At 35.5% G+C, this 72,089-nt stretch overlaps 2 protein-coding genes across 4 annotated transcripts in view; both read right to left on the reverse strand.

Moving 5' to 3' along the window:
- LOC124363820 overlaps window positions 1-4,500 on the reverse strand; it is a 4,621-nt gene extending 121 nt beyond the window's left edge. Inside the window, exons 1-3 of the mRNA XM_046819082.1 lie at window positions 4,380-4,500; window positions 289-417; window positions 1-154 (exon numbers count right to left, since the gene is read on the reverse strand). The exon at window positions 1-154 is cut by the window's left edge and continues 121 nt beyond it. Of these exons, the coding sequence (XP_046675038.1) occupies window positions 1-154; window positions 289-417; window positions 4,380-4,382 (286 nt within the window). The 5' untranslated portion in view covers window positions 4,383-4,500. The remainder of the gene's footprint in view (window positions 155-288; window positions 418-4,379) is intronic.
- Window positions 4,501-25,740: 21,240 nt separating this feature from the next.
- Window positions 25,741-55,115, reverse strand: LOC124362033. Of its 3 annotated transcripts, none has more exons than XM_046816185.1 (5): window positions 55,055-55,115; window positions 45,826-46,004; window positions 36,199-36,303; window positions 27,678-27,939; window positions 25,741-26,394 (listed from the first exon to the last, which is right to left on the reverse strand). In XM_046816185.1, the coding sequence occupies exons 2-5, from the start codon at window positions 45,919-45,921 to the stop codon at window positions 25,973-25,975; spliced, it is 885 nt and encodes a 294-aa protein (XP_046672141.1). In that variant the 5' UTR covers window positions 45,922-46,004; window positions 55,055-55,115; the 3' UTR covers window positions 25,741-25,972. The 3 variants fall into 3 exon arrangements, with proteins under 3 accessions (XP_046672141.1, XP_046672139.1, XP_046672142.1); XM_046816183.1 differs by lacking the exon at window positions 55,055-55,115 and adding an exon at window positions 49,818-50,437; XM_046816186.1 differs by lacking the exons at window positions 27,678-27,939; window positions 55,055-55,115 and adding an exon at window positions 49,818-50,433 and having other exon boundaries at window positions 26,257-26,394.
- Between the last annotated feature and the right edge of the window lie 16,974 nt (window positions 55,116-72,089).

The raw sequence follows: 72,089 nt of genomic DNA on the forward strand, positions 1-72,089 counted from the left end.
CGTTCTCTATGGAGTCGAACTGACTCGCCACCTTGGTGAGCAGCTTGAGATTTGCTGTAGGAGAGATCGGGGAGTCGGCTGTCGTAGTGTTGTGTATGTCTCCCAACACCTTGCGTTTGCGTGGCGACATATACATTGCCTGGTAGTCCATCTTCTGTAACACATTTACTACATTAGAACTTTCACACGTAAAACTTTACATTAGGAACTTGACCTACAATTTCACCACCAAGTGGAACTCAGTAACAAAGTACAAGAGAAAAAAAATGGAAGAATGTTTGCCAATACCTGTATAGTATTGACAAATTGACTACTCCCATGTTGAGGGTTGGAGAAGAGGGACCAGGGTATGGTGGGGAGAATGAAATGGGCAGAGACTTGGAGAGAAGGCTCAGGATTACGGAATACACATGTATCCTGTTAACAACAAATTGAATTGTTCTTAACTGTAGGTTTTAAAGTATTGGTTATTAGGACTAACTTCTGAACAGATCTACAAAATAAGAAGATATGAAACATCTAGACTGTACCAGAAATGAAAAACTATTAAAATGGAAAATTTTGATATTTCTACAAATAATTTACAAACTTATAACCAAGTAACAGTACGCCTACACCTATACACTATAGTTCTTAATTATAAAAAAAAAATCACCACAATAAATCACATTAATACGATTATGCTTATGAAAATACAATTTAATTCATGAATTTAAAATATTTATATAGTATTGGTTTAATGTAACAAAAGCGATTGATTTATACCATTTCTGCTAAGTATTTTGTCTCACAGCTTTAAAAACATACTAAAATGGATCATCACCAATTCCACCACTCCCTGTCTATTCACTTATATTTGAAAAGCTAATTGGCAATGCAATCACTCTTGAGTCCAACTTGTAAAGCTTTACAAGATTCAACTAATTAAGAGTTAACAAAATATGCCTCTAGGGGGCAATACCCATAAGTGCCTTATTGCCTGAATTTAGTTTTTTAGTTTTGTGTTAGTCATTGTTGCTAACTTATTACTTATTAAATTATTATGCTCACTTTTGTAATGGTTGAACCATTTGAAATAAAATAAAATAAAAATAAAACAAAAATCAGTAAATCAACAATGTATTTACTGTGATTGACAGTAATATAAAATCATTTTCATTTGTAGTCGGACCAAAATATGTTTTCCATACATCATTCAGTTACTAAAATTGTGGTTCCTGATTTAATATGCTCAATTAATGACAGAAACATTGTTTCCGCTAATCATAATTATCTATAATTAGGGTGTTTTAGTATTTGATCATTTAGACAGTCCTAATCGATAATTTGATTGTTTTTGTGGTCGCTTATTACACTGTGACCACTATGGTTTAAAAGTTGCACATGTATGAACCTATTAATTCATGTCTTATCTTATTTTGTCGATTAAATATATCCTCTTATAATAAACATCAACATCATATTAATGTGATTTATGTACTATCAGGTCAAGAAAAACTAGGAGCTATCGAAAGCAGTATTTTTCCCTTTCTGTTACTGGGGTTGTGACATACAGTATTAAATTGTTTATTACAGAAACAAAACAAAAAGAGAATTAATTCTAATTTGCCATCTTCTTACACTTAGTGTTGGATGTGTCTGTGACACAAATTGTAAAATACCATGGGTTAGCTGTTTTCTACATATTTTAGTGTCTTAATCTATTTTTAGTGAAAGTTCATCAGAGGTAAAATTAGTTTTCGAATACATATTTACCTTTTTACTGAAACTGTTTGTTAAATTATTGGCTCGTAATCAGCTATCGAGCTATAGTGATTTTAAACTGACCAGTAAGAAAATTATCACAACTTTCTTAAATAAGTTTCAGCTAAACAACAAGGAAATCAACATGAAAATATAGGAATAGAAAACAAAAACTCTTAGGCTTATATATTTTATTACATAATTACTTATTTGTATAAATTGTTACATAAATTATATATATATATATATATATATATATATATATATACACACATTAAATTTGTATAAACGGCAATAGCCTTATTTTAATTTCAATAAACATTGAATCGCAAAAAGTACTTGCTCCGCCGGGACTCGAACCCGGATCTCTAACTTGCCGGGTGAATGTGTTATCACTACACCACAGAGCCCTCACTTTTTACGATTCAATTATTTTGTATTTGGCCGTATCTGTCACATATGCGTTTGTCAGAGATATGGCCAAATACAAAATAATTGAATCGTAAAAAGTGAGGGCTCTGTGGTGTGATGGTAGCACATTCACCCGGCAAGTGAGAGATCTGGGTTTGAGTCCCGGCAGAGCAAGTACTTTTTGCGATTCAATGTTTATTGAATTTATATATATAACTGAATTATTCCTAACGTTCTGTATTTCATCCGTCGAAATGAAAATATTTAATAGAACAGGTTCTGTTAATGTAGCCTACAATTATAATTAATTCTAACACTACTATTACCAATCTGTTATATAAAGATCCGTTTCTCATCACTTATGTACATAACCGCCTTTTATTTTGTAGTTTTAGTATGGTTCTATGCAGGCGGGTGTAATAAAGTGTACATTTTCTAAAACTAGAGAAGATTTATACAAAATAGATATCTTAAATTTCTAGTTCTCTCAAATGCAATAATGTCAATTCTTAGGCATGATGCAACTTCCAAACAAATAAAAGTATAAAAGATGTTATAAAATTATACTTTACATGCAATATTTTTTGTTCAACTAAAAAAAACATCCTACTGCTTTTAATTGAATTGTAAAAAATGTTTGTGTGAAGCTCCAAAGTGGCATTAGACTACAGGATAAGGATAGAGTATGATAAGTGAACCCGATTTTTTTATGTACAAATTATCAAACAGAATTGAATTATTATGTCCATTGATAAAATCAACCAATAGTAATTAATTTAAATAATATAAATAAATCATCTGCACCAACTGTACACACATTTTCATATTCTAAACACAATTGTTCCATGAGTGACTTTTTAAAATAAAAAAAGATAATTCACTTTAGAAAACTATATAAAATAACACTAACAGTTGATTTACTGTGTCTGTAATATATTATATATAGGCTATTGTCAGTATATTATTTTGTTACGTTTTCTTTATTATTAATTTGAAATTGACTTTAATTTAGTATTTTAGATACGTTGATTTTGACTGATAGTTTTCTGTTATTCAATATAATAAAGTATCAATGATTGTAATAAGTGATATATAAACCGGGTCCATTTATCGTAATCTACCCAAGGATAAAATTATTGCTATTTCTAAAATTAAATAGGCTAACTTTTTAGTGAGCCTTTTAATCAACTTTGATTTTGGTATTTATTTTGTTTAAACCTCCTCCTTCAGTGTGGAATAATATAGAAAAGGAACATTTAGAATGAGAACAAATGAAATAAATAAGTTATAAAATAAAATAAGAAGTTGGCAGATGGCTCAGGTAGACAGGTTGGCTCTCGGGTAGGGCTATTGATCCTCAGTTAGATCTGACAGTCAGATAGTTAGATTAGGTGAGTTTTCATAGTATTTTGTCAGAATGTTGGTTATCCTGATATCCTTCTTTTATCCTAGGCTACCGTGTTAATCCCACACACAAAACCCAACTCTCCTATCCCCCTAGTTTGCTGATGTTAAGTCAGAAATATTTTAAAGTGGTTTTAGATCGTTTTAGTGGGTGTCTCCTGAAGCCAACTCATACAGACCTACCCAATTAGTTCAAAGTTCTGTAAGCTAAATAGGTATGGATATATTGCCTTTTTCCATAAAATGCCAAGCTATGGTACATGAAAGGTTGGGGAAGACCATGGCATAGTTTTCTCATATTTTATGTAGATAGTACTCATCATCCAGATGGCTGCATACTGTTTACATTAAAAAAGAATGTGTTGCCTAGCCTAAATTGATTACATTCCATTCTTAGTAAATATTATATATGTAAAATATGATCCAGTAAATAAATGGAGGGCATAGTTGCTTGTTATTCAGACCAATAGCATGTGGCAGCCTATTCAAATACTTGTGATTAATATTTACTGAGAAATCTCTTCAGACAATAGACTTGAAATAAAGTTTTTATATCGCCCTATAATTTCTAGCAATAGACACACACTTAACAGTAATGAGTTTAATAACTAAGAGCATCTCAGAAAAATACTTCAATATTTAAACAAATATTTAAAATTATACTGCTAACTTAGAAAATTGTACTGTAACGTAGTGAGAAGACATCTAAACATTTGTATCGCTAATACAGTAAGCCTAATTTTAAGGTTAAATAGCAGGTATTTTATCTTTTAAACTACGTTATATCAATATTTAAAATAAAACAATCACTCTGTACATACCATTGACGGAATATTATTCAATCCCAAGAAAAAGTTAAGTCTTCGCTACCTAACCAAAAACTGCATCTACAAACTTTAGCACCAAATGAGAAAGCTGAGTTTGCAGAACATTTTGGGGCGCGTGGACAGATATTGGTGAATCATGGACATTTAAATAATCAAAGCCATGGCGATTACGCGCCATTTTTCGTTCCTGTCAACTTATCCAATTTATTACTACATATAATGCCTCGACCTCAATTATCTATTTATTAAACTCAATTCCACAATAAAATTGTTCATCCGTTTATCAGTAATTAATTTAATTACAATTTGCTACTCATAACCACGCATATTCCAACGGTCGTATACTAAACGCGGTGTCACGACTTATGAATTACTTGCCTAATAGTCATCGATTAAGGACCTTAAAATAATACTTATGTTATATAAAACTATTAAAACACACAGTTAATTTTGCTTAAAATTGGTTGAATTTATGTTAATCAACACAATAACTATCGATTCCTGGAAAATAAGTGGTGAATAATGTAGTGCAAATTGATTCGTGCATTTCCAAAACGATGTAAATAACTAAAACTAAATTTTACAGGAAAAGAAAAAACATTCATTAAAAAAAGGCGTGTTTGAACAAAAATAATTAACTCTATTTGATTGTCAAAATGTATGAATATTTCTTGCAAACATTACATCCTAAGACTAATGAAATTAACGTATGTTGTCGCTCCCTAAAGCGACTTCTTCCGGAACCACAACAGTGCGAGTTTTCAAGCATAAACTCAAAACCATCATTCAATGTCCCAGCAGAAACGTTAGTACTTACTTTAGAATTATTAAGTATTATATCTTGTAGTGCCAACTGAGTTCCACCACCCCATTTTGGATATTGAAATGGTACGCTCTGGTCTGTGAATCTAGAAATGCAGTGTACAAACCCAATTTAAACTAAAGGAACAAATCAATTATTATATTTAATACTTGCAGCTCTGGCAGTATCATATATATAAATAATCATTGGGAATTGTCAAAAATATTGCATATTTTTGTGTCAACCTCAGAATTTACTTGTCATTCTTCTTGTTGTAATTTTTTTAATATTAGCCTTGTTATTATATATTGGTAATATCGTCCTTATACTATTCTTGTAATTTTTATCTGTATTGTTATATGTTGTTATTGTTATCTTAATAGACTTTTACTATTGAATGATTATCTGAATCTTTTCTCAATATAGTTTTTTAAATTTTTTAAATAAATTAGTAAGGATATTCTTTGTAAAATGGTTTTATGTAAATAAATAGTTTTAATTTTTGCAACAAAAATATTCATAAATAATTTGAAGTAAAAAAGTTTATTCTATGTTAGATAGGCATTGCGTTTTCGTTGGCTGGAGTATCCAGTAGCATTACTTGATAGTATCCATGAACGTTTGACAGGGGATAATGCACCATCCTTTTGATATTTACTTTTGTCTTTGTTTTCAGTTAAAACATTATCAAAAACTATTTTATATTTTAGTATATTGATTTTTTCACTCCATTCGAACAAGTCACTATATCCTTATCCACTTGTACAGTGACAAACTCCGATATTGTTAGGCGTAGCTGCATAGAAAATGATATACTTAGTTTCTTTGTAGAAAAGTTTGAACTACTGTTTTTGAATTTCTAGAACTTCTCTAAAATCACGCAGATGAAAAAATGTGTGTTGGCTGCACTTGTTATAACTGCTGCAATTTCTCTTAAAGTGTACGAATCGCACACTTTCTTCCGCTTTTAAATTATGGCGAAATATCGAGCACATCTTAGGAGAATATGGCCCTTTATCGGGAGTGTGTGGACAACTTAGAACCAATTTACCATATATCAGAACAAGTAACATTACTAGGATAAAGTGGTTTTCATTCTGGCCTCCACATAGGTTCTTTCTTTCAGTATATTAGTCATTGTCGGATAAAACAATTTTTGGCTGCATCCCTGTTCCGAAGTATTTTGGATATACACATATATACAACTAACCCCATTTACTCTATTATGTATGCCAAAGTACCTAAAACGTATGAATTGAACGGAGGTTCCATATCGGCGCTAACAAAGTTTTTACTTGCACAGCAACTCCTGGTCGAATAGACTCCCGTCTAGTCTAGGGAAGTTGAAGCAATCCAGGTGGAGAAACTTTAGTGCTGATAACCACTGAATCACGAATAGGCTTATTAATACTAACAAAACTGAGTTTACAGCAGTTGTAATTCAATCTATGGGAATCGATCTTTCGCAATTAGCTCTCTATATCTCACCAACATCTGGCTGTGTAACCGCTGGTTTTGACGCATTTCGTGACATACAGAGCCCTGTTATCGTTAGAGGGCTCAATACGAAACATCCCTCTTGAAATAACAGAAGGGCAAATTACAGAGGATGGAGTCTTAACGATATTTGGAACGACGTAGAGAAGTAAGAATTGCATCTCCCAATGAAGCAACACACTTCCCAGGCAGCTCTGTTGTGGTGGCAGATATCTTACGTATGTTATTTTTGAAAGATTTACAGTTTAAATTCGATGTTTTATTGATAAATAACTTATCATCTGATCACGTACCAGTAGTGCTAGCTACACTTACACCAGCGACGTAGGTAGAAAACCACTAACGCGTACATCAATTATAACGGACTGATCGTTGTTTTGTAGACATCTTGAAGGGATACTAATTTCCCGAATACTAGAAAATTCACCTGCTCATCTCGATTTTCAAGAAATCCAGTAGACTACCAGGTCAGCTCTGCCGGTTCGCCTTCTCTGTCAAATCGAGAAGAAAAGGCGTCTTCTACGTGGCACTTGGCAACAAACACAAAACCCAACAGCTAAGAGGGACTTCAATCGACATTCGGAACTTATAAAAGCTTCCTGCCTGATTAAAGGTTTTGAAACTTGGAACTGATATTTGGCTTCACTCGAATTCGAGGATGAGCGCTACGCAAGGATAAGATATTGCGCAGAGAGTAGAGGGAGGTCAGCCCATAGATGGTAGGCATGGCCTCGTTTGCTTGACTTCTTATAACTAAGGTCTTCGTTGATACCATGGAGGAACAGTCAAACCGCACGCAACAATTCAAAATGAAAAACGCGTTAAATATGTTTCAGGTTATCTTGACAACTTCTTTGAAACGGAATCGGTAGAATAATTCAGCCATCTACGCGTGAAGAAATGAAAATGTTCATTAGAAGAACCAAACTAAGAAAGGCCACGGGCATTGATGGTATCGGAGCTAATGCTTTGCGATGAGCCCCAGCGACGCTTCTGACCAGTTTTGATGCAGTGTCTAACTCACCGCTTTGACTCAGTCATGTCCTCAGTTGCTGGAAGAACGCAAAGTCCTTTTGATCCCAAAACCAAGAAAGTCCCTGTTTCTTCCCTGAAAACTTCCGCCCAATCTAGTCCCAATTTTCTTAAAGATATTCGAGAGGCTCCTCCTCATCCATTTGCTTCCACACCTCGAAGGGTTCATTCAGCCTGAACAGTTAGGGTTTCAGAGAGGTCACTCAACAACACTTCAGCTTGTACGAGTCGTTAACAAGCGGTATGGTAGATTACGCTAACCTTAATATGTTCTCTATTGCAGCTTTGCTGGACGTTAACAAGGCCTTTGACAAGGTCTAGCACGAAGGTGTTTATAATCTCACTGTCACCGTTACAGAAAGCTGTAGTACACCTTCTAAAGTCGTATCTGGCTGGCAGATCCTACCGTATTTGTTTTTATTGTGAACTGTCAACTTTGAGACCGATTTATGCCGGAGTGCCGCGAGTCCGTGGGAGTGAAATTGACGTCATTTCTACTAATAATACAGCAGCGCCTCTGATGCTTTGTGGGAGCTTAGCAGCCGAATCAACAACAGACATCTGGAATCGTGCCAAAGCAATGCTACCTTGGATTGTACGTAACTATGGTTCATAGAAGCTTTCAAGTTACAAACTGGGATAGTATGCCAATACCACAGCAGAAAAGCTCATCCGTACGGCAGCAATGTCTGGCTTGCCACAACTGTTTTCTAGGCAACAATACCAGGCAACGACACTTCATTAGGTTATGTCAATATGTTACTACAGCTATGTCTCAGCTAATGGGCAAAAACTAATAACTGAAAATCGGGGGTGTGTTTAAGAATCATACATATCTTTGGCACAACCAGACAGGTAGTTTAGGCTTGAAAGACTGCCGTCAAGTGACATTGCTAACAAAAACCCGCTGATGGACATTTTCACTGCTTAGGGTAGTATTATGCGCACAATCTTCTTTGCCATTATAATATATGGCATTTACAACACGAACCTGCTGTAAAACGCATTTAGCATTTACACAGTTTTCTGATTTGAGAATGGGTGGTGGAGTTTATTTATTTATTCATGCAACGGACTTTTTTAACAACTTTTGATATATTATGAAAAATACCTATTTTAAAAATTAAGGTTACTGAAAGAGGTCAACCATTTGAATAATACTACTTCCTGAAATAAGAAAAATACAACACATGTAATAATGCTAAAAATAACGTTTCTATACTAATCAATTTTGAATTGTATTTATCTCAAGCTATTAAAAATAGGATCCCTGACAACTTGTTTACAAAAATGTATGTTTTTTTATACAAATTGTTTTGCCCATTTTGCTCTTTCTCACAGAATATATTATTCGTATTGTTATTAACAAAGAAATGTAGACAAAATTCATCTAACTAAGATTAAAAATTAACATATAAATTAACATATATTAACATATTATTATTTTGTCTGCTCCCAATGTTGAAAATGCAGCAAACTTATTATTATTCAAAGAAACTACCATTGCTGAAGTGTACACGGTATGAGAACACCTTACTCTTGCACTGTAAAACCGCAAGGTCCGTATGGCTAAGAGGCTAACCTGGAAGAAACTCTGCACCGATATCGATAGTGTGCAAGGTTGTGCAAGGCTTCAGAAGCTACTAGCAAGAAATCCCATCTCGCCGCTTGGTAATCTCAAGGACGATCAAGGTGTTTACATGACTGGATCGGAAAGAGTTCTAAAAGTTAGTGAGTGGAGACCTACGGGGCGCGCGTAACCTTTCAGAAGGATCGAGTGGGTGATCAACTCTTTCAGTCCCTACAAAGCTCCTGGGGGAGACGGGGTGAGACCGGTTTGCTTGCAGCAGGGGCTGGATATTCTCCTTCCCCAGCTGTGCAGACTGTTCAGAGCCTCCGTGGCCCTCAGGTACATTCCACTATCCTGGAGAGTGTTCAGAGTAGCCCTGCATCAATTGGTATACAGCATTGAGAAGACGCTGGAGCATAGGAGGTAAGCCATAGGCGTCTTTGTGGACATCGAAGGAGCCTTTGACAACACAGCCACTCAGGCGATTATCAATGCGGTCTCAAGACGTGGTAGTATTGATAGTCAAATATGTGACTGGATAAGGGCCTTGCTCACAGACAGGGTTGTTGTTACAACCCTCATGGAAGCAAGTGTTACTGCGAGGACTATGAGGGGCTGTCCGCAGGGTGGCGTCCTTTCTCCTCTCCTGTGGAACCTAGTTGTAGACGACCTGCTAATTTCTTTGAATAGCAGCGGTGTCTTTGCAAAGGGGTACGCAGATGATATTGCGATTCTTGTGAGTGGCAAGTTCAACACAACAGTCATGGAACTGACCAATGCTGCTCTGAACATGGTGGGAGATTGGTGGGATGAGGTGGGCCTCAATGTCAACCCCACCAAGGCTGCTTTGGTTGTCTTTACCAGGAGGCGACAGATGGAGGGTATTGGTCCATTTCTATTCAGAGGCTCTTCCATTGAGCTGGAGTCCGAGGTCAAGTACCTTGGCGTGATCCTAGATAGGGTTTTAAACTGGGGACCTCATCTAGAAAGGGTCCTCATCAGGAGGAAATGGTCTCTAATGCAATGCAGAAGCATGATAGGTGGGTCCTGGGGACTAAAGCCGAGGTTCTTGTTCTGGCTTTATGATTCCGTAGTCAGACTTGCACTAATGTATGCAGCTGTTATCTGGTGGCCACGAACGGAGGCCGAGATGGTGGTAGCTCGTCTGGTGGGTATCCAAAAGATAGCCTGCCTTGCTATCACTGGGGCTTTTCCTAGTGCACCAGGTGCAGCTTTAGACTGTTGTCTCAACCTCACCCCCATGGACAAGTGCCTACAGCAGATGGGACTCTGGTCGGGCTGCAGCAGTGGGCACCGTAGAATTAGTATCCTTATTCAGGAGGGTGCTCTGCATATGATCTATGAACCGATGTCACAAACGTTTTCCTTTGACAAACCCTTTACGATTGTTATACCCTCTAGGGATGATTAGTCGGATAGAAGGAATCCTCTTCCACCAGTGAAGCTTGAATGGTTCACAGACTGCTCTAAAACAAAAAGCGGCACAGGCGCTGGGATTGTAGGAGTGCGACCATGTAGGGAGCTGGTGGTCTCTATGGGTCCGTATCCGACAGTTTTTCAGGCGGAAGTCGCAGCCATTAATGGAATGTGCTCGTGAGAATCTTCGTCTGCGATATAGGAGCAAGACGATTAATATTTTTACGGACAGTCAGGCAGCACTGATGGCGCTGGACTTTTATGTGAACAAATCCAAACTAGTTTGGGATTGCTGTCAAGCCGTTTCCTCCCTTGCCAGAATCAACAATGTGGCCGTTTGTTGGGTTCCTGGTCATGGGGGGGATCCCTGGAAACGAAAGAGCTGATGCCCTGGACAACCGGGGCTCAGCGTCAATTACGACGGGCCCTCAACCGTTCTGCGGTGTTCCAAGGTGTGAATCCTTTAGGGCTGTCTCGAAATGGGTTCGCGCGGAGCACGAGAGAAGGTGGAGGTTGCATCCGGGCTTGACAATTAGCAGAATGGTATTACAGACGCCTGCTTCCCCCAGAGTGGCGTCGGACTTTCTCTCATTAAATAGATCAATGTCTTCCCGGGTTATTGGTCTTATCACGGGACATGGTCACCTGAGGAAGTATCTTTACAGAGTCGGCATCCTTCAGGAGCATCCGCTCTGTAGAATGTGTGGTGAGCAGGATGAAACTGCCGATCACCTGCTCTTTGATTGCCCTTCAATAGCAAGGGAGGGGTATGCCATCTTTGGTAGTTTGGATAAGGGTAGTGAATTTCTCCAGGAGGAACTGATAGGTTGTTTTCGGCGGTTTGTGGAACTGCTGAAATCATAGACTGGTAGGCCTCATGGTGTGTTTCAGGGGTGCACAAAAAGCCCTTGAGGCTTAAGTGCATGGCAGTAGGCCGCCCCAAAAGAAAAAAAAAACAATTCAACAGTAATGAGGAGCTGTTCTCGCGGTAATAGATGACTCGTGCATTTGCTTCCCATTCACTTGCCTCACATATGCCCAGCCTATTTCTTTCTTTGGAATGTACTGGAGAGAATTTTATAGATAAATAATTAATCTGATGACCAGCTCCAAAACGAATTCTAAGAATCGAAAAATTCAACATTACGACACAACATCTCTATCCTTAATCCAATTGTTTCCCTGGTCTATGTCAATGATATAGTCATCACTACTGCACGGGAGACTCGTGCAGTATGCTGATGACACGACTTTCTGTTTCAATGGAGAATCAAAGGAAGTGTTGGAGCAACAGGCTTTTGTTGATCCGAATAACTGCGTCCAACACTTCCAAAGTCTCAATCTCACAACAAACGCCTCAAAATCCAATTTTTTTAACTTCTCTTTGCGAAGTGGAGATTCTGGGTGTGGACCTGTCATAATGTTGGCAGACTCCCGTTCAAGAAGAAACAAAATTCCACTAAATTACTTGGAAATACATTACCTTGATCAAGGGTTGACATGGAGTGCTCACATCGACTCAGTTTACCTAATTAGCCTCAGGCATTTATGTTATGAGGTCTTTAGCTAAATACTGAACGAGTCAGGTACAGATGACGGTATATTATGACCTGATTTACCTACATCTTACCTACGGATTGATGTTGTGGGGCTCTAGTGCAAACAATCAATTTTTGAGAGTCCTGTTGGTAGTTGGGTGGAAGTTGAAGTGTATGTTGCAGTAGGCCTACCAAGACGCAAACATCATTTTCCATTTTAGTCTTTACTGTTTTAAAAACCACTCGACTAATGCTATTCATTGTTTTGTTAGGCATTATTAAATTATGACCATAATAATAGCTTTTAAGAGTAAAAAACATTGAACCACAATAACGCCAAACCATGAAAAGCCTAGTGTTAAAACTACTGCATCAAAGGGCTAATGAGTGTAAGTCACCTATCTCTGTGTAAGCAATTGATTATAAAGGGTGGCGCAGAGAAACGGGAAATTTTGAAGTTGTTGTTGGTACACCTGCAAGTCTTGTAGGAGTTGGGGACGGAAGTCATGATGTCAAGTAGTAACGGTCATTTAGTTGAGTTTAGGTGCGGAGCGTGCCGTTGCCGTGAGAGCGTATTAAAAAAATGGCGATAGTGTAACAGCTGCACAACGAGTGTTCCGACACCATTATGATATTCCTCCCCACGGTTGAGTGCCTTCTTCACATGCCATATCATCATGGGTTCGGAATTTCGAAGAGACTGGTTCGGCCTTACAGACAAAACCTCCTGGGCGTATAGTGACTGTTCGAACGCCAGAAAATGTTGATGAGTCACAGTAGAAAGGAGTCCACGTCGTTCTGTACGAAAAATCGCCTCATAATTGCGACTTGTGCATCGGAGTGTGCATAGAATATTGCACGGCCTGCACTTTCATCCTGCTTGCACAAGCTTCAGATTGTTCAAGCTCTAAAACCAAATGACGGTGAATTACGCTTGCAATTTTGTGAACAGCTACTGACTAAAATCAATGAGGACGCACATTTCCTTGAAAATCTTTGGATGTCAGATGAGGCCCACTTTCATTTGAATGGACATGTCAATAAGCAGAACATGCGTTACTGGGCTCGCAGAAATCCCTGTGAACTTCCATCAACGTCCGTTACACAGCCGTAAGGTTACTGCATGGTGTGCAGTGTCTTGTCGAGGGATAATTACTTACTTCTTTGAGGATGGTAATGGTTCCACTGTAACTGTCACATCTGAACGTTACATTCATATGCTGAAGACATTTTTTTGCTCCACGGCTTCATCCTTTTCCAGATATTGACATTCAGCAAACCTGGTTTCAACAGGATGGAGCCAACTCACACAATGCAAATCTGTCAATGGCAGCACTGAGGCGTTTGTTTGGGGAAGGCATAATTTCGCGGAACGCTAACGTCACTCCTCCATGGTCTCCAGACCTCTCAGTATGCGACTTCTTTCTATAGTGACATCTAAAGAGCGTTGTGTAGCAGACTTGGCCAAGAATTCTTCTTGAGCTCAAGACTCAAGAACACATTGCTTCGCACAATGATAATTTTTCGAAATCGATGGAATGAATGTGTTAGGCGCAATGGACAGCACTTAAAGTGGCTTTAGATTTATTGTTATTTCCAACATTTCTCATGTAATTTCCACTCTTGCCTAACACATGTTAAGCATTAAAAAGCTTTTTGTACAATTCATTGGTTTATTATGATTATTTCAAAATTTCCCGTTTCTCTGCACCACCCTGTACTAGGTTTATAGATGTGATACTTAACTAATACTAAACTACTATTTGTTTTTCATGATATATTATTTATTGTTCATTATTTTTCACAGGAATATACTTTTCCATTTTAAAAGATAAATACTTAAATGGTTATAAATTAATTATTGAGTATAGAAATTATTAAGAAATAAAAAATTTTAATTATCTTATGTCTTAACTTACCTGTTGGACAATTAAAACCAAAGTTATAATTTAAAAAAATTGTATTTATGTTGTGATCAATTCCCTTTTACTATTCTGTACTGTTAACATTTAGATTGATATTATAAACTTATATTAACTATGTATTATAATATAACTCACCAAGATCTCATAAACACAAAATGTTCATAAAAAAAACCATCTCACAAATCAGATCAAGACATATTTGTTCTAATCACATTATTGTCTAGATTTTCCATTGAGTTCATGTACTTCGCTCAATGTTTTCTTACTGATAGCCAGGATTTAAAATGGTGTCTCGTTTTGTATTCATAAATAGGAGGTCCAAATGGTCCCATTGTCTGAACATTTGCGAAGCTTATCACTCGTGGGGCTGAAATAATTTCATTTCTGTCTGTCTGTCCGCACGATATCTCGAAAACGAACAGACTTATAGACTTGAAATTTTGCATGAAGCTGCAATATCGATATAAGGAGTACACGCATTTTAAAACCCAATAAGTCTATGAGTAAAATTAATGGCTAGCCTGAAATTTTTTTCTCAGATATGTTAGGCCTCTTTGAAAGAGAGGACTCCTTTAAAAGTCATGTTACTTATTGCATGCTCTGCTTTGATTGAGGACTTTCCACTTAATGATTGACCCTTTTCTCTAAGACCTTTTTATTATAAATGATACATCTTTGTGGGCTTGAATCAAGTTTAAGCCCAATTTTTGTAACTGCAGTGAATGAACGTTTATTGTCATATTATACACCCTACAAGATCCAGCTATGCTGGTAAGACAGATGACATAGTCAGAAATAGAACCATAATAAATATTGCCACTGCTACGTAATATAACCTAATATTATCTGATACTAAAAATTAAATATTATTAGGCTACTAAGATGCACATAAAACCCGTATGAAGATGTCAGACATTAATATGCTAAACATTGAAAGTTGTCAAACCTTGGTATCATTAATAATATTGTTAAATAAATAAAGACGTATTTGTCAAAACAATTCCCATTTCCCTGGTCTCCCATCGTTAGTAGTAATAATATTATTATCAATTTAACATCAACAAGATTCTAATAAAAATGATTTGATAACAAACCAATAAACTCTAGTATAAATAAAAACATTACAATTTTCAGCTGTGAATAAATTAACTATAAACTAAGTAACAATATTAAAATTTCTTATGTCAAATATATATATATATATATATTTTTTTTCTCTTTTAAGCCTCAGCTTCTGCTATGTAGGCTGCGATGTTTACTGGTTTTATTATTATTTTTCAAAGTACACTGTTTCGTGTCTATACATGATTGGCCCTCCCCGGGATTTGAACCCGTGATCTCTCAGTTAGAGAGCCGAGACTATAACCATTAGTCTACGGAGGAGGACATGTAAAATATTTATTTTGTAAAACATTGCTGAGTCAGATAACGTTAAAAGTGTAGCACACCATAATGCAATAACAACCGATCATTAAAATAATTAACAAATAAAACAATAGAATTAGTAACAATATAAAAAATTCAAAATAACAAAATTGTGATTAACAACTGATTTTATTTTTATATTAAATTAATTTTTTTAAGAGAAAACACTGGATCTAAATAACTAGAATATTACGTTTTTATCATTTAGAAATTCTGAAATCTTGTAATAGGCCTTTTCGACTAACAGACTTTTAATTCTATCTAAGAATTCAACCTGTAGCATTTGTTTGTGATTGTTAGACAATTTATTGCAAAGTTTAATGCCTATATAATAAAAACTCTTTTCAAATATTGCTGTGTTATGTATAGGATATATTAACAAGTTAGTATTCTTAGTATTGTGGTGATGAATAATCTTTTATTTAGAAAACCAGTTCAAATTTTGATGAACTTGACTCAATACTTCATACATGTATACACAAGGGACAGTAAGTATCTTCAGTTTCTTAAATTTCTCTTTATAAGAACTTCTTCTGGATGAAAATACCATTATTCTTATAATCTCTTTTTATAATGTTCCTGCTATATATATGTAATTCCATACTTCATAATAATCACCATAATTATGGAGTAATTATGGTTTTTAAACTTGTGGTGAGTGTAACACAGCCCATATTGAAACAAATAGTATTGAGTTTTTTTTTACATAAGCTATGAATTTGTCCTGTCCATATCATGTGTTAACCAAAACAAATCCCTAATATTTTGTAATTTTTGCAGCTATTTATTTGTTCATTATCTATGGTAACTGTAAACATTTCTTCCCTATGCTGTCTGTTTTTAAAGTGTAAATATTTGCTTTTGTAACATTTGGAATCATTCCAATAACTTTAAACCACTTTTATAAATTAACTACAGTTTGTTCTACTAATAATTTCATCACGTGTAAGTTTTTATCCTTGTGATTATGACTGTGCTGTAGTCAGCATATAAAAATAATTTCTTTTTTGTCTTGTGGTAGATAATTTGTATACAATGTAAATAGTAATGGTCCTTGCAGAACTCCAGACATTATATTTTCATACTCTAAATGATACTTTTTATGATCTGATACTGAAGTTTTTTCTCTGTAATATATGATTAAAACCAATTTAAAGATGTGCCCTCCACTCATACAATTCCAGTTTTTTCATTAAGATTTCATGATATACACAATCAAATGCTTTTGATAAATTACAGCACACTGCCACTGTAGACCGTGATCCATCCAAAGCATTGTAAACTTCCTCTGCGCGGTTGGTAAGTATAATATATCGAGGAAACACCTAAAACTGTACCAGGCTGTCATTGTCATCTGCTGGACAGATGATCACCTTTAACTGTGTTTTCCAAACAACATCAACTTTGCAAAGAGATGAGTCGTTAATGTGCCAATCTCCAATACAATCAAAAGAGATGTCAACACAGTTACTCGCTCATCAAGGATGAGGAGAAAACATGTCCATCGGTTTAATATCTAAGAACTTCTTGAAGATTAAAGAAGGAATAACTATTATGTCTCAATTTCAGTTTTTTATTACAACCATATGTTTTATTTAATTCAGTTTTAACATCTAATGAACATAGAATAAATTCTTGTTGTTTTTCCCCTACTTTTAACTCTTAATGTCCTCCTTGTAGACTAGTGGATACAGTCACGGATGGCTCTCTAACTGAGAGATTACAGCTTCAAACCCTGGGGAGATCCAATCATGACAGAAATAATAGCCACAGTGTGACCAAAAACAAGCCAGCATACTTTAGACCTGAGGCTTAAAAGACAATAAAAAAAAACTCTTAAGTACATCATAAAGGGCTTGGGTTTTAGCAGAACCTAAATTTGAGACATGTCTGCAGCTTTCACATGCTAGCTCTGGTGCTATGATAAGCCATGTATGCATACCTCTAAAACAGTCCAACTGGTTGGTTTTTATTCATTTATTAACACAATACAATCGATTTTAGAGTTATGATTCTCATGTTTACTACGCTCTAAGGAGGATTGTGAACGAGGTTCATCTAGCACAATAGTCAGATTAGCTGTAGACCTAGATTCACCATCAGTCTCTTTGGTCGTCATCTGGAGTTTTGGAAGGTGGTGGTATTTCACTTTCAATCATTTTCACATTTAACCTTTTAGTTTGCCACAAAGAAATCACTAATTTTCCTCTTGTGTGTTGTATAAAACTGGCACAAAGGACTAAACAAAACAAATATATGAAACGGTTTGCACAGTAAAAACAATCTTGATTTTTTTCCTATAAGAACAATGTTAAATATTATACCAAGTTATGACAGTATACATAATACATTATAATAATATTATAAATGCGAAAGTACCTTTGTTTGTTAGTTTTACTTTCTCGCACAACTATTCAACCAATTTTACAACGACATTCTTAAGTTCCTAGTTGAATATAGACCTATTTTTATTTCAAAAATCCAATCTTGGTTCTATACTTACGAAATATTTGAAAGATCCTGTTAAATGTAATAAACTGTTTTGTGTAAAGTTTTATGACAATACAACCATACTTTTCATTAATTTAATGACTAGTTTAACGAAAATAATTTGGTTTCATAATAAATATGAATGTTTATGTGCAAGAATGTCTAGATACTCAAGACTGGTTGGTTTCCTTGACATTGTGATGTAGCATTTTTATTCTACCATGCTTTAACGAGCCATTCTTTCCTAGACTACAATCCAAAAAATAAGCCTTCTACAACTAAACCTTAGTTATAAATTATTACTAAAATGTTGTATAAACTTTCTAAGGATTTCTGAGAGTAGATGTTATTTGACTGTTGTGGATTTCTCAGTCCATGTATGTATATTTTCTTCATCGTGACAACAAGGTAAACTCAACTATAGCACTAGACATATCTTAGATCGCAAGAAAACTTCAAGAGACGTAATTAGATCTTTTTTGACCAAAGTAGCCTTCTCAGTCCTATGTGTATACATACATTCAATTTATCAGGAAATCGTAACAAATTTACTGTGACATCGTAAATACATTAGACTAGAAAGGAATTTAAACACCCAGAAGAGGACACTTTTTGACCAAAGTAGCCTTCTCAGTCCTATGTGTATACATACATTCAATTTATCAGGAAAACGTAACAAATTTACTGTGACATCGTAAATACATTAGACTAGAAAGGAATTTAAACACCCAGAAGAGGACACTTTTTGACCAAAGTAGCCTTCTCAGTCCTATGTGTATACATACATTCAATTTATCAGGAAAACGTAACAAATTTACTGTGACATCGTAAATACATTAGACTAGAAAGGAATTTAAAGACCCAGAAGAGGACACTTTTTGACCAAAGTAGCCTTCTCAGTCCTATGTGTATACATAATATATTCAATTTATCAGGAAAACGTAACAAATTTACTGTGACATCGTAAATACATTAGACTAGAAAGGAATTTAAAGACCCAGAAGAGGACACTTTTTGACCAAAGAAGCCTTCTCAGTCCTAGTAGGTAAAAATGTTTTCTTCATCGGGACACTGAGGCAAATTCAACTATGGCACACTGGAAATACAGTGCGAATTAAAAGTATGGAACTCGAACTCGGGACACCTTTCTAGAAAACAGAAGTGAACTTTTTAGTCACTTTTACAACTCTGCCTATTTCCCCAAAAGGGATTTTGAGGGGGCGGCTCAAAAATTTTAAACGTAAATACCCATTAAGTGACACCTCATTTGAAAGTTCTTGATAAAAGTAAAACATTGGAAACCAGAACTTTCTATCTCAACCCAGTTCATTGAAATTAATTAAAAATTAATTGAGGCAAAACATAAACATCCATATTCAGAAAGTAAATAACTTCAATAGACAACCACTTCCCTTACAAACTCAGGCCTGTTTTACAGTTATTACCTGCTACAGAGTAGGCCTCCCTTATCTTATCAGTTTTGAGGAAGTCTAGTACCATGTTCAGTTCCTGGTTGGAATTTAAAAAGTTAAGACAAGTTCGTGTGACACTGCGTGTGTTTGTGATACTTTGTGTTGACATGGAGTATTTAAGTGAACAAGAGTGTATCATGATCCTGACAATGCAAGGCTACGGAGACTAGGTGAGATCTTATGATGAAGTAACAAATTTATTTAGACATCACAATCAAAACCCCGTATCTAAATCAGGAGGTCCAAAAATAATGCAACGTTTCCAGGAAACAGGCAGCATTAAAGACTGCCCAAAGCCTGGATGACCAAAATCAGATACAAACGAAGCATTGCACTTGGCATTTTACAGTCTGTTGTAGAAGATCCTCATACATCAACAAGAAATGTTTCTAAAATATTAGATATATCTCAAACATCACTTTGTAAAGTTTTACATGACAGTGGTTATAAAGCGTACAAAATTTGTTTAGTTCATGATCTAAGTGAAGACGATTTTGATCATCGTGTAAGAATTTTGTGAAGTAATGATGTGGAACATTGATAATAATACAATTAGATTAAATACCATTGCTTTCTCAGATGAAGCAACTTTCGTGTTAAACGGTAACGTTAACAGACACAATGCTCGTTATTGGGCTTATGTTAACCCTCATTGGATGAGAGAGCAACATACCCAGCACCCTGAAAAATTAAACGTCTGGCTTGGCATTGTGAGGGATCAAGTTGTTAGGCCCTTTTTAATAATGGAAACCTTAATACCAAGGTATACCAGTAAATGTTACAAAATCAGGTTTATTCAGCTATTTAAGTAGCAACCAACTGTAATGAAGTTTGGTTCCAGCAGGATGGAGCACCTCCACACTATGGTCTGCATGTCCGCGAGTATTTAAATAATATTTTTCCAAATCGCTGGATAGGCAGAAGAGGAAGTGGCCACCAAGACCGCCAGATCTATCTCCACTTGATTGCTTTGAGTGGGGTGACACTAAAAACAAAGTCAATAAAATAAAACCCCAGTGCATTAATGACCTTAGGGACAGAATAGTAATGGAAATTTAAAATATCATGCATGCTGTTTCAAGTTTTTACAACAGGCTTGGATATTAAACTTATTACATTTAAACACAAAAAAAACCAATATTTAATACTGTACTTTTATTTTTGTGAGTCTTTTCTATAGCAAATTAATTATATACTAAATTAAATGTGATGACTGCAACAAAAAATACATTGGACAGACAAGAAGAAAAATTCATACACAATATAAAGAACATTGCTCACACATTAAATTCAACAGAACAGAAAAATCGGCCATCGCACACCACTGTATCAATACTGGACACACTAAATCACAGGAAAACTTAAAACTATTAAAACACTTTAACACTCCAAGATATTTAAATGCATGGGAGTCATATTACATTAATCAAACAAACACAGAAGATTTATTAAATCAAGAGGATGGACCAATACAAAATTCAATATTACTTAAACGAAGATTACAAAAATAACATTCAAAATTTATATAGTATAATAGCAGTAATAATTTAATTGTATTTACACACTACGCCACACAGGACAAATTAATATTAAATCACATATGTTGTAACTATTATTAAAAATCAAATTTACTTTTGTGATGTGTCTGACGAAGATAGGCTTGCTATCGAAAGGCCTCACAAAAATAAAAGTATTAAATATTGGTTTCTTGTGTTTAAATGTAATAAGTTAACTGTAGCCAATATAAGCTCCATCTTCAACATAGGCTTGGATATTGTCAAACTGACCTGGGACAGCAGTTTGAACATTGATATAAAAAACACAGGTTATTAAGTTTTAGCCGTTTTATTTCTTAACGTAATCGTAATTACTACTGCTACTGTAACTTTAAAATAAAATTTTAAACTGCCTCTTAGAAAGCCCATCTTGAGGAAATAGTTTAGTTTTGTTTCCTAGAGGGGTGTCCTGCGTTTCATTTTTTAATCTTTGTCTATTGAAGCTTGAGCAGGATCCACCCATGCTTTAACTTAATTAATTTCAATGAGCTGCCATTTTGTGCTGGGTTGAGATAGAAAGCTCTAGTTTCCACTGTCCTTTCTTTCTTTTAGCCGCACCGCCAAAATCCCATTTTGGGAAAATGTGCATGTTGTAACAGTGACAAAAAAGTTCACTTCTATTTTCTAGAAAGGTTTTATTTGAGAAGTATTATGTTTATGAAATGTTATGTTTTTGTATAGAAGAATGTATGAATGGAACGAAATAGTTTACGATATATTAAGCTGGCTAATGCATTTAAATATGAATGAATAATAAACAAATAAATATATTAAAATTTTACGTGTGTTGACTGATGAATTATTAGATGGCAATTTATACAAACTTTGAAGCGAGATATAGTGTGTAATGGCAATAACAATTTTTTTAAGTAGAGTCTGAAATACAATGAGGTAATGGAGAAAATTTATTCATACTTTAATATTATAATGTGAACCGAGATAATGATGAATATTAATGCAAAATTAACACAAATAGGTAATTGAATTTGAAGAAGATCCTAAATAAACTCAAGTTTCTAATTTAATAATGAAAAGTGTGCTAATACGACTTAAGAAATAATCTTACTCTGATGGACAATAGAGTGATTTTTTTTTTTAATATGAATTTTTGAGTGACTTATTTCAATTAAAACTGTAAACGGCTTATTTGAGATGGACAATAAATTTTCTGATGGACAATAGAGTGATTTTTTTAATATAAACTTTTGATTGACTTATTTATTATGTTTTAAATAAACTTATAAAAAAAATTATACAAGAACCAATATGAACAATTATTGAATTTTTTAATATGTTGAGAGTTTGTTGACAAGTTAACAGATTTCATTTATCATTATGTTTTCTGCAAAAGCAAAAAATTTTATAATAACACACACACACACACAGCAATCCATACAAGAAGAAGAATATACACCCATACAATTTTGATAACTTACAATAAACACATGTAAGTCAATAAATTTTAAAATTTAAGATAAACTAGCAACCTATTTTAGAGTTAACATTAACATAAAACAAATTATCATACATATAAGATAGAAATACATAAATTATTGTAAAATTGAATCATCAGACAAAATAAAGTAATTCTTTAGACCAAATACCACAGAATACATTACATCTTAATATCAAAAACAAGGAGATTGTTACGCAAAGTAAGTTTATGACACCTTAGTTATAAGGTGAATTTAGATCAGATGGTGACTTTACAATAATGGAATTATTCTTGTGAATCATGACTTAATATGAGACTGACATGAACCTTTTTTCGTCAAGAAATTTATTAAAAAATCACAAAGTTAATCAGCATTTGAGTTATTGAATACAGTCATACATTTTATTATTTGTGTTAAATTGGTGAATCTCGATTTTTGTAAAAGAACAGAATAGACATTTACTAGATGATGACCACTTGAATATTGGACGGCAACCAGAACTCTCAGATCTTCAAGGATAACCATTGCCAGTATTAAATTTCATACTAAACCGACAAGTACAGTTTCACAAAGTAAAACTGGACTTGGAACTCAAGTAAGATCTACCCAATTTATGATTCCAAATATTTCAGAATTCAAACCTAACATGCACCAAAACCTGTTGTATGTTGGATATAAATTTTGTATGTGCCCATGGCAGTACAATTCACAAAACCCTGTATCATACGACATGTGATAAATAAACTCAATAATAGTTGTAAATCAAACGTCTTATATAGGCTATATATCAATAGCTAGTTAAGCATGGGCAAAGAACGAGTTATTAAATAAATAAAGAAAAACTAATAATAATAGGAGTCTTTTCAGACATATATGTATTTTATATTTTCTTAATAGGATATAAAATACAAACCTCAAAAGCAACGGAAGTAGATTATAACAGTTGGGAATATAAGTTTTTTTGTTGAAGAGGACTTTTTAGACCAATTGATGTATATATTTTCATGATCAGAGTAATAATGCAAATGTTATTAGGGTACCAAGAATGATTTAGCCAGGAAGATGATTACAAAGATGAAAGTAAACAATTTTGACTGAAGTAGTCTTCTCAGACCGAGTATTTATATATTTTTTTTAACCGTGGCAACAATTAAAATTCCACTAAGATATGTAAAGTATAACTGATTCCAATCAAATAAGTTTCTTCATATTTTAAACCTCAACTAAGAACTAGTGGACATTTAGTTTAGCTTTTGAACCTCTTGACAATGATCACTGAAATAATACATGCTGGAAACATATCTACTTATGATTCAACATTATTATAAGGCTGCATCATATCTATTATTACCATAAGTGCTTTTACTAAGACCACTATGGTGGACTTTGTGTTCCTCTAATCTGTCCCGAAATATTTTAAGTGTTATTCAAAAGTTGGCCCTATTCATTCAAATACAGCGTGTATCATAATGAATGACCTGATTTTAAAACTCAATATCTATTGCTAAAAATGTACTACAAAAATAATATTTATTGCAAAATACTCACAAAATCTTAAAGTTTTAGGTTCATTTTCCAACAGGATGGAGCTCCACCTCACTGGCACAACAATGTTCCGCAGCTTCTCAACAACACTCTGCCCCACCGCTGGATAGGGCGCACGGGATCTCGAGACAATGCCCTTCATTCTTGGCCTCCAAGATCACCAGACTTGACCCCATGCGACTTTTTCTTGTGGGGATATGTGAAGGAAAAAGTCTTTGTTCCCCCTCTAACTCATGACATCGAAGAACTAAAGAGCAGAATAACTGTCGCAATAAGATCTATGAACGCAGATACGTTGTGTAAGGTTTATGAGGAATTTGGCTATCGTCTGGATGTTGTTCGTGCTCCTGCTGGTGGACATATAGAACATTTGTAATAACATACTTAAAACTTTAAGATTTTGTGAGTATTTTGCAATAAATATTATGTTTGTAGTACATTTTTAGCAATAGATATTAAGTTTTAAAATCAGGTCATTCATTTTGATACACGCTGTATTATGGAATGTTGGTGAAAAATTTGTATATTTCACTCTCCGACTTCAGGACTCTAAAACCTGTAAACCAGCTTCATAAAGTCCAGTTATTATGAAGCAGATCAGGCGCTGGAATATCTTATATAATATGGATAAGTGATTATCACTTATTTTCAAGAGTGTTTATTAAGCTATTCTTAAAGGACTTGTTTATGACATACCTGTTATTTAATAGGGAATCGTTTGCAATGCTGAGGGTAACTGCTAGTATTAATAAATAAGCTTATAATAAATTGGTTTTGTCACCTACAATATTGCTGACATGTCAATAACTGACCTTTTTCATTGCTAGGCTTAAGCCTAGTTTTAACAAGTTTTCTGCAAAAACTGTAAATATATTTGTTTTATTAACTTTTATGTGTCACTCTCCGACTTCAGGACTCTAAAACCTGTAAACCAGCTTCATAAAGTCCAGTTATTATGAAGCAGATCAGGCGCTGGAATATCTTATATATATGGATAAGTGATTATCACTTATTTTCAAGAGTGTTTATTAAGCTATTCTTAAAGGACTTGTTTATGACATACCTGTTATTTAATAGGGAATCGTTTGCAATGCTGAGGGTAACTGCTAGTATTAATAAATAAGCTTATAATAAATTGGTTTTGTCACCTACAATATTGCTGACATGTCAATAACTGACCTTTTACATTGCTAGGCTTAAGCCTAGTTTCAACAAAGTTTTCTGCAAAAACTGTAAATATATTTGTTTTATTAACTTTTATGTGTCATTGAACTCTTACAACTTGTGCCTTTAAAACTTAATTTTTATAAAATCATCAATTTAGGATATCATGATTAAGTTTGGTAGCGAAAAAAGTTTAATGAAATATGACTGAGTAACAACAAACATTAACAAATCAAATCATTGTGAAACTTTTTATTATTTGGTTGTACATTACGACAATGAAATAACCCATTCTGTTTTATTTTAGTAACCATAAATGTTTATATGCAACCAAGCAAACGAAATCTCACTATATTCAATTTTTAATGACATGAGACATTTTGATACCACAGATCTGAGTAGACATCTATAGGTACCGACACTAAATTAGGGCTATAAGAAAAAAATGACATCATAACTTTATAAAAAACTGTTTATTATTATAATTAATTGTTTACAGTGATTGAAGGTAAATCTTAATTCCAATTCCTGTATTTGCATAATAAAGAAAATACAAAACATTCAATAAAATGCAAGGGAAGAATATAACAAAATAAGAGTTCTTGAAACAGCCATCAGTAATAACAACTTTGCAAAAATAATTAAACTAATCATCCTGAATAAAAATATTAAAAACCATAATAAACAATTACTCTAAATTAAAATTCATCTGTACTCATTGTATAAATGTTAATAATTATTAAAACATTACGTTTTGAATTACCATAAAATAATGCATAAACTAGAAAAATGGTTACTCCTGGATTGTTAATTAGATTGAAAAATTGAATTGTAAAACAGAAATGCACTAATTGTAAATTGATTGTCTTATAATTAATAAAAGAAGCTGAATATACTAAGGTTAATAATGACTGTAGAAATAACTTGTCGAGATGAATTTTTTCCCCTTTATAATATGCAATAAATGTAGGTAAAAACTCATTATCGTTAAATTTGACAGTAACAATATTGTTGGGTCCTCCAACTGCAGTATCAGCGTCCTTTAAAACTTTCAGACTTCCTGATCCTCTAGCTTTCTTGCACACCAACACTTTGAATAAAATAAGCGCACGATCATCACCTAAAACAAAATTGTGTACTATATGATAATGAACATGAAAAAGCCAACAAAAAGAACTCGCAATGATGAAATGATTTTATTTTACACAACTGTTTAATAATAAAAAGAAAAATGTAAAGAAAAACATTAATACTGAATCTGGTAATTGAAAATCAAGAAGCAGTCACTTCTTATACATTTTCTTGTTTGTTACATTACAGACAATATGAATATGTAATTTATTATATATATATATATATATATATATATATATATAAATATATATATATATATATATATATATATATATATATATATATTAAACAAGTGTGTTCAATGTGTTACAAGTTACAAATAAAAAAATTTTTAAAATTAAAATCTTAAATACAATATATATATATATATATATATATATATATATATATATATACACATATGAACATTTCTATTGAAAAGGCTTGATCAAAGCTGAGTTGGATGACATTCACAGTACCTACATCTGGTATTTGGCCTCAAGTGACTTTTTATTCAAAATGGCTTAAAGTGGACAATGATTGACATCAAATGAGGAGGTCTTCTCCCATACAGATGTATATTATGAAGAACTTTCAAAATTCTGCTTTTTAGATGGCCTAAAAATTTGGAAAAAGGTTTAGAACATTATACATGTAGTTTAAAAGTGGTTGAGCTGAAAAATAATAAAAATCAATAAAAAAATAGTCTGTTTTTCTACATTTTTTTAACACGACAGAGCAATACTGCAGAGAAAATTACCTGGTACTAAATGAGAACAAAACTGTAAAGTGCTTTTCAGACCTAAAAGTGAAGACGAAGAATTACCTGAACTTACAACTGAAACTGTTAGCTTCACATTGACCAAATGTGCAAAAAAATCAAGAGGAGACTTATTTGTTGGCTGATATGCAGACGTTGACTTTTTTAATCTGAAAAGGAATTTCTGAACTGGAGACTATCATGAAGCTATGAAGAAACATTCTTGTTACTGAAACTGACAAATATTGTTTAGTATATTTTACTTATATACCAGTTCTGTTCTTTAAGATCATAAGCAAAAAAAAAGAAAAAACTTTTGGCAGGTTTTACACCATAAAATGACAAAAATTTGATGATATGTTGCTCAACAGACTTTTGCAGTTATTGCTCAAAAGCCTGTATGATCTGGTGAGCTGCATCACCCTCCTGTTCTTCTCTTCGACATCCCCACCTAACACAAATAAACATACCACATTATGAGGGAGGGTTCAGTAACTAAATACTTTAATATCGTTAAATGATCAACATACCATTGTGCCTGTTTGAGTGACAATTGGCATAGTCAGCGTTTGTGGAGAAACTATTCCCGATCCCGTACCGAGAGCGCCGTACTAGTCGCCAGTTCAGATTGTCCTCTACAATGGACTCTACAGCACTCTGTCGAGTGGAATGGAACAGCTCCAACTCCTGAACTACAGCTGTTCCATTTCGGCTGTGATATTCTGCTTTCACAAGCTCATACAAGCTGGTCAGGTAGGGGTTGTTGACTCTTAAGACTTTGCTCACATTCACCTACAAAAGTAGTATGAAACTATAGATATATTCACTATTATTCTGACTTTGCTAAAATTGTTGGGTAGTTAAAATTATACTTGAAAAAAATGTCTCTGTCCCTCAGTCTAATTACTTATGTTTCATGAATGCATTAAGATATTAGGTAAAATTATATCAAAGAATGTTAACAAAATTGCATTTTTACAACTTTATTCTCAGGTAAGACCAATTTAGCTGAAAATAATATCACAAATCTGTACAGTTTTTAATTTCGAAAAAATTTATTTTTATTTAAAGTCGTGTGATTCAATAGAGATGGGTTACCAAGTAAGGCTTCACTAATCAGATCAGAAAAACTCCTTGAAGGCTACTGCAAAGACAAAAACTGCATCAAAATCACTTTGCCTGATCACGTAACACTGTTACTATTTCAAGACATTCACAACAATTCACTTATTCCACATCTGTTGTAGATGACACATTACAGGTGGCCGACAGTAATAAAAGATGAAATAAAACTGAATCCTGGAACATCTCAGAATTGTTGTATTAAAGGGGATTGGCTTCTCCTTTATTAAAAAAAGTAAAGCCTTGGCTGGAAATTATGCCCACCTCTGTGTTTCCTGAGATTCCATAGATACTATAAAGGATCAGATAAAATAACCTGCCATGTTAAGAAATTGTAAGACCACAAATAAAATATTCCATCAACACCAGATTTGATTACAGTACAAATGGAACACTCATCAATGGAGAAATTTCTAAGTAAGCATACCAGGATTTTGGACACATACCGATTGTTGTATGTTATTAAAATAAAACACTATGTTTTGAGGATTGGAATTTATCCACTTCCTCGAGTCTCAAAAAAAGCCCTTAAGACAGGTTCAACAAGCATGAAAAATTCAAAAGCAATCAAAGTATAACATACTTTGCCAAGTTGTAGGTCTAAGAAATCAAGCATATATAGAGCGGTCAGCATGTCAAAACACAAATCGGGGGAAATGTACACATACATGCTATAGTGTGACTCTCTTCAATGAAGTCTAATTTATTCGAGCTTTGTATAAATAGCCATGGGAGTAAGAATGAAGACATAGAACTTGCTCCCACCAAACAGTTCTGAATACACCACTGTGCTATCTTTGCCTGAGGGGGGATTGAAATGGATTGTGTACTAATCATTATATGGGAGAATAGAATAGAGAAGAATAGAAATTTATATATTTGCAATTTTATAATATACAAAAGAGGTGAAGTTAGGGGCTCATGGCCCTTTCATACACTTAAACATATAAATTAAATACATACATACAAAGCAATCAAATAAAGAAAGGACAATAAAATATTTTCAAAAGCTAAAGTCAAATCGAATTCTTAAATAACAGTAACTAAGCCAATAAATCTAAATTCCTTCATAGTTCTATAAATTACTTATTATAATATTAAACAGTAACTTTTTCAAGAATAAACCAATAATTTATTAAAGCTTTGTATAAATGGCCATTGAAGTAAGAATGAAGACATAGACCTTACTCCTACAAAACAGTTCTGAACACACCATTGTGCTATCTTTGTCTGAGGGGGGTCCCTAACTTCAGCTCTTCATACATACTAATCATTACAGAACATAAGATGAAAAAAGATGAAATTACCAGGCTTAATATTGTAAATTATAGCACTCACTCTTACTATGCTAGATGCAGTATTAATGGTGGGGGTGTAATTATTTTGGCAAAAAACACCATTACAATTAAAGAAATAATGTTATCTGCAATAACAAATTTATTATGTGATCAAATTTTTGAGCTATGTTTGGTTGAGGTTTATTGGGGTAATTTAAACATATTATTAGGTGGTATCTACAGGCTCCATTTTCAATGTAAATACATATATTCCTGGAAAATTTGAATTCGGTTTTTAGCATTCTAACCAATAGGTACAGTTATATAGTGGTATGTGGAGATATAATCAACACCTTGACAAATAATACTTGTGTGAAAAATCTAAAGCACCTATTAAAACAATACAATATGAAATATTAATATACTTGCCCACTAGGTCAACTAGCACTACTCAGTCAGTAATAGAAAATATTAAAACAAATCTCAATCACAGATTCAAATGAGTGTGTGAATGCAATGTTGTCAGAGCATGATAGCCAGTTAGTTACAATACTTGATTATGTATCTAACTCAATGTGACAACAAAATTCATTCAAGTATTCCAGGGTATTTTCTGACGAAAATATGAGAGATTTTAATTCAGCATTGTGCATACAGTCAGTTTTTTAACATGTGTTGTGGTCCCATGTTGGCTGTGTCATATTGCTCCAAATCGATGTTTAAATAATGATCAAACTTCCAATTCCTACGTCGTCGATGTATCTTATGCTGTGGTAATTGTCTGTAGTGTTGTTGGAAGTATACTGAGTGTTAGTGAAAGTACATGTTATATGTCACTAGCACTAGGTCTATATTTATCTCAGGTTTAAGTAGGTTCAATGATAGTTCAAATTGAATATCACTGTATTGAAGGCTCTGATAAATATGGTTATTTATATCAGGATAAAGTTCACAAATGTTCACTGGGTTCTCATCAATCACTTTGATTTTAATAAATTTTGAAATGCAACGTTCCTTGAGCTAAAGCTTATTCTTTTTACTTACCACACCTCTTCACAGATGGGCATAGTCAATGATATTAAAACAAAGCAAATCACTTTGATGTCAATTTATTTTAATGTGATAAAAACAACTAATTGTATTCACTTTGCTTTGTTGTTAATTTATTCACTAAAACAATATCCCATCGCCTGGTTATAACTTTTAATGCACTATTGCACAATTCCGTATTGCATCACTACCAGGTGGATCTACACGAGTACACGTCCTCCCTGCTTCAGCTTTCAAGACAGAAAAAAGATTCTCTGGCTAAAACCCCGCGTATCGGCTCAAACAATGCTCTTCCCCTCTCCCGTTCAGATCAGCGTCTTCACGATTGAACATAATTTAATTCTTTTCTCATAATTATCGAATTTTATCACGTTCACTATAATTGATCAATTTAAGTCTTTCTATTTTCTTTTATTATTTTTCTATCGCTTTTTATTTAAATGTTTGCAACATGTGCTTTCTGATGTCATCAATACGCAAGTCATTTTATCCCACAATTGGCTTTTTTGCGTAATTTTATTTGGTACTTTTGTAAAAACGAATTTTGGTTGTGTTTAACTCATTTTAATTATTTGAATTTGTTCCCGTATAAAGTTTAACATATTTCTCCATTATTAATTAAATAAATCTCAATTCCGATAACATGTGATTTACTTACGTCACAGTCTGCTAATTCCCTGCGAATATTTAAATGTCGTAATTTGACCTGTCACAACTGAGTTTAGAAACATGGGCACAGCTTTATAAAGCTCCAGATCATTTAAATTTTGACACCTTTATCCATATCTTTTTATATTACTTCAATACTTATTCAACTGTATTTAAGTACAGTTCAGAAATTACTTAGATAAAAAAAACCTTGGTTTAGCGAAGATCTAAAACTAGAAAAAAAGAAACTAATTACTGAAAGTAATGCTGCCCGAAGAACAAAATCGCAAAGAGACTTGACAATGTAAAACTTAAATATAACCCTTTTAAAAATAAAATTATTCAATAAAAACAAAACTACTATACTAATAAAATTAAAAGATCTCAAAATTGTCAAAGAGACACTTGGAAAATTACTAACTATAAAACAGGTATTTCTAAACCAAATACACAAAATATATACATCAGGCCCAATAATAACATAGCATCAGATCCTAGTAAAGTTAGTGAAATTTTTAATACTTACTATATTAATGCAATTAAGGAAAAATCAAAATTTAACATATCTTAAAAAACCTTAGTTTTTAATGCTTTTCAAGATTTAGATATTAATTTTCAATGTCGACTAATTGATAGAGATGATATTATTTAAATCATCAGCAGTCTGAAAAGTAGTTATAGCACTGGATATGATGACATACCAGTGCCAATATTAAAATATGCTATGGAATTTCTAACTGACCCACTGCTTCTTATGTTTAATTCATCTTTCCTCTGTGGACTATTCCCTGAAAAACTAAAAATTACAAAAGTAAAACCTTTATTTAAAAAAGGCGAGCGATGCAGCAAATTATCGGCCACTTGCATTGCTCCCAGTTATATCCAAAATATATGAACGTGCAATGTCTAACCAGCTGGTTGACTATTTAGAAAGAAACAATTTACTTGATAGCATACTACAGCATGCGTTTAGAAAAAGTAAATCTGTAGTTACAGCTGCCACTGATTTCATTGAGTCAGTGATTGATTCTGTGGATAGAGGGGAAAAGGTAATAGGAGTATTTATGGACCTCCATAAAGCATTTGACAGTGTTAGTCATACTACGTTGCTAAATAAGTGTCACAGTTTGGTATCCATGGGAAGGAGTACAACAGGCTAAAGTCACATATACAAAACAGACAGCAGTTTGTGGAAATACATAATCTGAACAACAACAATAATAAATTAACTAGTATATATAATTCTACTTTAAAACAAACTTCTTATAGGGTTCCTGAAGGATCCATTTTGGGGCCGCTTATATTCCTCTACTACCTAAAAGGTATTCAAGAGCTAGATAAATTATGCTTATACGCTGATAATGCCACTCTAAGAATTAGTGCTTCATCTAAAAAGGAAATAAGGGAGTTTGCTTTTCTCAGCATACAAAAAATAAATAAGTTTTTCAAAGAAAACAATTTAATTTTAAATCCAACAAAAACAAGCGATATGGCATTTTATACTAATCAATGCAGAAATAAAATTAATCCTAATATAGAAATACATGAAGTGGTTATAGTTAAGGAAGAAGAAGTACAGTTTTTTGGTTTAACGTTAGACAGTTCGCTGACATGGAATAAACATTCAGAAAAAATAGTATCAAAAATTAAGTATGGTTTATATGCTCTTCGCAGAATGTCAAAATTATGCTCACAAGAAACTCTAAAAATGATTTATTTTTCACATATCTATTCACATATTATATTTGGTATCTCAATATATAGATCCACATCAATAAAAAATGTAGATTCAATTTTAGTGATCCAAAAAAAGTAATTTGTGTTATTTTAAAACTTAAATGGAATAAAACTGTGAAGGATCACTTTCCTCAACTGAGTATCATGATTGTTTACAATGTACCTCGTATATGTGAAACTATAATGCCAGTGATGAATTGTGCTCATAGCTTAGGCAAAAGTGATGAGAACCATAGTTTTAATACGAGAAATAGAAATAATATGGCAGTAGCTCAACATAACACATTTTTTCTGTAAAAAACCAATATACATAGGAGCTAAATTTTTTAATTTACTGCCAAGCAATATAAAATTAATAGAAAATGATAAATTATTTTAAAATAAACTTAAAAGATACCTGACTGACCTGCCATTGTACTCCTTTTCTGAATTTTATATAATTCATAATAGTTTACTATCGTTAAAATTATATTGTGTTAGATTTAGTTAGATACTAATGTCAAGCATATTTAGTAAACTTAACCGTTTACTTTCTCAATCCACCACTTATGGACCCGCCGTGTCCCGGACTGGCAACCGGTAGCCGTGAGGTTTCTACTGGCCTCTGGTGGGAATGTGTGTAACATACCTGTTACACCCATTCTCCCTTCTTTAAATTTGAAGTATTTACATTATTTATAGCATTTGTTTAATCACATCTTCTTTGGATGATTTTTGGTTTGTTGGCTTACCACTAGACTGACTAGAGATTCATGCAATAGTTTTTTTCTTGTTTTCCGTATTGCAAAGTCGTCAATAATGTTTGTTAGTCTAATTTTAAAGTAATGTCGCTTTGGGTGCACAGCAACAATAAGCCATTAATCTTTTCATCAATCATTGATGATCTAATTTCTGACTTCACTCTTTTCAAAGCTGAAAAGCTACGTTCAGCTGTGCAGTTCGTCACAGGTAAGGTTAGAAATATCCTGAGAGCGACCTCCAAATTGGGGAACGTGTTCTCCAATCCGTTTGATTTTATGTAGGCGTACATATCTTTGATCTTAGAAAGGTTCTCCAAGACCATGCATTGTTTGAAATGGTTACATTCCTGGGCAAAGTCTTGTCCATCAATATTGTTCTTGTATCCTTCTCCTAACAGTTTAGCTTCACAAGCCACCTCTTTGGAATTTTTCTCTTCTAGATTTTGTAAGATCTTAAATCTTGTATCGAGATTTTATTGACCTCCCTTCTTTTGTTGAGCTGCAAATCTATGTTGTCCAACAATGGCAATAAACACCCCAGTGCGAAATCTTTCTCGAGGAGATGTTTCTTCCATGCTTTTGTCCTTCTTTTCATCGGGCTATAGCTTTCTTTTTCTTACTTTGTCATATACAGCTTCTTCTTTTTCTGCAAGTTTCAATGCTTTAGACTCGACATCATCAAATAAATCTCTCTTTTCCCTCAAAAATGAGGATAGTGTTTCAAGTTCCTTTAAAGAACCAAATATGTCTAAATCTTGATTTTGAAGAGTCAAACTTGTTACTTGTTTTATCAACTGTCTCGAGAATTTCGTCCCAGATCATAGTTAATAATGTGGTCTGGAAATTTCCAAGTGTTTTTAGAAACTCAGCGGCATTCTCTTTATAGTGTCTGAGTAACGGCTTTATTTAGCTCTTCAAGAGCATCTATTAATTCATGTCGACTTATTGTTAAAGCTCGAAGAGCGTCTGCTTTACCAGACCATCTTGTGTCACTCAGAGGTTTTACCATTAGCTTTCTCTAATCTTTCTTTGATTTTCCTTCGTAACTCTTTTCAATGTGACTTTTTAAGATGTTCCACCTGTAAGTGGATGCCGAGAAAAAAAAGCATATAGCCCTTGTACGAGTGTTAAAAATATTGTGTGTTATCTGGACACGCCTTATCGGCAGCAAAACACCCAGCAAGGTTTAGTGAATGAGCTGCAATAGTCTGTGAATAGTCAGCAAGATCATTTTTGCTGTTATTCCTTGCCTGAAGACTTGAATATATACCTGACATGTTTGGTGCATTGTCGTAAGTTTGTCCACGACAGTTATCGACATCCAGCTCAAGTTTCTCAAGTAAACAGAGGGTTGCTTATTCCAAACTTCCAGATTTGTAGCATACACTTGGTAAGAGTTGTATCAGGCGTTCGTTGGCGCAAGCATTTAGCAATGAAACATGCCGAAGTACTACAGCCAATTGGTCTGTGTGCGACTCGTCAGGTGTGGAGTCTATGATTAAAGAGAGATAGCGAGCTTGTTTGATTTCATTTAAGATTTGATTCAGTACTTCTTTGTTCATAATATCAATAAATTCACTGCAAATGTCAAACGAAAGGTATAATACACTACCTTTGCCTTTGTTACCATGTGTTGCTATGTGTTTCACGAGAAATAGATCAAATTCACTTATCAGCTCAAGACAGCCTAGAAAAAGTCCGTTTGATAATTATGCGTGCAGATACAACCACGGCAATGTGTTTTTTTTCCATTTTTTGCGCCCCCCCCCCCCCAAAAATGCCAATTGCCTAGCACCCTAGGCACGTGCCTATTTGGGAAAACGGGCCTGGTGTCACATGAACTTTATCTTGTGCGTCATAGACAGATGGATTCCCTCCAAACTAGTGTCCTATCTCGATAAAAATGGCTGTTGATAGTGACTAGAGGGAGATGCAAGTTGCCCGTACTTCCATGGACCCCACTACAGCCTAGAGACCCAGAACGAGTTAGAAGTGTCCCCCTCCCCCTTGGATAAAGCCAGGCATGAAGCTAGAACAACGTCGGTGAGTTGGCATCATTACATGAACCCTTCTCTTCTATAACCATCCTATAAAGTCAACCTTTGTATATTACTCTAGAGTCTATTAACGATACAATGTATTTATATATACAAATGCTGATGTAATTAGGTTTCAATATTTTTATTTGCTTTGGGAGCATTGATTCTCTGATTTCCCCCTTCCCTTATTTACATCACTGCTGTATTATGATATTTGAAAGCGACCAATTTACTTACCGCCGATACCCTTTATCTTACTACGAACAAAAGCACCATGTCTTCTTTTAACAGATACATTTATAATTTCTTACCATAATAATGAGTTTGAAATAAACTATTTTCATACAAACACTTAAGTTATTAATTTAGAAACTAACAATAATAATAAATTACGAGATATACTTTATGAATTCATTATTATGTATATGAAGAACTTACCCCAGGAAAAGACCTCCTTATCTTTTCTATAACAAGAGCCCGGTCAATTACTGATGCTTCTTCCAAAATATTTTCACTTTTCTCTCTAATGAGTTTCCAAGTACTCTGCAATAAAAAGGGCAAAAGGTTTTTAGAGCAATAGGAACAGAATTAACATAAAAAATAAGTTAATAATTTTTAAACAAACCTTTTATGAGTAGTACCAATAACATAAGTTACAAACACTTATTTAACTGTACAACACGTACAATGTTATTCAAGTCGTGTAAAAACACAATTAATGATGTCTATATGTCAGTACTCTTAGACCACTAAGGTTGCAGGAGCATCACTGTTCCTGGTTCCTGCAGTGGATGCCATTACCGCAGTACCCTCCAACTCTGTGTATTGGGAAAGCTATCTTTAACCCAACAGCTGCTTATCTGTCATTCCATTCCTCCTCAACCTCTATCTGAGTGCCTTTGTTTATATGTTGAACACAATGTATAATTATTTTCTAATAATCTTAAAGACATTGGTCACAAATTTGTTCAATAAACACCAAATGAAAAAGAGCGTTTTAAAGATTGTCTATCTTGTGATGATACTGAAGGTATCATTAAAAGTATGCTATTAAGTTTGGTCATAGGAAGATAATTTTACATGTTTTTACAAAGCCACATAATAAATCAATTCACTGTTGTGTTTATAGACAATATTAAAGTTATAATCTATTATAGTGACTAATAATAAAGTTAATATATTCATAACATACTGGTGTTGCATGATGAACACTATTTTATGTGTTGACATAATAGTTTTATTTCCTTTTTCCCAAAAAATAGCATGAATTCTAAAAAGTATAAATTAGAAATTAGTGTCTAGTTGAAAGTATGTGTGTTGTAACAGGTCAAATTACGACATTTGAATATTCGCGGGGAATTGGCAGACTGTGACGTCAGTGAATCGGCAGACTGTGACGTCAGTGAATCACATGTTATCGGAATTGAGATTCATTTAATTAATAACGAAGAAATATATTAAACTTTATACGGGAAAAGATTTAATTACTTAAAATGAAGTAAACATAACCAAAATTTGTGTTTTACAAAAGTACTAAATAGAATTACGCAGAAAAGCCAATTGTAGGATAAATGACTTGTATATTGATGACGTCATAAAGCACATGTTGCTAAAAATTTAAATAAAAAGCTTTGAAAAAATAATAAAAAGAAAATAGAAAGACTTAAATTGATTAATTATAGTGAACGTGATAAATTTCGACAATTATAAGAAAAGAATCAAATTATATTTAATCGTAAAGATGCTGATTTGAACGGGAGAGGGGATGAGTATTGTTTTGAATCGGTATGTGTAGTTTTATACGGAGATTCCTTCTTCTCTTTCCAGACTTGAAGCAAGGAGGTTGTGTGCATTCTCCTGGGATAGTAGTGATGAAATTAATAGGAAACGGTATTATGGTGTATTGAAATTTTTATGAAGGATGGGATATTATGTTAGATTCTTAAGTTATCAAAGCAAGGTGAGTGGAATTATATATGTATGGACAGTGTAAAATGGAATAAATTAACGTCAAGGTCATTTGGTTTGACTTTTATTTGAATATCCCATTTATAAAGAAGTGTGATAGGAACTTTAATGGAGTGATATTAAATTTTTTAACCACTACTCAACCTATTTAAAAACCTGAGATAGATATAGACTTGTTGTTGGTGACAACACCACAGACATTCAAATTTGATAGTAATTTGGTATTAACTTGGAATAGTGTGAGTTGGCCGGCACGAGGTGATTTGCATAGCCGGTGAGAGGGAGCACATTTTGAATAGTGATTGGGAAAGGATTGGGACAGCAAACTGTTTATCTGGAAGGTGGCAGAGTTTCAAGCAGTACCAAGGGGACGCAGCTAGCTTTGGGCAGATTTTGAGCAAGATGGAGACCAACACCATCCGGAGCAAAATGGTACAGCAACGTGGGACTCGTAACAAAATGGCGCACAACTACATGGGGCGTCAACAACACTAAAAAACCGATACGCAGCAAATTACCGCAGCCAACCCGGGGCAGATCTTCAGCAAATTGACGCAGCAACGTGGGGCTCGCAGCAAATTGACGCAGCAACGTGGGGCTTGCAGCAGTGTGTGTGTGTGTGTGTCCTGTTATCATTTCAAATCTTCCATCAACCATATTCAATGAAAAATTTGAAGGAAACAATTATATGCTTATCTTATTCTTTGTTTGTTTCAAGATGAAGGAATAGGGATGGATTATTTCACCAAATTAATCCAAAATATAGCAATTATGTGCTTATCTTATTCTTTGTTTGCTTCAAGATGAAGGAATAGAGATGGTTTATTTCCAAATTAATCCAAAATATGGCAATTATGTGCTTATCTTATTCTTTGTTTGTTTCAAGATGATAAAGGAATAGGGATGGATTATTTAACCAAATTAATCCAAAATATAGCAATTATATGCTTATCTTATTCTTTGTTTGTTTCAAGATGAAGGAATAGGGATGGATTATTTAACCAAATTAATCCAAAATATAGCAAAATGTTATCATAACAGTCATTATACAATTTTTGAAACAATGTCAAGTATCCCTTCTGGCTTCGTTGGAACAAAGGTCAATTTCATATGTGAGCTGTTTCTCATATTTTATAACGATTCAATTTTCTTGACTACTTTTGAAGAGTTCCAATCTTGATCTCTTAAGACTTATAAAAAAATTAGTAAGAATAAAAATAGTTTAAATAGCTTTAAATTTTGTATCTTGTCTGACTTATTTTGTGAAATATCTGAGATCGAAATTTTGCACAATTGCAAATGGCTACAATTTTGAAACTTTCTATTGGTTGAGACAAACTCAAGATATTATCCAAGAAATATGTTAGTTCGTTTTGAATTGGATTGAAATTATGGCAATCATGTGTTCCCCATTAATACTGTAATGATGATACATATTATTTAAAAGTTTGTACCTGAAAAAACTGTATGACATAAAAAAACATGTATCAAACATTTTTAATGAACTGAGAATTCTAAAACAGTTGTTTGTTTTTCCCTACAATAAATATAAAATGAGATAAAACCATTTCTTTTTTACATTTAAACAGACCGCCATATTGAAATCCTATTAAAATAGTTCATTTTATTCTTAATAAGCCCTGCACATAGACAGACAGATAACACATTTTTACATTCCCTCAACAGATAAGAGAAAACTGTATCAGTCTGCTGAATGCGGCTTCAATGATGCTCAGCCAAATTCCCTGGTTGGACATGCACCACATTCTTGGTTATGTAGAAATGATTTAAAGTCTACAGATGAAATCTTCTCGAGATATCTTGCCACGTGGTACATTCACATTTTTGTTCAGTTCATCAAGTTGGGTTTCATATCATTGTCATATCAATCAGTCTAAACACCAAGTCTCCAAAAGAGTATGTATATGTTGAGGCAGTTATACATGTGTTAATACGTCATATGTTAATATCTCATACGATTGTTTTGTCTTTTTACAAAAGTATTAATTTGTTTATCCTATAATTTCTCGTTGCCATCATGGTTACTTATAAGGCTAATGTAAAAATGTTCACTAATGCTCAGCCAATTCCCAAGAAGTGACATGCACCAACATAGACAGACAGGAATTCAATTTTCTAGCTCCTCGAATGATTCGCTCCGCCAATGCTCAGTCAGATGGGCTACAATGGAGTATCGAAGAATCCGTGGGAATGTAACGAGTCTTGCCAACCAATATACCAAATATCACGTGCACAATGTCATAAGAATGAGCTCAGTCTGATTACGCATTTGTTTATTCTATGATTTTCACATTTTCATCATGATTACCCATAAGATCAATGTAAAATCTTTCTTAGCAAAATGTCTAAAATACTTAGCTAAATCCCGTGGAATGACATGCACCATCATTAATGTTCCTTGTATTAAAATGAATTCTATGCGAAATTTCACGTCTAAAAGTCAGTTTGTTTTTCGGATATCGTGAGGACAGACAGACAGCCCCTCAAAGATGGGCTTCGCTAACACTCAGCCAATAACTCTCTTTGAGAATCGATATGATCAAACATGTTTTGATTACTCTACAGGAATTATAGACATTTAGGGACTTCTGCAACCAGACCCAAATAAAATTTTTGCAATCTATATGTGAGTTACACTTTTGGTTGTATTATACATTATTATTCACTCAACTTAGAAATTCTAAACTACTTCTAGAAGGGCTAAAAACTGGGCACTCAAAATTAGAAGTTTTAATGGGACAGGCCCATTTTTTACCTTTTTTGGACTTTTTCCGAAGCTCGATAGCAGCCAAACTGTAAGACCAGGCTCAAATCCTAAAATAATTGCTAGTGGAGAATGAAGTGAAAAACAAAAAGGTCCAGTGACTTTTTGTCCTATCTCTTTTGGACAGTTATTTTAACAATGTATTTCATGTTAAAAATTGTATTTAGCCTAATAGTGGTCGAACAATGGGTTACAGCTCAAACATGTTCTTAATACCTCTTAGAATATTAAGTGATCTAGAAAAAAAGTAAAGTAGAAGTTTTCTGTACCTCTAACTGTTAAATCAAAAACAGTCATAAAAATGTATTTCATGTTAAAAATTGTATTTAGCCTAATAGTGGCCGAACAATGGGTTACAGCTCAAACATGTTCTTAATACCTCTTAGAATATTAAGTGATCTAGAAAAAAAGTAAAGTAGAAGTTTTCTGTACCTCTAACTGTTAAATCAAAAACAGTCATAAAAATTGTATTTCATGTTAAAAATTGTATTTAGCCTAATAGTGGCCCGAACATAATGGGTTACAGCTCAAACATGTTCTTAATACCTCTTAGAATATTAAGTGATCTAGAAAAAAAGTAAAGTAGAAGTTTTCTGTACCTCTAACTGTTAAATCAAAAACAGTTATAAAAATGTATTTCATGTTAAAAATTGTATTTAGCCTAATAGTGGGCCGAACAATGGGTTACAGCTCAAACATGTTCTTAATACCTCTTAGAATATTAAGTGATCTAGAAAAAAAGTAAAGTAGAAGTTTTCTGTACCTCTAACTGTTAAATCAAAAACAGTCATAAAAATGTATTTCATGTTAAAAATTGTATTTAGCCTAATAGTGGGCCGAACAATGGGTTACAGCTCAAACATGTTTTCTTAATACCTCTTAGAATATTAAGTGATCTAGAAAAAAAGTAAAGTAGAAGTTTTCTGTACCTCTAACTGTTAAATCAAAAACAGTTATAAAAATGTATTTCATGTTAAAAATTGTATTTAGCCTAATAGTGGCCGAACAATGGGTTACAGCTCAAACATGTTCTTAATACCTCTTAGAATATTAAGTGATCTAGAAAAAAAGTAAAGTAGAAAGTTTTCTGTACCTCTAACTGTTAAATCAAAAAACAGTCATAAAAATGTATTTCATGTTAAAAATTGTATTTAGCTAATAGTGGCCGAACAATGGGTTACAGCTCAAACATGTTCTTAATACCTCTTAGAATATTAAGTGATCTAGAAAAAAAAAGTAAAGTAGAAGTTTTCTGTACCTCTAACTGTTAAATCAAAAACAGTCATAAAAATGTATTTCATGTTAAAAATTGTATTTAGCCTAATAGTGGTCGAACAATGGGTTACAGTCAAACATGTTCTTAATACCTCTTGAATATTAAGTGATCTAGAAAAAAAGTAAAGTAGAAGTTTTCTGTACTCTAACTGTTAAATCAAAAACAGTTATAAAAATGTATTTCATGGTTTAAAAATTGTATTTAGCCTAATAGTGGGCCGAACAATGGGTTACAGCTCACATGTTCTTAATACCTCTTAGAATATTAAGTGATCTAGAAAAAAAGTAAAGTAGAAGTTTTCTGTACTCTAACTGTTAAATCAAAAACAGTTATAAAAATGTATTTCATGTTAAAAATTGTATTTAGCCTAATAGTGGCCGAACAATGGGTTACAGCTCAAAAACATGTTCTTATACCTCTTGAATATTAAGTGATCTAGAAAAAAAGTAAAGTAGAAGTTTTCTGTACCTCTAACTGTTAAATCAAAAACAGTCATAAAAATGTATTTCATGTTAAAAATTGTATTTAGCCTAATAGTTTAACAGCTCAAACATGTTCTTAATACCTCTTAGAATATTAAGTGATCTAGAAAAAAAGTAAGTAGAAGTTTTCTGTACCTCTAACTGTTAAATCAAAAACAGTCAATTTAGCCTAATAGTGGCCGAACAATGGGTTACAGCTCAAACATGTTCTTAATACCTCTTAGCATATTAAGTGATCTAGAAAAAAAGTAAAGTAGTTTTCTGTACTCTAACTGTTAAATCAAAAACAGTCATAAAAATGTATTTCATGGTATGGGTTACAGCTCAAACATGCTTAGAAATTTAGTGATTACCGATAAAGCTCAAACATGTTCTTAATACCTCTTAGAATATATTAAGTGATCTAGAAAAAAAGTAAAGTAGAAGTTTTCTGTACCTCTAACTGTTAAATCAAAAACAGTTATAAAAATGTATTTCATGTTAAAAATTGTATTTAGCCTAATAGTGGCCGAACAATGGGTTACAGCTCAAACATGTTCTTAATACCTCTTAGAATATTAAGTGATCTAGAAAAAAAGTAAAGTAGAAGTTTTCTGTACCTCTAACTGTTAAATCAAAAACAGTTATAAAAATGTATTTCATGTTAAAAATTGTATTTAGCCTAATAGTGGCCGAACAATGGGTTACAGCTCAAACATGTTCTTAATACCTCTTAGAATATTAAGTGATCTAGAAAAAAAGTAAAGTAGAAGTTTTCTGTACCTCTAACTGTTAAATCAAAAACAGTTATAAAAATGTATTTCATGTTAAAAATTGTATTTAGCCTAATAGTGGCCGAACAATGGGTTACAGCTCAAACATGTTCTTAATACCTCTTAGAATATTAAGTGATCTAGAAAAAAAGTAAAGTAGAAGTTTTCTGTACCTCTAACTGTTAAATCAAAAACAGTTATAAAAATGTATTTCATGTTAAAAATTGTATTTAGCCTAATAGTGGCCGAACAATGGGTTACAGCTCAAACATGTTCTTAATACCTCTTAGAATATTAAGTGATCTAGAAAAAAAGTAAAGTAGAAGTTTTCTGTACCTCTAACTGTTAAATCAAAAAACAGTTATAAAAATGTATTTCATGTTAAAAATTGTATTTAGCCTAATAGTGGCCGAACAATGGGTTACAGCTCAAACATGTTCTTAATACCTCTTAGAATATTAAGTGATCTAGAAAAAAAGTAAAGTAGAAGTTTTCTGTACCTCTAACTGTTAAATCAAAAACAGTTATAAAAATGTATTTCATGTTAAAAATTGTATTTAGCCTAATAGTGGCCGAACAATGGGTTACAGCTCAAACATGTTCTTAATACCTCTTAGAATATTAAGTGATCTAGAAAAAAAGTAAAGTAGAAGTTTTCTGTACCTCTAACTGTTAAATCAAAAACAGTTATAAAAATGTATTTCATGTTAAAAATTGTATTTAGCCTAATAGTGGGCCGAACAATGGGTTACAGCTCAAACATGTTCTTAATACCTCTTAGAATATTAAGTGATCTAGAAAAAAAGTAAAGTAGAAGTTTTCTGTACCTCTAACTGTTAAATCAAAAACAGTTATAAAAATGTATTTCATGTTAAAAATTGTATTTAGCCTAATAGTGGCCGAACAATGGGTTACAGCTCAAACATGTTCTTAATACCTCTTAGAATATTAAGTGATCTAGAAAAAAAGTAAAGTAGAAGTTTTCTGTACCTCTAACTGTTAAATCAAAAACAGTCATAAAAATCTATATATATAAATGCGAATGTTTGTTTGTATGTTCCGTTATAACTCTGGAACCAATGCACGAAACATCGTGAAATTTTGTACAGTGATTCTACACGTTCCTGGAAGTAACATAGGCATACATACTAGAGTAAATTTGGTCCAATTTAAATAGTTTATTTAATTAATTTTTTAATTATAAATCGTTGTTGATGTTAGAGTGTTTTATATTGGATCCGACAGACTGCGCTACGACACATAATACAAAGCGAACTGATACTTAACAGCTGTTAATACTTTCAGCTGAAGTTCATCAAAGAGGCAGAAACATTTGTTTACATTTAAAATTTAGAAAATTTTTATTGTAAAGTGCTTGATCAATAGTGTAATGCAGGTTGCATAGAAGACGTCATTGCCTAATTTTAAATTCAGATTGCACCAATGATCAATAAACTATCTAATGCAATGAAAATACTATTAAACGCTATTATGAAAACAACCTCATTGTAAAAATCCGTGAATGTTTGCACATAAGGTAATCGAATTTGGTTACATGGAAGGTAAATGAAAAGAGCCGAAAGAAGACACTTTATGATCGAAATTGGGTTTCTTTGATACATTTTCTTGAAGGCACACTCCTAAATAATACTGGAAATATCTTAGACAGAAAATTAATTTTAACAGACCGAATTTGATTCTTTATAACCTAATTAGTTTACCGAGATTCATCCATATACATTAATTGTTCTGAATAACTTATCAACACCTAGCAAAAACCACGAAAGATAGAGGCAGGAATATGGTACATACCTTCATAATGCGCCCAAGAGGCTATCAATTATCTCAGCAATGTTTAGAATGTGATAGAAAAAGAATAAGTGAATATAGTGTACTGTTTTCAACGGGAAATTGCGTGCGAAGCCGCGGGCAACTGCTAGTTTTATTTTATTAGAATTGTAACACATTCACCCTCAGTAACGTCGCGTATAATACAATGTTTTGTGATTAATCAGTTCTTAATTCAAGAAGCTGTCAAATTATGTCTTGATTTTATAATTTTTTGGAGACTAAAAACTTATTATTGAAATTTTCCTGGTTCTCAGAAAATTCCCGGCTTATTCCCATTTTCCTGGTCGGGTGGCCAACCTGTGTAAAAAGGTTTCCTTAACTTAATTTCAACTGTCATTAAAACATTGCTAAAATGTTTGATATTTCACATTTTTGGTAATACATGTGAGATGAATTTAGGACATACAAAATCATCTAGCCTTCCAGATCACAGGCATATAAATTCAAATTTTACAGAGTATTTGTCTACAATATATACAGTATAGTATTAGATCTTAGTGAACTGAAACAAATTACATATTAATTCACTGATTTTTGTTGTTACTGAATTTTTATATCACTAAACACAGTCAAATTTCCAGAAAAATCCGGTTTCTTTTATATTACTTCAATTCAAATCAATATTTCAGTCAAGTAACAGTTTATTACGCTTATTAAGTATGATTTACGACATTAAAGATGATCTAAAAAATATAAATTATAATATAATTTAATTATCTATTTTTGAAATAAAATAATGCATTTATTACCTAAATTGCTTTAATATTCAAATGATAATCTTACAACTTGAAGGATCCAGGTGAAATGATTAAACACTGATTGAAAAATTAATTTAAGATGCACCACAGATTTTAAGTAAGTATGTCAATTTGCTTTGCTAGGTTGCATCTTGAAGTGTGATTTAAACTGGTATCAAAGAATATTACTCTTTAATTTCTATAAGTAACTGGCCTGAATAAGTTTATGGCTCTCCCTGTTGATGACATTGTTTAGACTGTACTTGCGGCTGAGTCCAAGTCGTCCGAGTCGTACCAACGCTGGCAACATAACTCCTTTCACTTGTGACAAACGCAGTTTTCTTCTACGATTGTAGCGGAGATGCTTGCCTTGTCGACTGTTGCCTCGATTAACTGTAGAGAAGCATGCCGTAAATTAATAAATAATCCTATCATTACAATTAATTAATTATAGTAGTGCTACTGGCATAGGTATTTTGATCTAAACCAATTAGAAATTATGGTAGTTGTTGTGTTCACTCATATTGTTGGTATGTTAATGTATACTTCTCAAAACTTCTAAAAGGCTACTTGAAAACCATATGATTTGTTAAAAAAAGGTAGGAAGAAACCAAAGGGAGACTATTGAACTTGGTTTACTTCAGGGATTAGTATTGGGGCTGATTCTCTTTCCTCGTCTATATAAATAATCTCCCAGAGGCCAAATGCTACTACAATTCTCTTTGTGGACAATAACACATTTGTTGGTAACAATCAAAATGAACTAGAACATTCTTTAGGCAAGGTGAATAAAATTAAAATAGTCTACTTAGCACAAACTAAGTAGTTTTAGAACATTCTAGACAAGGTGAACAAGAATAAGCTAATACTAGGTAGCTTAAACTAAGGCCGCCATTAAACAAAAGCTAGCATATTCTAACCCCAGTAAATACTGAGATTACGCTAATGCGATCAAGTCACAACAACAGACAGCCTCTGCCGTATCCTCATCTCTCACATTCCCTGTTATGTTCAAGAAACACAGCATTTTTGTGACTTGTTTGTCTGCAAATACAAAGTTAAAATTAATCTTTGTCATATCTCCAGAAGATGATCATGAGAACATGGTATACGTTTTTATACTTATGGGCATATTTGCCTGTGTGTAAGATTTTTGTGTTTATAATTTTGTTTTTTAGAGACTATATAAGATTTGTCAAGATTGACAACATGTATTTATCTTGCTGATAACATTACGTTAACTTTTCAATAGGACACTGAACACCAATTATTTCTGATTGCAATTACATATTGTAACGTCTCATTATATTTTATTTGTCCTCATTCACATAGAGCAGCAATTTCGTGTTGTTCATCTACATTTCTATTGTTTTTTATTTACTCCTCATTTTCGTCCTCCTCAAACTGATCGTTAAGGTGATTCGCCACGAATGAAGCACTGATCAACACACCATGATATCTGGAACGTTATCTAATGATACATGGACACAGTTTGCAAGTATTGGAGACCTTTTTTTGACCTGTCCAAATACTTTTTCAACTCTTTCTCTTGAGTGAGTAAAGTTAAAATATGTTTCTTGTGGATATCTTTAGTGGCTGAGAAGGATTTATTAGCCTGGATGAAATTCCATAACCTTAACCTCCCAATATACAAAACTCACCTTTTTAATGAGAATTAATGTTTTTTATAGGATTTCTTCCACAGATTCTCCTCATCATGTACAATACCAGGACATTCCATTGAGACACTTGTATTTGTTTGGCTGCATCACAGGTTAATATTGTTTATTTATGCTTGGATAACTTTTTCTGTTTTTATATTCATCTTACAACATGGTAGATATTTTGGTATCAATTTACAATACCGTGACCATGGAAAGGTATGTTCATTTTTTCCCCCTGAAAACTACAATTTTCCCTGAAAACAATAGTGAAGAAAAAATTCGTCGGCAACGAAAATCAAAGGAGTTACGATTTTTTGAAATTCTCTGAAAACTCTGTTTTTGACAGTACCTCTGGCAACACTATCCATATTTGACAGTTTGGTATTACTCCGCGACTCTCTAAATTAAAGAAGGGACGCCATTTTGAACTATTTTGTTCCTCCGTATCTATTCTTAACCTTCTTATTGGACAGTTTCGTATAACTCCGCGGCTCTCTCAAATAAAGAAGGGACGCCATTTTGAACTATTTTGTTCCTCCGTGTCTATTCTTAACCTCCTAGTTCAGTAGTGGTAATGGCACACCTTTGTGTTGGATGTTCTTTATCTTACGTGGAAGCAATTCGTAAAGACGAGTATGGAGTTTTGCAATTTTATGTAAACCACGGGGCTTATAACCGGACTAGGCCTTGTGGTAATAGGAAGTGTGGCAACGAACTCGTTGTAAACGAATTTGGGGACGTCAGTTTTCGGTGTGGAAAGTACTACAATGAACATTAAGGTGAGTGATAAGTTACTGAAATGATAGTGACTAGTACATTAATCCTGTCAACGATGCCTGCCCGCTGCACAGTGCTTGCTCTTTTAGAAAAAAAATTAACTCAAGCTTGCAAAAGTCGAATCCCAGATCACGTGATGCCCCTGCTCCTTAACGCAATAATGCCCGAAAGGCATCAATATAATACAATAATATTCTTTCCCCCCAGTTTATATGCACCTGTGATAATAATACTAGGCTATAAATGCCCAACCCATGAAAAAAAAGTTCATTTTCCATGGTCACGGTATTGTAAATAAATACCGATATTTTTATTCCTACATGAGAACGATCTACATCTCGAATAACTGTAGGCAATTGAAATCGTGTTTACCATGAACGGCTGGCCTTGTTCATTTCTTGTATAGTTAAAGGAAATTTTATCTATTTGTTGTATTTTCAATACTTTTATCCATAGCGCAATGGATAGTTTTTGTTACCGTACTGTGCTTCAATGAACTCCTTCATCGTTAGTAACTCCACTTTGTAATACAAGTTGTTAAAAGTCATGTGTTAAAGTAATAAATATATTATTATTTTTTCTTCCTCGAAATATTCTGATAAAAAAGGGGTTGAAAAATTAATAATAAAATTTGATTATATAAAGTTCATGTATGATTATTTGAAATAACAACAAAACGTTTGTGTGATAAATTTTAACTAGATGAGAAAGGTAGTGCAGCAATTTCAATTTGATGTCACCGGAATAGTGCTTCATCTTGTGTTTCCTCGTGCTCAGGAAAAAATTCTGATGTCAACAAATCTATATTTTGATTATCAAACATAAGTAGTTGTTTACAATAGCTTATTCCCCTATGGTCATGAATGATCTTTCTATCTCAAACTTTACTATGATTGCAACTGATTTAAAAACTAGAACGGCTCATCCCTGGCTTGATCAGAACTAAGAATATTATAGCAATGGCTAGTAAATACTAATGTTTGTTTATTCATCTAAACAGCTTAGATGAATATATTTGACTGGTACAAAAATAAAAATTGGTGGTACACAATTTGTAAATAAATATACGGTAGTATAGTTGATTTTACTTTACAACAAAGTTTTTTTTCAAAACGTAAACCTGTAAGCCGACTTTTAAATGGTTAATAACGTTTTTTAGTGATTGGTACAAAATTTTATTTTTATTAAAATAAAATTCTGATAATAGTTTTTAAAATGATTTTTGATGGTCGACTCACAGTTCTATAGAGCTCAACTATTTCTGTATTTGGCTGACTATCCCATATTTAAATCAATAAAAGACATTGAAAAATATGTTTCCTGCTTAAAACAAAATACTTAATGCTTCTTAAAATTTCCCATATAATCCATTAAAAAAAGAATTTTTAGTATCTATAAGGTTGTATATATTAACTAGTAAGAAATATTTTTAGAATGTTGAACCTTGAAACTTATCTAACAAATTAACTTCAATTGGATTTCTACCAAGCCTACAAATTCAATATCTTATAACCATAACAAATTACACACAATAAGTCTATATAATTGAACTTATTTTAGTTTAAATAACTTACTAGCAGCCTACATAACAATGGATCTCATTTAGTTTCTATAACAAATTAAATCTAGAGGATACATAATAATGCTAGCCTCAATCATGATCTTTTCCAATTTTACAATGAACACTGATAACAAAAGAAATTCAAGTTAGGCCTAAGACAGTTAGGTCATAACAGTTGTCTAAATTTTGTCCAAATTAACTTACCAAATGACTGTAGGTTGTTTGGAAGATTCATTGTTGAATGGAATCTGGAGACAGACAAATGCCTGGTGAATTCAATCTTACAGACAGACACTTTTTGATAACGACCGCCTCGGTATGCACTTCACAGTTAACAGTTGAGTAGAGAGGAGGGACGAGACGAATGACTAAGGCTGTTCCGATACAACTAAAGTATCGATACTTTTGTTCCGATACCAAGTACATTTGGTATCGATACTCTTGTTTCGATACTTACTTGGTATCGGAAGACAGTACTTGGTATCGAATCATATGAGTACTGTTGCCTGTTGTCAGTGTTGTTTAAAATGTTTTAACACTTTCGCACTTGCGACTTAAATTTTGTATTGTAGATTGCTTTAGTCAATTTGTTTGCCAAAAATGGCTACAAGGAAATCTCTTAACAAACCCCCTTGTACAATGGAAGGAGATGAGATATATTTTGCCGGGGTTGTAGAAAGAAGCCAGTGCCAGAAAATTTCTTTTGGTTACTGCATCCTCTAGGCCTTGAGAAAGTGTATTCTCCAAAGCTGGCGGTTACAGTAAATGAAACAAGGAATAGGCTTTCAAGCAAGCACTTAGATATGCTTTTGTTTTGGAGGGTTGTCAGCCAATGAATGGTTCAAGTAATTTATTTGTTAATTAAATGTGTTTAAATGATTATACATATAATTTGGAACTTATAGGTTAACATTACTAAATACAATTTGTAACTCATAGGTTAATATTATTAAATACGAGGTTTTAAAGACATATATATATATATATATATATATATATATATATATATATATATATATATATATATATATATATATATATATATATATATATATATATATATATATATATATATATATATATATTAAATCTGTTTTGCCCCTCCTATACGTTTATAGTTTCACTAATTATTAAGATGTTTTTCTCACAATAACATGCATTACACCAACTGTTAGTTGGATAAATTAACGTTTTTAACCTTAAACTAATATTAATAATTCTCTAAGGTTGTTGTTTGATATAGTGTACAAACAACAGTACGGAGATAACTCCATGACATGAAATCTACCACGAATGACTACAATCATATAGACGTGGATTGACTTTTTGTACTCGATACTATCAGGTATCGATACTTTTCATCTAATACCTGATTAGTATTGAGTACTTTTTTTACCGATACCAATACAAACACTAGTATCGATACTTTCGTGGTATCGGAACAACCCTACGAATGACGATTGTAAATGTTCTGATATCTGCATTCGGCGGGCTCGAAGGGGAGAGAACCGAGCAGTTCCGACTACCACCGACAAATCCCGAACAAACGCAAATCGGAACGGTTCACACAGAGTTCAGTTTTAGTCTATTACTTACTTAGTAATATTAATTAGTGATGTCACGATAAATGAAAACAGTGGTATGATTATACATGAGAAAATACAAACCCATATAGCTCTAAATTTATTTGATAGTAGACTAATATAAAATAGTTTTTTAAGATACTATTCTGTAACACACACACACACACACACACACACACACACACACACACACACACACACACACACACACACACACACACACACACACACACACACACACACACACACACACACACACACACACGCACGCACGCACGCACGCACGCACGCACGCACGCACGCACGCACACAATATTATTCATACCGTAATGCAGCTCCGAACACTTTTGAAAATCATTGGGATTGTATAGAACGTATACTGCGATAAGGCTTATTAAATTAATTATTCTGTACCAAGGATTTATCTGTAATTACTGGAAATACAATATTTTCCTTAGATACCTCAAAAGACACTTAAAATAATGTGCGATTGAGCACAACGAATATTGCAGTAAAGTGTCATAATTACATCATGTTTTGCACACAGGCTTACAAGGATGGTACATATATTTTTTCGTTCATACACTAGTACATTTGTCTTATGAGATCGTTGTAATAATGTAAATGAATTGTCAGCTGAAGTATCGATACAGCATATTACATATTATGTTAGTTTGCAACGTTCTCCCCTAGGGGAATTGTGCAAATGTCCGGTATCACTCAGTGGAGAAAGGGGGTGGTCCTTGACAGCGCGCCGTAAGGGTAAAGGGTAACCTACGATTAGTACTTCTTCTTCTTTAAGGTTGCTCGGTGAGGGAAAGGGCGCCACCTTGTTGTAGGACAGGTAACAGGCAGGGCTCCAACAAGGAAGAGTACCCCTGCTCCAAGGAAAGTACCAATCAGGCTCCCTACTACCATACACTAAAGCTATATTTTTTTTTCAACCAGGCCTTTGGATTACACAGATAGTTGTATTGAAATATTCTGAATATAAGGTTAAATATAGACCCCTAATACTTATGCGAGGTTATCTAAATCCAGTTACTAGGACTGAACAAAAGAAACAAAACACTCAAATGTTTGCAATTGAACTAATTATTTATGTGCAGGAATTGTATGACATTATCACAAGTAATCCAGCCTTACAGTAAGTAAATGCTTTAGACAGAAAATAATCAACAACAAACATAGCGAAGATACAATGTTACCACTTATTAGAGAGAATTACAAATGGCTAAATGAACTCTATTTATGGTAGGGAGCGCTCCACTTCCTCAAAACAACATTCAACATACATAAATAAATACAATAAACACATGCAATAAATGGTCTAGACATGTAAATAATAGACGACACAAGTAAATATACTAAAGATACACTATAATGCATTAAGGTGTGCAGTTAACGTCTGGAGGGTAGCGTTGAACCAAATTTTAAGGGCTCCTTCCACAATACAAAGGCTCCTGGTCCAGAATTAGACATCAGTCCGCGTCCGACTCACTAATCCATAAGAGCACTCTGCGAAATAATCCAAGTCTGTACTCACCAACTGGGAGTCACAACACAAAAGGCCTACTACGTCCGGTCCAGACCGTGGCTCGGAAGAGCGGATCCGCGGTGCGGTAGTGGTAGGTGTAAGGCGGCACGGCTAGGAGCAGATCCCAGTGTCAGGGTAGTGCAAGCTGGAGTACCCACTAGCGGCTCGGCAATAAGTCCACCAGGCTCCGGGCGCAGTCCAGAAGTGTACCCATACCAAATCCCAAAAAGCCCTGATTAATATGTTCAACCAACAGAGAACATCAGATAACAACAGTTCTCAGTAGCAATTGAAATGGACATTTACATACAAATGAAAAACAACAATCAAAACATTTAAAAATAAACACATTCGGTTTTAGTTCGTTTTAAGCAAAGACAGATATTATGCTAGAATGTCTCTCCAGCTGATTAAGCAACAATACTCTAAGGTTAATGAATCCACCTGTATTTATGCAATTTCTGGCTATAAAATCATGAGAATTGTAAGCTTGACTGTTCATATCAAAGGCTAATAAACACTGTCGAAAATAATAAACAGTTAAGGGGACTTGGACAAAAAAAAATTATTTTTAACATATATTTTTTTATTTTTTTTTTATTGTAGTTTGACATTTTCGGAATACAATGATATTAATATTATCACTCACAAAAATTTCTAAATGCTTCAAATAAATTTTTGAAGTTGCCTCTGCAACGCCATTGGCGGCTGTATCCAGTGTTGAGCTTTCTTATAGTGCTGATTTTACTGATTTATTATTTACTTACTCTTAGGTTTTGTTTCTCTACGACCTTAGCAGTTTTGACAGATGTCTGCTTGTTTTGTTATTGTCAATTGTTTGTAACCTAGCAACTTTGTTGTTCTGACAATATTTTGTTATTATTGGAAGTTGACTCAGTGTTTATAGACTTTTATTTCAAAGTGATCTTTGATAATATAATGACTAGACCTAAAGGAATCTTTAAAAAACGTACCAATAAAGGTAATAGGTTTTATAAAAGGTTACCTTCAGTTTCACCAGATGAGGACTCAACAGTTAGGCCTCGGCCTACTATTCCAAAAGTTGTAGTGCCACCCAGTTCTTCTGAGAAGAAATTAGGTAGTAGTGATGACCAAGGAAAGTCGAGTGAAGAAAAGAAGGAGAGCTCTTGGAGAGGAAGAGGAGAATGATGAAAATTATGTTCCTGGAGGGTTTTAGAGCTCAAGTATTGTGAAAATATACTTTTTATCTAAATTTTTTTGGTTTTTCGCGTTTTGCCGAAAATTTTGATTTTTCACACAAATGACCCGTTTTCTCTGAAAGTACTAAAGATAACAAGCTGAAATTTTTACAGGATGTTTAGTATTTATCTATGATGCTACCGATCTACAAAGAAACAATTATAACAAGTATTGACTTATTAGGCCTCATTTTACTGAAAAATAGTCTATATTTCAGGGTTATTTTGAACTCGCTAGATAAAAAAAATCATAACTTGGCCAAACAGAGTTATAAGTTCATAAAAATAGATCAGTAGCTTTGTATAGGACCACATAGTAAGTGATAAAAAATATCAGGTTGGTATCTTTATTACTTGCTAAGATAATGGGACACAAAAGTACCTAATTTAACATGGGTTTATATGGAGCGTTCAAGTCCCCTTAAAGTACCCTACATGTACACAATATGATTTAACATAATAGGCAGTATAATAACAAAATTGAATTTATAAATTTAATGTGATATCAAAGACTAATTATTAATAGCTTGAGGTAATAATTTACCTTGACTTTTATTACAAATAAACATTGATACATTAAGAAGAAACGTTGAAACTATTGTATCGTACTAACATGAAACTGTGACACATCAAATTAGGACTGTACACGGTCTGTTACAAAATATATGTCAATCATGGTTGTATTTTATGCGACTTGTATGTATTTATATAATTAAATACTTACTTTACTATAAAAGAGATAAATTTTCTTCGATTAAAACATTTAAAACATTGCAGTTATAACAGTTCAAGTTGTGACATTAATTCTCAACATATGTACTATTTATAAGTTTACCTCTTTCTCTTAGAAATGTTGTCAACATAGTTAGCGTAATTGGTTTTGAAACAAATACTTTAAACAAATTATTAGGTAAGATTATTAACTATTAAAAGTAAATGCCACGTTTTAGCTTTACACGTTCAATTCAAACCCTAATAGTTTTTCCAAAGGCTCAGTTGAGTGATTCTATAATCTTGAGTAGTGTTTTAAACTTTAAAATTAGTATATTGAATTCACGTAAGAGTGACGAGAACTAAGGAAAATATATGGTAGTAGTTCACCTTGGCCAATTTATTAGTCGGCTCCCGAAAATCCATCGAAGCTGAAGGGCTCGTAGACACACACAGCACCGACGCAATCCAGTCACTCGCAAGCTTCCTCACTAATCAATCCACCAGCTGTTATCAGTTCACCTGCCGCAGCGTGTCGTCTGGTCGTGCGGTGAACAGTCCACCGGAGATAAAAGGTTACTCAATGGGCTATTCTTTTATGCAGAACAGGCAAGAGTGACGTACGGGCATTGGTATAATTGGTACAATGTCGGCGCGCTACGACATTGATGAATTGAAATTTATATAATGTAGAGTGATCAGTTCTACATTATTTATACCATAACTCACCATAAACTGCACACGTCACAAATACCCCCCTGCCTGTAGAAAATTTCCCAAATTTTCTTCACTTGATGAACCTTTTGAGGTCAGCCACATGCCATTTCCCGATACGTTTACCTTTCATATCAGCCAGGGTGTATACCAAAGGAGATACTTCCTCAGCCACCAAAAAGGGTCCTACATATTTAGGTGCTAGCTTCGCTGAGAAATACTTTGTTGCGTCCGACTGTGGGTAATTCCTTTTGAGGACGACATCACCCACTCGGTAGTGTACAGGTCTTCTACGAAGGTTATAGCGACGAGCTCTCCGTCCATGGGCATTCTTTAACCTATCAGCAACCTCTTGATAAATGTGCTTCAGCTCTTGTAGCTTGTCACCATAATGCCTTGAATCTTCTGGAGAAGGTACCACAGAGCCATCCTCAAGAACCTCAAATCCTGCCCCAGCAGTGGCGAGTTCTCGCCCGAAGTTCAGGAACGCTGGCGAATACTGTGTAGTCTCGTGGTACGCTGTCCTAAGAGCAAATCCTAGCTTAGGTATGTACTTGTCCCATTCTCGGTGGTTGTCTTTCACGTATGCCCTTAACATAGTAACAATGTCCCGATTCACCCTCTCTGCCGGATTGGCTTGGGGATGGCGACTGGCGTTTAAAAGGATCTTGATGTTATACTGTTTTGCAAGGTTGGTCATCGGCTTTCCGATGAATTCTGAGCCATTATCGCATATAATGTAAGCCGGGACGCCATAAACCATGAAAATATCATCCTCTAAGTGTTTGGAGACCAACTTCGCTGTAGCAGCTCGCAAGGGACGCAAAACAGAATACTTAGTGAAAGTATCGGTGATGACTAACAGATACTTAAATCCCTTCAATGACCGAGGTAATGGTCCTATTAAGTCTGCAGCAATCATTAGCCAGGGAGCGTTCACACCACGTTGTGTTCCCATCACACCAGCAGGGAGTTGTTGGTCGTATTTTATGCGCTGACAGACATCACATCGAGCAACGTATGTAGCCACATCCTTCCGCATCTTGGGCCAGTAATAACGCTGCTGCATCCGTTTGTAGGTTTTCAGAACGCCCTGGTGGCCAGCGGTTGGTTTATCGTGACATTCGGCTAGAGTTTGAGAACGAAGATCTTTCGGGATAACCAATCTCCAATTATCATCTTGTAGCGAAGGCTCCAAAGTGGTCACTCTCTTCCAAAGCTTTCCATCCTCAGTTCGCCACTGGCTATACTGTTCTGGGTTAGCTAACACGTTCTGCAGCATGGTGGTATACCAATGATCCTTAAGTTTGGAGGGAAAATGGATGGCATCACACCACACGGTCTCTTCAGTGGGGAGGTCAGGTGGAGTTGTCCTCGATAGTAGATCCGGCACTACGTTGTCCTGGCCTTTCCTGTGGACTAGGCGGAAGTCGTAAGGCTGGAGTCTGAGAGCCCAGCGTGCCAATCGTCCAGTCGGATCTTTCAGATTGTTTAGCCAGAGTAGGCTATAGTGGTCGGTGACCACGGTGAACCTCGTACCTTCCACATATGGCCGAAACCTCTCAACAGCCCAGATCACCGCCAGACACTCTCTTTCCGTGGCTGAATACTTCTGTTCTTGGCGGGTCAAAGTACGGCTAGCGTAGGCCACGACTCCTTCTCCATGTTCGTACTCCTGGCTAAGTACCGCACCTATCCCAACGCCAGAGGCATCACAGGAAATCGTGAAGGACTTAGCAAAATCTGGACAAGACAATATCGGGGCTGTTATCAGGCAGGATTTTATGTCCTGGAATGCCTTTTCTGCTTCTTCAGTCCATTCAAACTTGGTATTTCTCCTGAGAAGTGACGTTAGCGGATGCATTCGAGGAGCGAAATTGGGTATAAAAACGGCGATACCAAGACGCCATGCCCGTAAATTGTCTCACTTCCTTTTGATTCCGTGGGGTGGGAATTTCCACAACCGCATTGATCTTATCGGGAATCAACCCTCAGTCCATCACCACCGACGAGGTAGCCCAAGTACTTAAGTTCTTCTCGACAGAACTTGCACTTCTCCCTATTAAGAGTGAGTTTGGCTGCTCGGATTCTCCTAAAGATTTCCGACAATATCCCAAGGTGCGCCTCAAATGTAGATGTTACTACTACAATATCGTCTAAGTAGACAAAAACGTTCGGCTCGAGGTCGGGTCCCAAAACGGTGTCCACAAAACGCTGCCACGTTGCGGGAGCCCCACACAGTCCAAAGGGCATCGTCACAAATTGATAGAGGCCACGACCTGGGATCGCAAAAGCCGTCTTCTCCTTGCTAGCTTCTTCCAGCTCTATCTGCCAATAGGCACTTTTGATATCGAGACTTGACAAGAATCGAGCATCTCTGAGTCGGTCCAGAATGGTGGTAACTTGTGGTAGGGGATAAGCATCCTTGCGGCTTACGGCGTTGACTGCCCTAAAATCTACCACGAATCTCTTGCTACCATCAGGCTTGTCCAACAACATTATTGGCGATGACCAAGCGCTTTGGGACGGTTCAACGACTCCCAGCTGCAACATACGGTCCAACTCCTCATTTATCAATTTTTGGCGAGCTGGGGATACGTTATAATATCGTTGCTTGATGGGTTGCGCGTCTCCCGTGTCTATGACGTGCTTGACACGATCAGTCCTACCTAACGTAGATGGTTCATTTTTAAAGTGCTCTTCTAGTAGGTCTTGAAGTTTTCCTCGTTCTTCCGGGGGTCAAGTGGTCTTCAGACGTAATCCCTTCAATAGCGCTACATAGGAACGGCGTCTCCCTTGGAGCAAACTCCCATCTTCGATTACGCATATCAGCTACTATGTGCATGCGCTCCCAAAAATCGATGCCCAATATCAAAGATTGCTGCAATGATGGAACAACACATACACTCAAGTTCTCGGTTCTACCCCTTAGAGAGATGGGCAGATCTACAAATCCTTTGACCTCGTGTCTGTTAGAGTCAGCAGTCTCTACAAAACGTCCAGAAGCAGTCTTAAGGCGCGTAGGGAACTTTTCCCAAAATCCACAATCCTTTTTCTCCAAGAAACGTTTGAGAAGCACCGGAGTCTAGAAGTGCAGTAATCTCTCGACCAAACACTCTCACTTTTAAATATGGTCTAGGGTCTGACTGAAAGGTATGCAAAAGATAGTCTATAGTGGGGGAATTCTCGCTAGACTGGGAGACAGGCATACCCACTGAGCTCCTGACTCCCATCCCTACTCGTTTTTTTGGAGTACATTTAGGGCACTCTCGTTTCAAAATGTTGTCCTTGCCACAGCCAAAACAGAAACTTCTTCTTGGTCTTGCGACAAAATCGGAAACGATGGCCTTTCTCTCCACAATTCCAACAAGATACCTCTCCGCGATCTGGTCGTGGTGATGCCTTGATGTCAGCTACTCGTCCTTGGGTGATTACTCTGCGACGACTTGGATCTTGATAGGCGAGGTCCGGTTCAAGCGTTACCTCACTTCGTTGAGATCTGTTTCTCGTCATGCTTAACCGTCCAGCTTCAGCTCGACGTCCCATGGATCGAAGTTGATCTAGAGTTTGGATGCTAAATAAAGCCAATCTATCCTGCAACTGCGGATGGAGGTTGTAGTAGATCTGGGCCAGACGAGTACTCTCGGGAACGGGGACAGCAAGTCTGCCATACAGGCCTTCCACAGCCGCGATGTAGAGGTCCAAGGGTTCGTTGTCTCCTTGTACTCTATTGAATATTTCCTGATGAAGCCGTAGATCGTAATCAGCAGGTTGAAAGACTTCTCGCAGTTCCTTCGTTAGTTGATGCCATGACCGGATCCTGTTAGCGGCTGCACGATACCATACAAGCGCGGGGCCAGCAAAGAGATCGACAGCCGAGTCATAAAGTTCTTGGTGAGTTACTCCTCGGGCTCGACGAAGTTCCTCGACCCTTTCCAAGAAGGCTGCGATGCTAGGACCAGAGTTGTCGAATTTCAGGCCCCACTTATACACAGGTACATATCTGGGGCGTGAGCCTTCTCTTTTGTCTTCTAAATATCGCAGATCGTCTTGGCGGGGCCAGTCTTGAACAACTCTTCCCATCGAAGAATGATTTTCCTGCTTTCTTCCGGTCTTCTTGAAGCCTCCACTCTTCTTTTTGCCATCTACTCTCTTGCTGTTGTCTCTCTTCTTGTAGTCTTCTTTCTTCTTGTTTCCACTTCTCTTCCTGTTTTCTTCGTTCCTCTTGAAGCTTCATCTCTTCCTGGCGAATCCAGTTATCTTGCTGTCTTTTCAAATCTTGTAGCTGCATCCCGTCTTGACGTTCTCTTTCTCTTCCAAGTCTTCCTTCCTCTTCATGTGTTCTTTCCTCTTCTGGTGAAACGATTGAGCCAGAAAATGCTAGAACTTTCGTGGGGACAAAGAGAGGATCCGTCCGCTTATCTGAATCTGGCTGGGGTTGTGGATTGCCAGCTGATAGAGTCTTGTTGTCAGGAGAATCCACCTTAGCCGCAGACTTAGAGTCCTTGAAAGAGTCCAACAATCCCTTGCATTTACCCACTAAGCACTGCTTGGTCTGCTCCTGATCATCATCCGCCGTCGCACCCACGGTATCCTATCAGCTCGAAGGTATAAATGCCATAGGCGTGCAACAATACGATGATACTCATTATCGTTATAATTCCTCTCATAGTCACTCACAAGTGCTGATAAATCCTGGTACTTTGCCTCACACTCCTCTAGTTCTGTATCCGTATATAAAGAATTAACTACAGTCTCCTCTATTGGCGTATTCGACGCTAAACTCTGAGAAAGTCGTTTTCTCAAATCTCCGGCTGTACCTCCAGAGGGAAGATTCCTAATCTTCAGCTCATAGATAACTTCTGTTTTACGCAGGTGATAGGCACTCATATTTAGATAAGATACAAAATTCAAAAGTGGAACAGAAATTACTCATAAGTTTCCAACTCAAAAATATAAACACCCTTAAAAGGTCACAAAACCAACATGAGCGTATAAAATTAAAATTTCGAAAGAAGTGTCCACAACAACAATAAATAGAGGATATGTTGTCTAAATAAAACTACAACAATGACCAAAACACAGAATTCAAAGCAAATGTCAGAATTAAGTTATTCCTATAACTGAAAAGGAGAAATAAGTTTTGTTTGATAATTAGGTTTTTGTACTTGTTTTTGTTAAGGAAATGTGATTAACTACTTATTCCAAGCAACACTAATGCCAAAACCGATCATATCAGCAGCAACAGTTCAAGTTTCATAGAAATAGTTAATATTTACAAAAACACAAGTATGAAGGACAAATAAAAAAAATGTACAGTTATAAACTATTACTATCAGATTACTCCAAATAATCCAGGCCCACGTTGGGGCGCCATTTTTGCAACGTTCTCCCCTAGGGGAATTGTGCAAATGTCCGGTATCACTCAGTGGAGAAAGGGGGGTGGTCCTTGACAGCGCGCCCGTAAGGGTAAAGGGTAAACCTACGATTAGTACTTTCTTCTTCTTTAAGGTTGCTCGGTGAGGGAAAGGGCGCCACCTTGTTGTTAGGACAGGTAACAGGCAGGGCTCCAACAAGGAAGAGTACCCCTGCTCCATGGAAAGTACCAATCAGGCTCCCTACTACCATACACTAAAGCTATATTTTTTTTTCAACCAGGCCTTGGATTACACAGATAGTTGTATTGAAATATTCTGAATATAAGGTTAAATATAGACCCCTAATACTTATGCGAGGTTATCTAAATCCAGTTACTAGGACTGAACAAAAGAAACAAAACACTCAAATGTTTGCAATTGAACTAATTATTTATGTGCAGGAATTGTATGACATTATCACAAGTAATCCAGCCTTACAGTAAGTAAATGCTTTAGACAGAAAATAATCAACAACAAACATAGCGAAGATACAATGTTTTACCACTTATTAGAGAGAATTACAAATGGCTAAATGAACTCTATATTATGGTAGGGAGCGCTCCACTTCCTCAAAACAACATTCAACATACATAAATAAAATACAATAAACACATGCAAATAAGATGGTCTAGACATGTAAATAATAGACGACACAAGTAAATATACTAAAGATACACTATAATGCATTAAGGTGTGCAGTTAACGTCTGGATGGTAGCGTTGAACCAAATTTTAAGGGCTCCTTCCACAATACAAGGCTCCTGGTCCAGAATTAGACATCAGCCCCGCGTCCGACTCACTAATCCATAAGCTAGCACTCTGCGAAATAATCCAAGTCTGTACTCACCAACTGGGAGTCACAACACAAAAGGCCTACTACGTCCGGTCCAGACCGTGGCTCGGAAGAGCGGATCCGCGGTGTGGTAGTGGTAGGTGTAAGGCGGCACGGCTAGGAGCAGATCCCAGTGTCAGGGTTAGTGCAAGCTGGAGTACCCACTAGCGGCTCGGCAATAAGTCCACCAGGCTCCGGCGCAGTCCAGAAGTGTACCCATACCAAATCCCAAAAAGCCCTGATTAATATGTTCAAACCAACAGAGAACATCAGATAACAACAGTTCTCAGTAGCAATTGAAATGGACATTTACATACAAATGAAAAACAACAATCAAAACATTTAAAAATAAACACATTCAGCTCGGTTTTAGTTCGTTTAGATGAAGCAAGACAGATATTATGCTAGAATGTCTCTTCCAGCTGATTTAAGCAACAATACTCTAAGGTTAATGAATCCACCTGTATTTATGCAATTTCTGGCTATAAAATCATGAGAATTGTAAGCTTGACTGTTCATATCAAAGGCTAATAAAACACTGTCGAAAATAATAAACAGTTAAAAGTACCCATACATGTACACAATATGATTTAACATAATAGGCAGTATAATAACAAAATTGAATTTATAAATTTAATGTGATATCAAAGACTAATTATTAATAGCTTGAGGTAATAATTTACCTTGACTTTTATTACAAATAAACATTGATACATTAAGAAGAAACGTTGAAACTATTGTATCGTACTAACATGAAACTGTGACACATCAAATTAGGACTGTACACGGTCTGTTAACAAAATATATGTCAATCATGGTTGTATTTTTATGCGACTTGTATGTATTTATATAATTAAATACTTACTTTACTATAAAAGAGATAAATTTTCTTCGATTAAAACATTTAAAACATTGCCAGTTATAACCAGTTCAAGTTGTGACATTAATTCTCAACATAATGTACTATTTATAAGTTTACCTCTTTCTCTTAGAAATGTTGTCAACATAGTTAGCGTAATTGGTTTTGAAACAAATACTTTAAACAAATTATTAGGTAAGATTATTAACTATTAAAAGTAAATGCCACGTTTTAGCTTTACACGTTCAATTCAAACCCTAACAGTTTTTTATCCAAAGGCTCAGTTGAGTGATTCTATTAATCTTGAGTAGTGTTTTAAAGAACTTTAAAAGTTAGTATATTGAATTCACGTAAGAGTGACGAGAACTAAGGAAAATATATGGTAGTAGTTCACCTTGGCCAATTTATTAGTCGGGCTCCCGAAAAAATCCATCGAAGCTGAAGGGCTCGTAGACACACACAGCACCGACGCAATCCAGTCACTCGCAAGCTTCCTCACTAATCAATCCACCATCTGTTATCAGTTCACCTGCCGCAGCGTGTCGTCCGGTCGTGCGGTGAACAGTCCACCGGAGATAAAAGGTTACTCAATGGGCTATTCTTTATGGCAGAACAGGCAAGAGTGACGTACGGCATTGGTATAATTGGTACAATGTCGGCGCGCTACGACATTGATGAATTGAAATTTATATAATGTAGAGTGATCAGTTCTACATTATTATGATACCATAAACTGCACACGTCACAAATACCCCCTGCCTGTAGAAAATTTCCCAAATTTTCTTCACTTGATGAACCTTTTGAGGTTAGCCACATGCCATTTTCCCCCGATACGTTTACCTTTCAAATCAGCCAGGAGTTGTATACCAAAAGTTTCTCAGTACTTCCTCAGCCACAAAAAAGGGTCCTAACATATTAGGTGCTAGCTTCGGCTGGTAGAAAACTTTACTTTGTTGCGTCCGACTCGGGGTAATTCCTTTTGAGGGGACGACATCACCACTCGGTAGTGTACAGGTCTTCTACGAAGGTTATAGCGACGAGCTCTCCGTCCATGGGGCATTCTTTAAACCTATCAGGCAACCTCTTGATAAATGTGCTTCAGCTCTTGGTAGCTTGTCACCATAATGCCTTGAAATCTTCTGGAGAAGGTACTCACAGAGCCCATCCTCAAGAACCTCAAATCCTGCCCCAGCAGTGGGCGAAGTTCTCGCCGAAGTTCAGGAAACGCTGGCGAATACTGTGTAGTCTCGTGGGTACGCTGTCCTAAGAGCAAATCCTAGCTTAGGTATGTACTTGACTGTCCCATTCTCGGTGGTTGTCTTTCACGTATTGCCCTTAACATAGTAACAATGTCCCGATTCCACCCTCTCTGCCGGATTGGCTTGGGGATGGCGACTGGCGTTTAAAAGGATCTTGATGTTATACTGTTTTTGCAAGGTTGGTCATCGGCTTTCCGATGAATTCTGAGCCATTACGCATATAATGTAAGCCGGGACGCCATAAACCATGAAAATATCCATCCTCTAAGTGTTTGGAGACCAACTTCGCTGTAGCAGCTCGCAAGGGACGCAAAACAGAATACTTAGTGAAAGTATCGGTGATGACTTAACAGATACTTAAATCCCTTCAATGACCGAGGTAATGGTCCTATTAAGTCTGCAGCAATCATTAGCCAGGGAGCGTTCACACACGTTGTGTTCCCATCACACCAGCAGGGAGTTGTTGGTCGTATTTTATGCGCTGACAGACATCACATCGTAGCAACGTATGTAGCCACATCCTTCCGCATTCTTGGGCCAGTAATAACGCTGCTGCATCCGTTTGTAGGTTTTCAGAACGCCCTGGTGGCCAGCGGTTGGTTTATCGTGACATTCGCTAGAGTTTGAGAACGAAGATCTTTCGGGATAACCAATCTCCAATTATCATCTTGTAGCGAAGGCTCCAAAGTTGGTCACTCTCTTCCAAAGCTTTCCATCCTCAGTTCGCCACTGCTATACTGTTCTGGGTTAGCTAACACACGTTCTGCAGCATGGTGGTATACCAATGATCCTTAAGTTTGGAGGGAAAATGGATGGCATACACACCACACGGTCTCTTCAGTGGGGAGGTCAGGTGGAGTTTGTCCTCGATAGTAGATCCGCACTACGTTGTCCTGGCCTTTCCATGTGACTAGGCGGAAGTCGTAAGGCTGGAGTCTGAGAGCCCAGCGTGCCAATCGTCCAGTCGGATCTTTCAGATTGTTTAGCCAGAGTAGGCTATAGTGGTCGGTGACCACGGTGAACCTCGTACCTTCCACATATGGCCGAAAACCTCCTCAAACAGCCCAGATCACCGCCAGACACTCTCTTTCCTGGTGGCTGAATACTTTCTGTTCTTGGGCGGGATCAAAGTACGGCTAGCGTAGGCCACGACTCCTTCTCCATGTTCGTACTACCTGGCTAAGTACTACCGCACCTATCCCAACGCCAGAGGCATCACAGGAAAATCGTGAAGGACTTAGCAAAATCTGGACAAGACAATATCGGGGGCTGTTATCAGGCAGGATTTTATGTCCTGGAATGCCTTTTCTGTTCTTCTTCCAGTCCCATTCAAAATTGGTATTTCTCCTGAGAAGTGACGTTAGCGGATGCATTCGAGTGAGCGAAATTGGGTAATAAAACGGCGATACCAAGACGCCATGCCCGTAAATTGTCTCACTTCCATTTTTGATTCCGTGGGTGGGAAATTGTTTCCAACAACCGCATTGATCTTATCGGGATCAACCCTCAGTCCATCACCACCGACGAGGTAGCCACAAGTACTTAAGTTCTTCTCGACAGAACTTGGTGCACTTCTCCTCCCTATTAAGAGTGAGTTTGGCTGCTCGGATTCTCCGCTAAAGATTTCCGACAATATCCCAAGGTGCGCCTCAAATGTAGATGTTACTACTACAATATCGTCTAAGTAGACAAAAACGTTCGGCTTCGAAGGTCGGGTCCCAAAACGGTGTCCACAAAACGCTGCCACGTTGCGGGAGCCCCACACAGTCCAAAGGGCATCGTCACAAATTGATAGAGGCCACGACCTGGGAGATCGCAAAAAGCCGGTCTTCTCCTTGCTAGCTTCTTCCAGCTCTATCTGCCAATAGGCACTTTTGATATCGATACTTGACAAGAATCGAGCATCTCTGAGTCGGTCCAGAATGGTGGTAACTTGTGGTAGGGGATAAGCATCCTTGCGGCTTACGGCGTTGACTGCCCTAAAATCTACCACGAATCTCTTGCTACCAATCAGGCTTGTCCAACAACATTATTGGCGATGACCAAGCGCTTTGGGACGGTTCAACGGACTCCAGCTGCAACATACGGTTCCAAACTCTCATTTATCAATTTTTGGCGAGCTGGGGATACGTTATAATATCGTTGCTTGATGGGTTGCGCGTCTCCCGTGTCTATGACGTGCTTGACACGATCAGTCCTACCTAACGTGGTTCATTTTTAAAGTGCTCTTCTAGTAGGTCTTGAAGTTTTCCTCGTTCTTCCGGGGTCAAGTGGTCTTCAGACGTAATCCCTTCAATAGCGCTACATAGGAACGGCGTGGCGGCTCCCTTGGGAGCAAACTCCCATCTTCGATTACGCATATCAGCTACTATGTGCATGCGCTCCCAAAAATCTCGATGCCCAATATCAAAGATTGCTGCAATGATGGAACAACACATACACTCAACGTTCTCGGTTCTACCCCTTAGAGAGATGGGCAGATCTACAAATCCTTTGACCTCGTGTCTGTTAGAGTCAGTAGTTCTCTACAAAACGTCCAGAAGCAGTCTTAAGGCGCGTAGGGAACTTTTCCAAAATACACAATCCTTTTTCTCCAAGAAACGTTTGAGAAGCACCGGAGACTAGAAGTGCAGTAATCTCTCGACCAAACACTCTCACTTTTAAATATGGTCTAGGGTCTGACTGAAAGGTATGCAAAAGATAGTCTATAGTGGGGGGGAATTCTCGCTAGACTGGGAGAACAGGCATACCCACTGAGCTCCTGAACTCCCATCCCTACTCGTTTTTTTTTGGAGTACATTTAGGGCACTCTCGTTTCAAAATGTTGTCCTTGCCACAGCCAAAACAGAACTTCTTCTTGGTCTTGCGACCAAAATCGGAAAACGATGGCCCTTTCTCTCCACAATTCCAACAAGATACCTCTCCGCGATCTGGTCGTGGTGATGCCTTGATGTCAGCTACTCGTCCTTGGGTGATTTACTCTGCGACGACTTGGATCTTGATAGGCGAGGTCCGGTTCAAGCGTTACCTCACTTCGTTGAGATCTGTTTCTCGTCATGCTTAACCGTCCAGCTTCAGCTCGACGTCCCATGGATCGAAGTTGATCTAGAGTTTGGATGGCTAAATAAAGCCAATCTATCCTGCAACTGCGGATGGAGGTTGTAGTAGATCTGGGGCCAGACGAGTACTCTCGGGGAACGGGGACAGCAAGTCTGCCATACAGGGCCTTCCACAGCCGCGATGTAGAGGTCCAAGGGTTCGTTGTCTCCTTGTACTCTATTGAATATTTCCTGATGAAGCCGTAGATCGTAATCAGCCAGGTTGAAAGAACTTCTCGCAGTTCCTTCGTTAGTTGATGCCATGACCGGATCCTGTTAGCGGCTGCACGATACCATACAAGCGCGGGGCCAGCAAAGAGATCGACAGCCGAGTCATAAAGTTCTTGGTGAGTTACTCCTCGGGCTCGACGAAGTTCCTCGTCCTCCTTTCCAAGAAGGCTGCGATGCTAGGACCAGAGTTGTCGAATTTCAGGCCCCACTTATACACAGGTACATAATCTGGGGCGTGAGCCTTCTCTTTTGTCTTCTAAATATCGCAGATCGTCTTGGCGGGGGCCAAGTCTTGAACAACTCTTCCCATCGAAGAATGATTTTCCTGCTTCTTCCGGTCTTCTTGAAGCCTCCACTCTTCTTTTTGAGGCCATCTACTCTCTTGCTGTTGTCTCTCTTCTTGTAGTCTTCTTTCTTCTTGTTTCCACTTCTCTTCCTGTTTTCTTCGTTCCTCTTGAAGCTTCATCTCTTCCTGGCGAATCCAGTTATCTTGCTGTCTTTTCAAATCTGTTAGCTGCATCCCGTCTTGACGTTCTCTTTCTCTTCCAAGTCTTCCTTCCTCTTCATGTGTTCTTTCCTCTTCTGTGAAACGATTGAGCCAGAAAATGCTAGAACTTTCGTGGGGACAAAGAGAGGATCCGTCCGCTTATCTGAATCTGGCTGGGGTTGTGGATTGCCAGCTGATAGAAGTCTTGTTGTCAGGAGAATCCACCTTAAGCCGCAGACTTAGAGTCCTTGATAAGTCCAACAATCCCTTGCATTTACCCACTAAGCACTGCTTGGTCTGCTCCTGATCATCATCCGCCGTCGCACCCACCGGTATCCTATCAGCTCGAAGGTATAAATGCCATAGGCGTGCAACAATACGATGATACTCATTATCGTTATAATTCCTCTCATAGTCACTCACAAGTGCTGATAAATCCTGGTACTTTGCCTCACACTCCTCTAGTTCTGTATCCGTATCCAAAGAATTAACTACAGTCTCCTCTATTGGCGTATTCGACGCTAAACTCTGAGAAAGTCGTTTTCTCAAATCTCCGGCTGTACCTCCAGAGGGAAGGATTCCTAATCTTCAGCTCATAGATTAACTTCTGTTTTACGCAGGTGATAGGCACTCATATTTTAGATAAGATACAAAATTCAAAAGTGGAACAGAAATACTCATAAGTTTCCCAACTCAAAAATATAAACACCCTTAAAAGGTCACAAAACCAACATGAGCGTATAAAATTAAAATTTCGAAAGAGTACACTCAATAAGTGTCACAACAACAATAAATAGAGATATGTTGTCTAAATAAACTACAACAATGACCAAAACACAGAATTCAAAGCAAATGTCAGAATTATTCCATAACTGAAAAGGAGAAATAAGTTTGTTTTGATAATTAGGTTTTTGTACTTTGTTTTGTTAAGGAAATGTGATTAACTACTTATTCCAAGCAACACTAATGCAAACCGATCATATCAGCAGCAACAGTTCAAGTTCATAGAAATAGTTAATATTTACAAAAACACAAGTATGAAGGACAAATAAAAAAAATGTACAGTTATAACTATTACTTCAGATTACTCCAAATAATCCAGGCCCCACGTTGGGCGCCATTTTTGCAACGTTCTCCCCTAGGGGAATTGTGCAAATGTCCGGTATCACTCAGTGGAGAAAGGGGGTGGTCCTTGACAGCGCGCCGTAAGGGTAAAGGGTAACCTACGATTAGTACTTCTTCTTCTTTAAGGTTGCTCGGTGAGGGAAAGGGCGCCACCTTGTTGTAGGACAGGTAACAGGCAGGGCTCCAACAAGGAAGAGTACCCCTGCTCCAAGGAAAGTACCAATCAGGCTCCCTACTACCATACACTAAAGCTATATTTTTTTTTCAACCAGGCCTTTGGATTACACAGATAGTTGTATTGAAATATTCTGAATATAAGGTTAAATATAGACCCCTAATACTTATGCGAGGTTATCTAAATCCAGTTACTAGGACTGAACAAAAGAAACAAAACACTCAAATGTTTGCAATTGAACTAATTATTTATGTGCAGGAATTGTATGACATTATCACAAGTAATCCAGCCTTACAGTAAGTAAATGCTTTAGACAGAAAATAATCAACAACAAACATAGCGAAGATACAATGTTACCACTTATTAGAGAGAATTACAAATGGCTAAATGAACTCTATTTATGGTAGGGAGCGCTCCACTTCCTCAAAACAACATTCAACATACATAAATAAATACAATAAACACATGCAATAAATGGTCTAGACATGTAAATAATAGACGACACAAGTAAATATACTAAAGATACACTATAATGCATTAAGGTGTGCAGTTAACGTCTGGAGGGTAGCGTTGAACCAAATTTTAAGGGCTCCTTCCACAATACAAAGGCTCCTGGTCCAGAATTAGACATCAGTCCGCGTCCGACTCACTAATCCATAAGAGCACTCTGCGAAATAATCCAAGTCTGTACTCACCAACTGGGAGTCACAACACAAAAGGCCTACTACGTCCGGTCCAGACCGTGGCTCGGAAGAGCGGATCCGCGGTGCGGTAGTGGTAGGTGTAAGGCGGCACGGCTAGGAGCAGATCCCAGTGTCAGGGTAGTGCAAGCTGGAGTACCCACTAGCGGCTCGGCAATAAGTCCACCAGGCTCCGGGCGCAGTCCAGAAGTGTACCCATACCAAATCCCAAAAAAGCCCTGATTAATATGTTCAACCAACAGAGAACATCAGATAACAACAGTTCTCAGTAGCAATTGAAATGGACATTTACATACAAATGAAAAACAACAATCAAAACATTTAAAAATAAACACATTCGGTTTTAGTTCGTTTTAAGCAAAGACAGATATTATGCTAGAATGTCTCTCCAGCTGATTAAGCAACAATACTCTAAGGTTAATGAATCCACCTGTATTTATGCAATTTCTGGCTATAAAATCATGAGAATTGTAAGCTTGACTGTTCATATCAAAGGCTAATAAACACTGTCGAAAATAATAAACAGTTTAAAGTACCCTACATGTACACAATATGATTTAACATAATAGGCAGTATAATAACAAAATTGAATTTATAAATTTAATGTGATATCAAAGACTAATTATTAATAGCTTGAGGTAATAATTTACCTTGACTTTTATTACAAATAAACATTGATACATTAAGAAGAAACGTTGAAACTATTGTATCGTACTAACATGAAACTGTGACACATCAAATTAGGACTGTACACGGTCTGTTACAAAATATATGTCAATCATGGTTGTATTTTATGCGACTTGTATGTATTTATATAATTAAATACTTACTTTACTATAAAAGAGATAAATTTTCTTCGATTAAAACATTTAAAACATTGCAGTTATAACAGTTCAAGTTGTGACATTAATTCTCAACATATGTACTATTTATAAGTTTACCTCTTTCTCTTAGAAATGTTGTCAACATAGTTAGCGTAATTGGTTTTGAAACAAATACTTTAAACAAATTATTAGGTAAGATTATTAACTATTAAAAGTAAATGCCACGTTTTAGCTTTACACGTTCAATTCAAACCCTAACAGGTTTTCCAAAGGCTCAGTTGAGTGATTCTATAATCTTGAGTAGTGTTTTAAACTTTAAAATTAGTATATTGAATTCACGTAAGAGTGACGAGAACTAAGGAAAATATATGGTAGTAGTTCACCTTGGCCAATTTATTAGTCGGCTCCCGAAAATCCATCGAAGCTGAAGGGCTCGTAGACACACACAGCACCGACGCAATCCAGTCACTCGCAAGCTTCCTCACTAATCAATCCACCAGCTGTTATCAGTTCACCTGCCGCAGCGTGTCGTCCGGTCGTGCGGTGAACAGTCCACCGGAGATAAAAGGTTACTCAATGGGCTATTCTTTTATGCAGAACAGGCAAGAGTGACGTACGGGCATTGGTATAATTGGTACAATGTCGGCGCGCTACGACATTGATGAATTGAAATTTATATAATGTAGAGTGATCAGTTCTACATTATTTATACCATAACTCACCATAAACTGCACACGTCACAAGTTTTTGGTTTAGAATTTTAAACACCACTTTCATTTTCCGAAGGTAAAATATACCTTAAACCCTTGACGGGTTTCATAAACAAGGCTTTAACGTACGATCATTGTTTAATATTTTCGATAGATTGAATGCTGTGGCTTCCGTTTCCACCACAATAATTGGCGAGCTGCTCTTAGTTTTGTTAGGAAAACTTCCTGTGGCATAGTTATACATTAAAGTATGATTAATATTCCTGTTTGAAGCATTTTTTTTAGGGAATCACTTTGTACCATTTACAAGCGATTAAAAAAGCGGAAGAATAAATAGGTAGGCACAAATGCTGGACGCTCGGCCTCTACTCTCAGTTTGGCGGAAGCTTATAATATTTAGTTTTCACTTTATTGTCATTATAATACGCTAAAAACCAATAGTAATGGAATTTAGATAATAAATTCCAATCTGGTTAGTAACGGTACAAAAATGTGTATTACGCATTTTATTTATAAATTACATCATAACAATACAGATAAAAATAACTTGATATTAATTCACGTGTTTATCACAATATGAATTATCTTATGATCTAAACCTCATTATTAAGATGAAAATAAACAAAAATCATATAATCATGGATTATTTATTAAGGATCAGTTTCCATAAAGATATTAGTTCTAGTGCTTTAGAATACTGTTAAAACCTCTTTCAGAGGCTGCCCAACAAAACTATTTTATTTAACTTCTGTTGAAGTCCTAATTTTGATGAGGTGACTAATCCAGTTTTCTCCCTGGTATGAGAGTGGCACACACTGCGTAAAATAATACACCTTTCAACTTAATAAATTTCATTCCTCGTATAACTTCTAAATATAAACTGTTGTGCCGATGTTTATTATATATTTGTCCAGCAAAATTCTGACATGCTAACAAAATAAGGCGGTTGTATTAAAGTTATAGTTGCTATGAGTTATAGTTGTGATTGCAGTGC

The sequence above is a fragment of the Homalodisca vitripennis genome, chromosome 5 (assembly GCF_021130785.1).
Source record: "Homalodisca vitripennis isolate AUS2020 chromosome 5, UT_GWSS_2.1, whole genome shotgun sequence".
In the NCBI taxonomy this organism is placed as follows: domain Eukaryota; kingdom Metazoa; phylum Arthropoda; class Insecta; order Hemiptera; family Cicadellidae; genus Homalodisca; species Homalodisca vitripennis.

Excerpts from the sequence above, each read along its gene's own strand:
- LOC124362033 (XM_046816183.1), bottom strand. The coding sequence starts at position 49,848 with ATGAATCTTCCAAACAACCTACAGTCATTTG. Across the intron at positions 36,304-45,825 it reads AGAGCCATAAACTTATTCAG|AGTACTTGGAAACTCATTAG; the intron begins GCCAGTTACTTA and ends TTTTTATTGCAG. Across the intron at positions 27,940-36,198 it reads TAAGGAGGTCTTTTCCTGGG|GTGAATGTGAGCAAAGTCTT; the intron begins GTAAGTTCTTCA and ends CTACTTTTGTAG.